General features: G+C 39.9%; 2 protein-coding genes and 1 long non-coding RNA gene across 3 annotated transcripts; 2 read left to right on the forward strand and 1 right to left on the reverse strand.

Moving 5' to 3' along the window:
• Positions 1-860: 860 nt before the first annotated feature.
• Positions 861-17191, forward strand: LOC131236229 (protein PLANT CADMIUM RESISTANCE 3-like). Its single transcript, XM_058233365.1, has 4 exons — positions 861-1164; positions 6784-6855; positions 6954-7163; positions 16664-17191. The coding sequence occupies exons 1-4, from the start codon at positions 963-965 to the stop codon at positions 16738-16740; spliced, it is 561 nt and encodes a 186-aa protein (XP_058089348.1). The 5' UTR covers positions 861-962; the 3' UTR covers positions 16741-17191.
• A 7037-nt stretch (positions 17192-24228) lies between these two features.
• LOC131236219 (cell number regulator 1-like) lies at positions 24229-36048 on the forward strand. Its single transcript, XM_058233355.1, has 4 exons — positions 24229-24675; positions 25861-25932; positions 26031-26240; positions 35666-36048. The coding sequence occupies exons 1-4, from the start codon at positions 24468-24470 to the stop codon at positions 35740-35742; spliced, it is 567 nt and encodes a 188-aa protein (XP_058089338.1). The 5' UTR covers positions 24229-24467; the 3' UTR covers positions 35743-36048.
• Positions 36049-59596: 23548 nt separating this feature from the next.
• LOC131226731 (uncharacterized) lies at positions 59597-62999 on the reverse strand. Its single transcript, XR_009161994.1, has 3 exons — positions 62805-62999; positions 59871-59958; positions 59597-59769 (listed from the first exon to the last, which is right to left on the reverse strand). It is a non-coding gene; the product is annotated as an uncharacterized LOC131226731 (long non-coding RNA).
• Between the last annotated feature and the right edge of the window lie 9090 nt (positions 63000-72089).

Here is a 72089-nt window from a genome sequence, read left to right on the forward strand (position 1 = left end):
GCATGAATGCCACGTTTACAAGTCTCGAGTGCATGCGTATAGAGCATCATGCTCTGCCAGAGTATCAAATAACTCCACCAGAGCCAAGAAACAGCTCGGATGATGCCCATTCCTATATAAAATAAAATTTTTTTAATAACTAATTTGACCACCTAGGAACAATTTATGAACACCCTTGCGTGTTTGACCATGATAAACGTTGTAATTTTACCTAGTCTGCGAAGGACTATACTCCTCACCTTTTATAGCCTTCTATTGATAGAAACATGGAGGGTCCATCAGTTTTCAGGTGGGGCCCTTTGCATTGCCCAATGGCAAAGCAATGCCTATAGTTTTCTCGCGGACTACCTGCCATTGAAACGTTCTCCGTGTGCTAATGAACCTTCCATCGTAATAAAATATGACCATCTATACGCGTTCATCCACACAATGTGCTTGGATTTTTGGTTTGTATAAGTGAGCATGTGATCCAGACCATCAGTCTTACGGGCCCCAGCATGGATGGACCACAGTCAAAAAATTTCTTCAATAGGACGGTTGTAACCCTTTGATCCATTGCATGCAAATAGAGAGTCAAGAAGGGGGAAACAGCAACGGTCCACATTCAACTACTTATAGGCCCAATATCGCTGGCTACAATATTTCAACCTATGTGATTTTGATGGCATGGTCCATCCATGACAGGGCCCAACGGACAGAAGGTGTGGATGGTTGAAGAGTGGGCCATTTGCACGAATGGACACAATGGTATATTTGCATAGTTGGAAGATGCTAGATGATTCCACAGGAAAACTAGCGTTTGGAAATGTCAGCTTGGAGTCTTGGTCAATGGTACCAACTGACCATTGTAATCTCTCTTTCAAGAAAAGCCTTGAAAGAGGCTCCTTGGGAGGAGGGAGGGCTATTCCATTTCTTTTTTCTTTCCTTCCTTCTAGCTCTCTTTAATCTCTTCACTTTAGAAAATGTATCCTTCAAATCCTCAAGCTTATGAGAAATACGGGCCAGAGACACATCCAATTCCAGTGCCAATGCCACCATCTACAGGTCATCCAACCGCTCCTATGCAAAATTACTCTGCTCCGCCGTATATGAACGTTCAAGCTCGTCATGGTTCGGGCCAGTGGTCATCAGGTCTTTGCCATTGCTGTGATGATCCCGCCAATTGTAAGATCATGCTAACCTTTATTTATATCATGAGCAATCAAACTTTTGTTACTAAGTTTTAGGCTGTGTTTGGATGATCAATTGATTTCAATTATGATAAATAATCAATTCAATGATGAAGCAATGACCAAAGTGTAGGCAATTAGCAAGGGCCTGGTCGAGGAAAGGAACTCTTCCACCATCTTATCAGGTGGTCAGGATGACCTACTGGATAAGATGAATGGTTCGGATTGTCAGATTTGAGCCAATGAACTGATATCATTTCTAAGGAGAGGAAATCTCTCTTGATGAGTAGATTAGAAGCATTAAGGAAGTTTTCTTATGAGGGGGATATGCAAAAGGCTCTCTCTTATCCCCTTAAGAACTCTCTCTTCTCAACTTAAGAGTTGAAGAGAGAGAAAGGGAAAAGGAATATAGGAGAAATGTGTAGGGCCCACCTTCCAGAGATTTCTCATAATCGAGCTACATGGGACCTAGAGTAACACAGCTGGCAACGGGCAACCTAGTCCACTTAGCTAGGCCTTGACACTAGCTATAATCCGAGTAAAAAGGCCTTGATCCTGGCCCTAGCCCTATAACTAAAAGAGAGACATGATTTAAGGCTTGAAATGGTCAGAATCTAAGTTCTTTGCCATGTCTCCTGCATGTCTATGGATCTGGATCCCATCGTATGTAAATGGTTTTGATTAGAGACCATGACTTAGAATTAGGGGTGTACACGAGTCGATCCGAGTCGAACTGGGCTCAACCCAGCCAGGCCCGGTCACCAACCACACCAGCCTGAACCCGGCCCGGCCCGGTCACCGGGCCAACATGTCTAGCCCGAACTCGGCTCGGTCAGTAATCGGGCGAGTTCGGGCCAGTTTCGAACTTTACAGCAAATTCATGGGAAAGACTTTGGCAGGTAATCCGCGTCCCATTATAAAGCCCTTGATCAACTGTTTACATAGTTGAACTATAGACTTCACAAAAAATCTAACTAATTAGGACATTATAATTCTTTTTTGTATTTGGATGAATCTAGATCGTTCAAGTTATATACCTATAAGGTGGATGAGTCACTGTCACTTCAAAGATGGGTGGTGAACTATCTCAGAAGGGTGAAGGGAAAAGGGACGGGTAGAATTTTAAATACACACACACACACATACACACACACACACATACACACACACACACACACACCACTTGATTGAGTCGGGCCAGGTCGAGTCGGGTTTCAGGCCTGGTCGGGCCGAACTGGGACTTATCCGAACTCGGCCTGAACTCAGTTTCAGACTGAAGAAAATGGCCCGTTCCGACCCGAACTCAGTTCCGGGTCGGGCCGAGTCGAGCGAGTTAACCGAGCTAGCCCGGTTCGTGTATAGCCCTACTTAGAATTCATAAGTGCGGTCAAATTATACATTTTGTTGAATGGGACCACTCACAATTATCTTTGAATCTTCCATTTTGGTGACCCATTTGATGATTGGACCACACCATTTAACATTGGTTCTGACGTGGAGTGACGCAGGGACGGGTGTGATGAGGTCGAGCACTGTCTTCCTCAGGGATAAATATTCCGGATCTATGGAGTTTCTTTGGATTCCTCACAGAGATTCCTCAAATCCTCGAGGAGAGATGGAAAATAGAAATAAATTCTAAATAAATTGGAAATAAATTGATTAATCATTGTGTAATGTGTGTCCCTATTACACCATTAATAAAGGAAAAAAAAAATCAAAATTCCTAATCGCCAAAAATAGCAAAATTCTAACAATAATAAAAATCCTAATTTTAGTAAAATTCTTCTAAAACCTAATTTCTAAAAATAAAAATTTCAAATAAACTTCTCCCAGAAGAGTCTTAACATGATTAGGTGTTATTTCTATAAAAGAAGAAAAAAAAATAAAAATCTAAAACTCTAAAAATAAGAAAATATTAAAACAATTTGAAATTACTAAAAATAGTAATTTTTCTTAAAATTTCATTTTTGAGCTGAAAGAGCGTGTTTTCTGATGAAACAAATCGATGTGACCCAATTTGTGGGTCGGGTCACCTCAGATGGCCTATTATAGTAAAATTGATAGGTTGTGCGCCCTGTAACTCAAAGAAATCTGTAGGTAAAAGATCCCCGCACGTGGCTACAATCCACGTCGTAAAGTAGACAATACTAGGTGTATGTCGGGTCTACAATATACAGATCATTCTACGTGAAGTACGACTTATCTCATAACCTCATAACTTGGCTATAAATTCAAGCTATAACCTAAATTGCATGAAAAATGAATGGTGCGATTATGTTATTCGACTTTATCAGTCTCATCTTCAATCTTTTAAGATTGTAGGCGGATACGACTCACTCATATCCTCATCCTTTATTATTCATAATAAAGAGAAGTCCATACCTCAGTGTATGAATATGGCCTCAAATGTACCTCTCTTGTACATTCAAGGTTGGTCAACCCGTCCGAGTGAGTAACTGGCCTGCCGACAAAAATAGAAATCCTACATGATCTTATGGTAAATGTTGATAATCTAGTTACCTAGTTTATAGTAGTGTTCAATACTGAATAAATGGAATGTGTTATTCATTAATGAAAGATGAAATGTACTAAAAATAAGTACATCACTCAAGCTTTCCTCAATCCCATCTGCCTGATATGAACCTGAAATAGATCTCTAGCTATAAGTTTCATCATGGGATTAACCATCATCTCCTTAGTAGGAATGTAATTGAGGGCGACCTTCTTATCTCTCACTTGATCGTGGACATAATGATACTTGATCTCAATCTGCTTAGACTTCTGGTAGTGTTTAGGGTCCTTTGCCAAAAATATTGCCCATCTTCAATAATATAGGTTGACGAATGCTCGGTACAACACCCAGACCTAGTAGAAATCTGTGAACCCATATACACTCCTGAACTGCAACACAACATGCAATGTACTTGGCCTCCATAGATGAAAGAGCTGTGGATGTTTGTTTCTTACTTGACCATGAGATAGCTCCCCCTCTAAGGAAGAAGATATATCCTTAAGTAGACTTTCCCTCATCGACATCATTACCCCAAGTAGTATCAGAATATCCTTTGAAATCGAGGCTTGTGCCTTCATAACACAACATTACGTCTTTTGTTCCTCTGAGATAGAGGAATATACGTTTGACGGCTTACCAATGAGACTGTCCCGGGTTACTCTGATAACGGCTAACTATGCCAACTGCATAGCTAATATCCAGTCTGCTGCAAAGCATAATATACATTAAGCTTCCTACTGCGCTTGCATAATGTACTGAGGACATAGCCAATTTCTTGACTTCAGTCTGGGGACGTGATTTCCTATCTAACTTGGTAGCTTTATCCATAGGGGTTTCAACAACTTTTGAAAATTTCATCTTGAACTGCTTAAAGATCTTTTGTATATAGGTAGCTTGAGACAAGCCCAAAAATTTCTTATGGCGATCCCTTATGATTTTTACCCCAAGAATAAAGTTGACTTCATCAAGATCTTTCATCTCAAAATTCGATAATAGCTAATCTTTAGTCAATATCAACAATTGCATGTCATTACCAGCCAATAGAATATCGTCTACATATAGAGATAGTATCAGAGAAGATCTTCCAAACCGTTTCATGTATACACAATGATCTTCTTCACTCATTGTGAATTTAAAAGTAGTGATGGCTAAGTGGAACCTCATGTACCACTGTCTTAAAGATTGCTTCAGCTTATAGATAGATTTCAACAACTTGCAGACTTTCTTTGGATGTTTTTTGTCCACATAACCCATGGGCTGTTGCATGTATATCTCTTCATCCAAGTCACCATTTAAGAATGTGGTCTTCACAACTATTTGATATAACTCTAAGTTTAAACTTGCGACAATGGACAAGATCATGTGGATTGAGGGGAACTTTTCAACAGGTAAAAAGGTCTCATCATAATCAATGCATTCTTTTTATATAAAACTATTAGTAACTAATTGTGCTTTATACTTGTCTGTTGTATTGTCTGCCTTTCTTTTAATCTTTAGTACCCATTTATTACCTATCGCTTTGGGATTGGAAGACAAATTAACAAGTTTACAGACTTTATTCTTTTCCATGGAAGCGATCTCTTTGTCCATAGATTTACCGAATCGACTGAGTTAGAAGATAATAATGCATCCTGATACGAATTAGGTTCATCATCATCAACCGCAACGCAAGAGAATGTTTGCTCCTCCATATCGAAGTATCTTCGGTGAATCAATCCTTTTTCGCTTCGACGTAACTCATGAGCCTGTTGAGATGTCCTCTCACTGTCTTGACGAACTATATGAGAATCATCATTTTGAGAAACAGAACTCACACTCTCCTGAGATACATCGGGTATTTTAAAAAGTTCTATTGGAACTTTTTGCTTCATTCGGCTGGGGTATCTATCTTCGACAAAGGTCACGTCACAAGATTCTATCTCAATCCATCGTCCATGATCCTCATAAATTAGAACGTATCCCCTTGAATGCATAAAGTACCTTATGAACACGCATTCAATGGTTTTACTATTAAGTTTACCTTTATGCGGAGTAGGTAATAAAATATATCCCAAAGATCCCCAATGGCGTAGGTTAGCTAGAGAAGGAATCCTCTCAGACTGATAGGAAGTGCAGAAGTGTGAGCCCTTAAGATCTGACGGTCTATACGATATAGAACCTTCACAAAGCTGAAGATGAATGCTCTAAATCCAGCGGCCCGCTTATTTACTACAAGAGCAGATGAGTTTATTCACCATTCTGATTGAATGGTATAGATGGCCCCAGATTACGATCTATGGCTTAGATCGTTCCAAGGACAAGCTAAATGGATAAAATTCAATATATCACTTTTCCTATTCTTTTACTCTCGTTATTCCTTAATGATTTTCTTACGAGAGAGCCTCATCCTATTTATAGGAAGGGACGAGAGTTTGGCTGAGACCAGAAGTTATCCGGTCTTATCCCTATCTCCTCATCTTATTTAAACTTGAATTTGAAACCTTTCTCATAATGGAATATGCCTAAACTCATGGGACCTACCCACTAGTGATTGCTCACCAGTGGGCTCCACTGGCCTATGTCCAATAGTAACAACACCTGAATCAAAAGTTATGCCAATTTATAGTTCACCTTCTTTTGGTCCAACCATGCTAGGAATGTATCTGTGCCACGTCCTACATCATGGACCAGCCTAGATTTCAAGTTAGGGCCGGAGCTTAGTCAATATGGCTAGGCCAAGCAACTTGACCCAATTGCCAATGCCAGGGGCCAACCCCATTATGGACCATTCTCTGGTACTGAAGTGAGCTACCCTAATTCACTTCAATTGAGTATCCAAACACATAATCTTAGGCTCTAGACCGCAACTTTCTAACTTTCAAATTGGACTTTAAAGGAAGCTAATAGCAATTTGAGGGCAACTATCCCATATCCAATATTGGGGATCATGTGATTCAGTTTGGTCATTTTCCCTCTGTTGAATTAATTATTGCAATTCAAATCAATAGTGCATCCAAACAAACCTTTAACTGGTACTTTTAACGGACCCATTAAAGGAAAATGGTCCATAAAATGCCTTAATTCAGATATTAGCCACTCTAACGTTCGTTCTGTTTTTGAAAGGTTTGATCACGAGCTGTTGCCCATGCATCACGTTTGGACAGATTGCGGAGCTAGTAGACCAAGGCTCTTTCTGTAAGCCCCATTCTCCATTGTTTCAAATTGCGTTCTTTGGCGATCTTGAATCAATGAATCTTTGTTACTTACATGAAGTTACTGTTTGCTATGTTTAGCCTGTCCGGCAAGCGGTGTGGTGTATGTTCTGCTGGGAGTTACGGGTTTGGCATGCCTGTACTCATGCTTCTACCGATCTAAATTAAGGGCCCAGCATGATTTGGAGGAGACCCCATGTGCGGACTGCCTGGTGCACTTTTGTTGCGAGCCGTGTGCTTTGTGCCAAGAATACAGAGAGCTCAAGGGTCGTGGGTTCGACATGGGAATTGGTATGGTTCACTCTCTATTTCATGCCACTGTTAGCTTTCAAATACTGGCAATCTTTTTTCATTTTTTTAAAAAAGCAAGAACATAATTTCTCAAACAGCGAACAACCATAAACAAAGGCGAAACAGGGGAAAAATAAAAAAGTACAATTATTTCTTTCTATCCATAGGGTCCAAAACATGGTAAAAAGAATAATACACTACTTTCTTTTACAAACCGCTCCCCCAGCTTCCCCATGCCAATTACTGAGGAGAGCTTCTACGGAACTTGGCATAGCCTAAGAGACTCCAGCTAGACACAAAACAGTTCACCAAATATTTGTTGCAAATGGGTAGTGAATGAGCATATGGTCGATTGATTCCTTCTCATGTATGCATAGAAGACGTACATTTGGGAGTTGCATCCCTCTTTTACGTAGATTGTCAATTGTAAGGACTCTATTCCTACCCACCAACCACCCAAAAGCTGCTACTTGAGGAGGAACCCCATAAGACCATAAAGCAACTATGATAGCGCTGAATTCTGAAACCTCCAGAATAGGAGCTGTAGAATGATTTAACCAAGAAGAGACCCGTCCCAATCCGTGACCATTGAATAGCATCCTCATTTGATGGAATAGGGGTGAAATGCCTGCAAATGAATGAGAAGGAGAGTTAGATCCACGATTTAACTACCATTAAGATTCCTTCTCAAAGGTGGGCACCAAGCTCCTCCTTCGTTATCCCCAAAAAAACATTGGCTCAACAGAGGTCCAGAATCTCAGGATTCAGTGTGATAGAAAACAAACCCGGAAAAGAGTTTGCAGAAGTTGAAGGACCATACCAGACATCGAGCCAAAACCTAATTCTTCATCCATTACCTAGGAAGAAGTGAATCTTATCTCAAAGGAGCAAAGCCAAAAAAAGACTTTTCGGTCCACCAACCTTCATTAGATGCTCCATATTTAGCTACAACAATATTGTGCCACTAACCATCATTCTCCACTCCAAATCTCCAAACCTACTTTCCCAAAAGAGCTTTATTAACCAAATCTAGATTTTCAATATTCACACCTCCTTCGGAATAGGGGGTGCGAACCTTATTCCAACGAAGGAGAGGGAATTTCCACCAAATGCCCCACCTTTCCATAGGAAATCTGTTTGTAACTTATCTATTCCCAAAATGACTGATTTTGGACATTGAAATAGAGACAGAAAGTAAACATACAAAAGGGACAAAATCATTTTACTGAAAATGAAAATACTTGAAATCTCTTCCCATAAAATCATTTTACTGACAACAAAAATGCGTAAAATAGAAAATAGGAAATTTAGTTGGGTAGAAATTGAAATTATATGGTGTAGCACAACGGTGGTTGTTAGGGGATATGATAGATACCATAGTATACAATTGTACCGAGACTTTTTCGCTAAGACCTGGTGACGTAGGACAGCCCTAATTATGATGCATGCTTATGGAAATAATTAAACAGCGGAAATAAAAGGAATAAATGATCTAAAATTCTAACAATAATCATCATAACTGAGAAAATCATAAAGGAAACATGCAATGGAGCGGACCATCACTACAACCATGGAGTATGGAATTCAATTACTACTTAGGTTGGATCCGGCGAGGGATGAGACCTCCCGATCTTGCATGGTCACACCCAATCGATCAATGAAGATCACTAGTCCGAAGAACCAAGAAGTTTCTCGGATTATGGATTTGAGAATTTGGGGATTTAGGGTTTAGATCGGTTCTCAAGATTTTGATCGAAGAGGACTTAGCCAAAACAAAAAAAATAGAAGAAAGAAAGTTATTACCTTGAGGAAGTTGGAGGGGCACAAGAAGAAATTAGAAGAAGAAGATCAAGGGGAGAGAAGAAGCACCATTAGAGAGAAGAGAGGAAGGAGGCAACCAAAGGGTTTGCTTTTCATTCATCAATAGTTGAAATTCGTGTTTAGGGCTTTACCCCACTTAAATAAGCAAATAAAGACATAAAATTACTAAAATACCCCTAGAATAAGCAAATAAAGATATAAGATTACTAAAAGACCCCTAACTAAGTCAAAAAATACACAAATAACATAAGTATGGGAAATTTTGTGCGTTCGGTCTTCTTTCTCCAATCTTCCTTCACATGTGTCTTCCCTAAGTGGGGTCTTCTATATGTCCAATCACATGTGAAAGGTCTTCAGCTCCTCAATATTCGCCTATCCACAAGGCCTGCACTTGTGGTTGGCGCTTTCTTCGTTGGTACACCTTGAATGCACCTGTGTCCGCATCAATTCCCCTCGGGTGAGAAAAACTCGACTCCGACGAGTTGAAACTTTTGTAGCGCTCGAGTAGATCTGGATCAATACCTTGCAATGCGTCGCCCGACAGCCACGTAGATTCAGACGATGGTTTGTTTTTCCACCTGACAAGATACCTTTGGAAACCCCCATCTCTCGTGGATACTATCTCGTCATCCAAGATTTCCTCAATTGCTTCTTTATAGGTAATGGGTGGAGGAGGTGGTGGAAGGGGTTGGGTAGCAAACTCAGAAAAAGGCCATGAAAGGGACGATGTATCAATAATGGGAGTATGGGCACGGACTAGATCTTCCACATTAAAAGTTGGATTAATGCTCATTTCAGGTGGAAGGTCAACCCGATACGCGTTGGACCCAACCTTTTGTAATATCTTGAATGGTCCAGCACTACGCGCTTGTAATTTCTTTGCAGATCCTTGAGAGAATCGCTCTGGCCTTATTCGCACCATTACATAGTCTCCTTCTTGAAATTCTTGCACTTTACGATAAGAATCAACTGAAACTTTATAATCATTATTGCTCTTATTTAACCGCTGTCTAATATGTGTATGCAAATCATGAATATGGCGTGCGAATGCATCGGCTGACTCAGAAGACCTTTGGGTAACAGACATAGGTAAGAGATCTATGGGCATTCTAGGTTTATAACCACTTACAATTTCAAAAGGACTCAACCTTGTAGATCTATTAACTGACCCATTATAAGCAAGTTCAGCAGTTGGTAAAATTAGGTCCCAAGTCTTAACATGTTCACCCACTAGACAACGTAGAAGATTTCCAAGGCTACGGTTTACCACTTCAGTTTGACCATCTGTTTGTGGGTGGTAAGCAGTAGAAAATTGCAAACGAGTTCCCATAATGTGCCACAGTGTCTTCCAAAAATAGCTAGTAAATCGAACATCACGATCAGACACTATGGTTTTAGGTAACCCATGGAGACGCACCACACCATCAAAAAAGATACGAGCAACATGAGACGCATCTGACGTCTTCGAACATGGGAGGAAATGCGCCATTTTAGAAAAACGGTCCACAACGACAAAAACGGAATCGTGCTTTTTTATAGTCTTGGGAAGCCCGAGCACGAAGTCCATACTAATGTCCTGCCACGGAGCATGTGGCACTGGCAATGGCGTGTACAGCCCGGTATTTTGCTTTCTTTGCTTTGCCAGCTGACATGTTCGACACTGCCCTAAAACTTTGGCTACGTCTCGCTTGAGGCTTGGCCAATAGAAACGATCTTCCACGAGGGCAATGGTCTTATCACGACCAAAATGGCCAGCTATCCCTCCTGAATGAAGCTCCCAGATGAGGAATTCACGAAGGGACATACGGGAATACAAAGTCTGTCTCCCTTGAAAAGAAAGCCATCTTTAAGAACATATTCACCCATAATATGCTGGTCACTAGAGAATGACGCGTAAGTACCCCCAAAATCAGGACATATGGGGTATTCATCTTTCAGTTGCTCAAATCCGACTACCTCTACACTCAAGGAGTTGAGCAACGCCACTCTCCTACTAAGGGCATCCGCTGGTTTGTTTTTAACCCCGGCCTTGTGTTTCAAAATAAACGAATATTCCTGAAGAAACGCTACCCACTTGGCATGCCTTGGGTTGAGTTTCTTCTGAGAATACAAATATCTCAAAGCCTCATGGTCAGAAAACAAAACGAATTCTTGCGGTAGGAGGTAGTGTCGCCAATGTCTCAGGGATTGCACTACCGCATAAAATTCTTTATCGTAAGTGGAGTATTTTTATTTTGCCTCATTCAGTTTCTCACTGAAATAGGCCACTGGGTGTCCTTCTTGACTCAACACTCCACCTATACCGACACCAGACGCATCGCACGCTACTACAAAGACTGTAGAAAAGTCAGGTAGACGCATGACAGGAGCTTCCACCATCTTGCCCTTAATTTCTTTAAAAGCCTTGACGGCGGCTTTAGACCACACGAACTCTCCCTTTTTCATGCACTCGGTGATGGGAGCCATGATCGTGCTAAAACTCCTAATGAACCGACGATAAAAAGTTGCTAGGCCGTGAAAACTTCGCACCTCATGAATGTTCCTTGGTTCTGGCCACTCAACTATGGCCCTGACTTTTTCAGGGTCTGCGCGCATCCCTTCAGATGACACTATAAATCCTAAGAACATAACTTGGTTAGACATGAATGCACATTTCTTAAGATTAGCGTACAACTTTTCCTTCCTAAGGACACTACAGACCTTCTTTAAATGTTCAAGGTGTGATTCCTTAGTGGTACTATAAATAAGAATATCGTCAAAGTACACCACTAGGAATTTTTTCATGAACGGCCTCAAAGCTTGGGTCATCACCCGCATGAAAGTACTAGGTGCGTTAGTCAAGCCGAAGGGCATGACCAACCACTCATACAACCCATCTTTCGTCTTAAACGCCGTCTTCCACTCATCTCACGGCGTATACGAATTTGGTGATATCCACTCTTGAGGTCTATCTTAGAGAATATAGTGGACCTGACCATCATGTCAAGCATATCATCAAGTCTAGGTATAAGGAACCTATACTTGACAGTAATTTTGTTTATGGCACGACTATCCACACACATGCGCCACGTGCCGTCTTTCTTTGGCGTCAACAATGCAGGCACGGCACACGGGCTCATACTCTCTTGGATGAAACCCTTTTGCAGAAGCTCATCAACTTGCTTCTTCAACTCTGCATGCGCTGCAAGGTTCATCCTGTAGTGAGGAAGGTTCGGTAGAGTAGACCCTGGGACAAGATCAATGGCATGCTGTATGTCCCTCATAGGTGGCAACTCATTCGGTAAGTCTTCAGGAAATACATCACTGTATTCCTTCAGGACCGAGGTCACCTCACAGGGCAACTCTAATGGAACCTCAGGTGTAATTTCTCTAGCCACAAGGGCATACACCATAGAATCCTCCTTAGCCTCTTTTTCAAACTCTCTTGCGCTGATTATATGTAAAGACTTAGGTTTGGATTTCCCCATTTCTCTAGGCTCACTTGCCTTCTCATCCTTCTTCTTCCCTAGTGTATTCTCAGGTGGCATGGGATTAAGTTTGATCTTTTTACCATTATACATAAAAGTACACGCATTCGAACGGCCAAAGATCGTGACATCATTATCGAATAGCCACGGTCTACCTAGGATAACATGTCCCACATCCATAGGTAAAACATCACACCACAGGGACTCTTTGTATGACCCAAACTCGATGGGGACTAGACATTGTTGGGTGACAGGTAGGGATGTCTTGTCAACCCAAGAAACTTTATATGGGTCTGGATGAGGTGTGGATTTCAGTTTTAAGCGATCTAAGGTGCTAGTGGAAATCACATTCTGACAACTTCCACTGTCCACTATCACCTTACAATTCTTTTCACCACACTTGGCAATAGTGTAGAAGATAGTGCTTCGACGCTAGTCAGCACTACTTCTAGACTGAGCTAACACACGCCTGACTACTGCAAGCGTTGCTTCTCCATCCACTTCTTCTTCATCAGTGAGTCCTCCTTCAGGGTGATACTCTTCAACTTCATAATCACCCTGGTCATCTCCACCCTCGTGGGACTCGCCTATAACTAAGGCTCTCCCACGGTTCTTCGTAGGACACTGATTAGACATGTGGCCAAGGTTGCCACACTCATAGCACCTCACTTGGCTCATGTTACTAGGACCGGCACCAAGAACCCCTTTGCCCTTGTCCTCCCTAGGCTTAGGCGGAATGGTCGCCTGTGCCCTAGGTTGATTACCAATATTAGGTCTAGTTCCTTGGGAACTAGATCTAGTATTGGAGTCTCGGGACTCAAAACGACGAACGACAGGAGCCTTCAGATATTGCTCTAACTCCTGCACGACTTGATATGCTTCATCTAAGTCCGTTAAGGGCCGAGTAATAAGCTCGCGCTGAAGATCCGCACAAAGGCCCGTCTTAAAACGCGAGAGCGTTACTAGAGGGTCTTCTCGGATATCACATCGCATCACATACTCTTCAAATTTAGCGATGTAGTCAGCGGTAGGCATTGACCCTTGGCGTAAGGATTGCCATTGGTCAAGGAGCTTCTGACGGTATGAGAGAGGAAGGTACTTCTCCTTCAACTTCTCTTTCATCTCATACCAATGTGTGATAGGGGCTCTACCAACTCTCTCTACCCTACGCTCGGTGTTGGTCCAGAAGAGCTTGGCTTGACCCACAAGCTTCATCTTAGCAAACCGCATTTGACGGTTTTCTGACATGCCATACCACTCAAAGTAGTGGTCCATGTCAGCAACCCAGTCAAGGAATGCCTTGGGATCCAAGCGTCCATCAAAACTTAGAGCCTCAACTCTCACACTCTTCATCGCACGCTCATCTGGATCATAACGGTCTTGATGACCACATGTGGCTCGTGCCTCTCGCACCACACCACGACCGTTACCACGATCTCTATCCTCACTACCACCACGTGTGGCAGCACGTTCTTCAATGATTCCTTCCACTTAAGAGTGCGCATCTTCCCCTACAACGGGGTTTTCCTTTTGGGACGCCTCTAGTTGCTCCACCTTAGTCATGGTGGTGGTAATTTGGTTCTCAAGGCGGGCAAACTCACGCCTTTGACCCGCTTCTAGGGCGGTTATCTTTTGTATCAATTGAGCAAGTTGCTCAGATAACTGCTCGTTATTCATGGTAGGTTGAAGTCCGAAACCTCTACCTCTTCTCGTGGGCATACAATGAAGACTTGAACCAAACTCTACCTAACTAGACTACTAGGTGTTATGACTTTCAAGATGAATGCGATGAATGCAAAACTACTATGAACTGACACAATTAAGTTGAAACAGGAAACAACTCAAATCTGAAAATTTTCCAGATTAGGAACTTTCTAAAATTGAAAAGTTTCTAAAATTGAAAACTTTCTAAACCTAGAACTTTCCTAAGTTAAACCTAAAAATCAAAACCCTAATTTGATAACTCGATCTAGACAAAAACCATGCAAGCCCTGGCTTTGATACCAAATTTGACGTAGGACAGCCCTAATTATGATGCATGCTCATGGAAATAATTAAACAGCGGAAATAAAAGGAATAAATGATCTAAAATTCTAACAATAATCATCATAACTGAGAAAATCATAAAGGAAACATGCAATGGAGCGGGCCATCACTACAACCATGGAGTATGGAATTCAATTACTACTTAGGTTGGATCCGGCGAGGGATGAGACCTCCCGATCTTGCATGGTCACACCCAATCGATCAATGAAGATCACTAGTCCGAAGAACCAAGAAGTTTCTCGGATTAGGGATTTGAGAATTTGGGGATTTAGGGTTTAGATCGGTTCTCAAGATTTTGATCGAAGAGGACTTAGCCAAAACAAAAAAATAGAAGAAAGAAAGTTATTACCTTGAGGAAGTTGGAGGGGCACAAGAAGAAATTAGAAGAAGAAGATCAAGGGGAGAGAAGAAGCACCATTAGAGAGAAGAGAGGAAGGAGGCAACCAAAGGGTTTGCTTTTCATTCATCAATAGTTGAAATTCGTGTTTAGGGCTTTACCCCACTTAAATAAGCAAATAAAGACATAAAATTACTAAAATACCCCTAGAATAAGCAAATAAAGATATAAGATTACTAAAAGACCCCTAACTAAGTCAAAAAATGCACAAATAACATAAGTATGGGAAATTTTGTGCGCTCGGTCTTCTTTCTCCAATCTTCCTTCACATGTGTCTTCCCTAAGTGGGGTCTTCTATATGTCCAATCACATGTGAAAGGTCTTCAGCTCCTCAATATTCGCCTATCCACAAGGACGGCACTTGTGGTTGGCGCTTTCTTCGTTGGTACACCTTGAATGCACCTGTGTCCGCATCACCTGGCCCTGCTTGCACTAGAAATGTCCCTATGGCAATTTGGTGAGCCCAGCCATGTAATTAGAAGAGTTAAAGATCAAAGGTTTGAAATAATTCAATAAGAACTTTTTTAAATACCCATACACGGTGATCAATCGATGCATTCAAACATGAGCCAACATCCAATGAGGGTCAAGATACCAGCTAAAAGGTGTCTTTAAACCATACATTCTTTTCATCATGGTCCAATAGGTAATTGCATTGCACTAGTGGGCCACCTGATCATTGAAACAAGAGTCCCATTGTGGAAATGGTTTGGATCATTGAAACATGGCCTTAGGTTTGACAAATATGTTAAACTATGCATGTATCCTAAACCGAACGCGCTAGTAAGCGTTTCTAAACTGTCCATTCTTCTCACGGTGGTCTATTCTTTTAGCTATGCATGTATCCAAAAGGGAACAGATAATAAGTGTTTCTAAACCATCCATTCTTTTCATGATAGCCCACTTGATGTTTGGGCTGGGCCAATATTTGGCCAAATGTAAGGGCTACTGATCCAGGTTGCGTGTGCTTGAGATTGGGATGAGGAAAGAGGCCTTTGGGTTAGTTAGCTGGCATCATGGTGTAGGGAGGGATGTGATGAGGTCAATCACCATCTTTCTCAGTGAATAACTACTCCAAATCCATTGAGCTCTCTGGACTCCTCACTCACCATCTTTCTCAGTGAATAAGTACTCCAAATCCATTGAGCTCTCTGGACTCCTCACGATGCTTATTCGATTCTACGAGGAATAAAAGTACAATTAATTCTGAATAAATTCAAAATAATTTAATTGATGATAAAAAAATATATATGAAATTACTACCCTTTAAATAATGAGCTTAAACCTAGTAGACTCCAACTCAAACATCCTAAAAACATGACTTATTATAACTAGTAAACTTACTATTTATTGACACCCTCCATTCCTACTTCATGGTTTTCAGCCAAAATAGTCAGTGTCTAATTTGGCTAATTTAAAGTCATTTTTATGTTGTCCTGGGCTCCTACAATATTTATAGTAAAAATGAAATTAAATGGAACTTTTGACCATCAATCTATGGATTCTCGTAAATCCAGTATGAGCAACCCGGTGTCGCGGGGTTGATTGGATTAAGTAGCTTCTCAAAATTTATCATTGTTTGTAAGATATAACTAATTTAAGGTCCTCAAAGAGTTTTACACGTGTCCCACTTAAATACAAAGGCAGTCCGTACGTATGACATTGTGCATTGGACGAAACCTCCTGCTCTAATAACCATAAAGTAATTAACGGTTGATGATAAATGCATCTGATTTTCTCACTTGAATTTTTTTTTTTTTAACGTGAAGGGTGGCAGGCAAATATGGACAGACGCAACCGAGGAGTCACATCACCACCGTCCATCGTCGGAGGCATGAGAAGATAGGACTTGTGTCCTGTACTACATCTCACGTGTTATAGTCGTCCATCTCCCCTGTATTTGCTTGCAAAACCCACCTGCTGTGTGACTATTTTTTTTTTCTGGGGTGAATGATCGCATGCATTTAAAGGGTATGGTACTTTGCATATGATTGAACTGTGAGTGGCCCACTCATGATGTTTACGTAGAGTCCAAACAATGCAGTTGTTGATCCTCATTCTCACCATCCTCATCTAAAACTGAGGTGGGACACACTCCACTGTGTAATGTACAATAACGCCTAAAACCTATGTATTCTTGTATTCTTCATCCTAGTGGGGTGAACTTGATGAATGGATGGATGGATGGCATGTACGCAACACGGTGGACCCCACATCCCATCTCAAAGTTTCTATGCAGTGGGGACCACGGCTCAATCAAATGGTAACTACGGTAGGATCTGAATGCCCTTTGATCATTCTCCTATTTTATTTCATGTTGGTATGTTTATCACATTCATGATAAGATTGAAAAAAAAAAAGAAAGAAGAACATAGCATTTGGTGCAACTACAGGTTATGAAGATTAGGCCAATGAGAACAGAACAATATCATCAACATCCACTGTACGTCGCAACGTGGCACATTCGTGTAGGATCAAGAAATACATATGTACTTTGAATGGCAGACCATTGGTTTTCATTTTCCTAGCTGCCCATTTCTTCCTACATGTGTGGGCCTCCTGATAAACCGACCAGCTAGCTTTTCTGGGCTAAGGAACATTCACCATGGCAATCACCTTACGAACGGCCCAAATGCCATGTCCGTGCGCGTGCGGGGCGTCCGTGTTTTACACTTGGAGATGTTTGAACTGAATCATTCAGGGTATCAATGAGGCACACGTGTGTAGGATCCAGTATACTCGAAAACCATGAACATGCCCTGCCCCCCAGGAAAAGATGGTCCAGTCATCAGGTGGTCCGTACGTTCAGATCGAATTTTGGTAAAATCTTTTCTAACCGTCCATTTCCGACATACGTGCGGCTTACATGATGAGTGGAGTCGCTTGATTTTTGAGGCAGGGCATGTTGTGGGTGGAGCCCACCTGATGAATGGTTTGGATATTGCATAACCATCCGACGCCTATCATCTGTTTTATTCGGTCCTATCATGGTAACTGCAGTGGAATGCTGTATATCCTGTTGGCCTGTCCTCCAGATGTCCGTTCATCACCAACGGTGACCAGAATCCTTAATTCTACAATGTGAAGGGTTTTTATGGCTTGTGAATCCAGTCCGTTCATCACATGGCCATACGTGGATGGCCAATGCTACAGAAATTACGGGAGCGGACTAGGTGAGATCCCGGATCCACCGAGGTGGGTGGGACCCCTTACTGTGGGGCCCATTGTGATGTATTTGACTACATCCACGCTGTCCATCTGTATTGAAACCTCATTTTAGGGAATGATCCAAAAAATGAAGCAGATCCAAATCCCAGACGGACCATAGTACAGGAAACAGTGGTGATTGACCATTAGAAACTTCTTGTGGACCACAAAAGCTTTGGATTAAGATGATATTTATATGGTCTCTTCATCTAGGTGGGTTTTACCTTATCAACAGATTGGATGGGAATCCATGAAGTTTTTAATCGGGAGGATTCAATCACTGAATGTTTCCTGTGATGTGGCCCACCTAATATTTGAATCAGCTTCATTTTTGGGATAATGCCCTCAAACAGGCTCTCAAAATGTGGATTTAAGGCGCAAACATCACTGTAAGCCCCACAATCAGGGGTCCCACCCACCACGGTGGATTCGTGGTCTCACCTAATCGACGTCCAAAAATTACGGTCATGGGGGGATCCTGGCCATCTGGTTACGGTGGTTTACCCTTTGAATCTGGACAGCCGAACCTTTTTCAACGGACGCGGATTAGATACTGACAGGTTGAGTAATGAGACTCGCTCCTGAAGTGACGTCACCAAATTCTGTGGACCCGACTATGATGTATGTATTGTATCCACAACGTCCATTCATTTGGAGATATTATTTTAAGGCATGACCTAGAAAACGAGGGAGATCTAAAGCTTTAGCGGACCCCACCAAAGAAAACAGCGGGAGATTGTTGCCCACCATTGAAACCTTCCTAAGGCCTACCATGATGTTTTTTCGAAATCCAACTTGTTCAAAAGTTAACAAAGACGTTAAAGAAGGGAAAATACAAATATCAGCTTGATCGAAAACTTTTGTGGCCTTTAGAGGTTTTTAACGGTGGTGTCACTCTCCCCACTGTTTTCTGTGGTGGGGTCCACTGGAGCTTTGGATGTGACTCATTCTTTGGATCTTACCCTAAAATGATATCTCCAGATGGATGGACGGCGTGGATACAAAACATACATTATGGTGGGGCCCACAGAACTTGGTGACGTCACTTCAGTAGCAGTCTCGATACTCAACCTGTCAGTAGTCAATCCGCGCCCTTTTTTAACACCGTATCGGTGCTGTTCATATATGGCCCACCAACTCGAATACGATTCAGATCGTTCTAGTGCACAGGAACTTATATCAGAGGAATGGAACAAATCAAATCGGCACGGTAGGCCACGAGCTAGAGTTCCCAAAATTCTCGACCTCAGATTTTGTAATATACAATAGGATTTTAAGCTTGTACGAGCATGGCTCGTGGTTAGTGATCCAGTCCATTGATATAATGGGACACACCATGTACGGCCCACGCTTGAAAAATTCCCAAAATGGCACGATCTGAGCCATCCAAGATTTTGGCTCTTTTCTAGATGAAAGTTGGAACATCGCTGTATTTTCTAACTGTTTAGTTGCGGGACATATATACAAGTTAGTAGCATTTTTTAAGATCATGTTCATTTTTGGTACATGGGCCATGTAAAGTGGGTCCAGCATATCAAAATTTGGGATCACCGATCGCCCACTCCTACAAATTGAAACTCAAGCATAGGGGTGGCAATGGGCTAGGGCTTGGTCCCTGAACTTGCAAGGGGGGCCAGGATTTGGTTTGAAATGGAGCCTTAGTTTCTTGGCTGGGATGGCCCAAGCCAGTGATGAAGGATCGCGGAAGCACACATAGATGAATCTAGGACAACAATGCAATATACCAAGCAAATATAGGGATTTTAAAGTGGAAAAACCCTTTCGAAAAAAAAACTATGGCAGAAAGTGACAGATAATCACTATGAAAGCAAAAATTACGAAGAGCGAAAGATTACTCAATTTAAATAACTTGGAATCTCACCCTTACTACACCCCTTTGAAATCGCAGGACGATTTAGAAACCCTTACAATACCTCCCAATCACATTTACACCCATGTATATGGCCTTGGAAAGAATTCCAAACGAAATTGGAAACAAATCTCAGAATTTCGCAGTTTTGCGAAAAATCTGCGCAGAATCTGTCGATGCTATTGAAGCCCTATCGATGACATCGAACTAATCCCGTTGATGACATCGAAGCCCTATCGATGACATCGAAAAAGTGCCCGGTTAGTCCAGCAACCAACTGAAGAAAATTCAGAAAATATCGATGAGATCAAGAATTGTTTCGATGCCATCGAATGTGACATCGAATAGGTTGTCGATGGCATCAACAGACCCTGTATCTGACTCGATTTAAGACATCGAATACAACATGCGCAGCTCTGCTCGTTGGTCCCCTCCAATCATTAAACGGGCTACCTTTATAAAAAATGAGTGAATGGTTTCAAGGCGCTTTTAAGTGGTTTTCATTCACCATGCATGCCTAACACTTGAATTTAAGTGGTGTTTCAAAGGTCCAAACCATCTATATAACCGCACTCGTTATATATGGTGAAACTCCGCTCTAGGATCAGTAGGGAGTAGAGTGGTAAGATCCGTTGATCACAGACAAGAAGTGGTCAATATTTGCTATTTCTAACCATATATAAACAAAAAGACTACTAGTGTTACAATGATACAAAACAAGGAGGAAAACACCTAACAAAATGATCCTTTATAGCTTAGGTTGTCGGGATGATGATACCCTAGTGCTTTTGCGCATCCTCCACCAGATCCTTCATCTCTTTTTCATTGATGACGCCATTGTGGTCGGCGTCGGCATGTGCCATGGCCTGTCCTGCCTTCCATTTGGAGAATGATAGGCTAAGGCCATGGAGGGCCTCTTTCAGCTCTTGGTTGCTTATAAAACCATCCTTGCTAGTGTCATTTTGCTTGAGCCACTCCTTGAAATCCCCAACTAATATCTTGGCATGATGAGTGTTGTTTGCTCGCATTAGTACTGTTGATGCAAGAATTTGAACCGCCTTTTTCCGACTTCTAAGCACTTGCACAGGAGAAGAGCAAAGGAGACCCTGACTAAAGCAGGGGACCCTCCGATGCCAAAGTCAGGTTAGGAATCTGGGTCTGGTCATGTAGAAGGGTTTAGGGCGAGAGATTCTGCGTACCTTTTCATGTAAATGGTCCTCTTATTTATAGTGTTTGTAGGACAAGCAGGTCCACAATTTTAGGCACAATCTTAGCAATTGGGCGAGATGTGCGTTAGTGGCAAATGTGGACACTTACCCTGGAATTACATAGTGGACAGTTATGTAAGTAATGGGTATTAACGGTTACCCTGGTGCCTTGACAGCCTAAATAAAGTTGACTTGAATTGAGTCGAGCTGAACTTGTTAATCAATCGAGATTGGGCTGAGCGTTGCGCTGAGCCAAGCTGAACTCAACGGTTAGTCGGCTAGGGATTGTTCTGAGGAGCTTGGGAGTTTTGTGTTGGTTGAGCCAAGCTGAAAATTGGACTTACCTTCTCGCTGGTCCTATCTACCCTCAACGAGCTGTTCCTCAACATCACCAAGCCAATCACCTACTCGGCCTGTCCTTGGGGAAGTGAGCTCTAGTATTTTTGGGTGAGAGGGCATAGGGGTGTACGCTTGTTAGCCTGATCTGACCCTGAGGACGGTTGAACCATATTTCTCATAACAGAAGCTCCCTACTTCTTGAGTTTTCGATGTGAACACGGGAAGTAAGTTGGTGGGATAAGGTCGGGCAGACGCGTCACGAGACATTTCTCTCCGAGAATTTACTAGTGTACAGTCCTCGACAACTGCTTAAGGGATGGCCTCCCGGTTAGGGAGGGGGAGTTGCCTCTTTAGCATTTACCTCATTTGGCCGAGCTCACAGGCTAGCATTTCGACCTAATTATGCAAGGAAAGATAGCAACCTCCTCGGTTTCGAGATCGTTGCACCGGACTCGTAGGAGCGGATTCAGCCTGGAGTTAGGAAGACGAGTCTTAATGATTCGGTTGCCCTGCAAGCTCGGGGTTGGCTGCAGCAGCAGCGGGAGGAACTTTTTTTCTTCCTTTGCCATTGAACTTATGTGGTAACGCATGAACGACTTTGATGTCGATCCCACAGACGACGCCAAAATGTTGATGCAAGAATCTGAACAGCCCTCTTTCGACTTCCGAGCACCTGCACAGGAGAAGAGAAAAGGAGACCCTGGCTAGAGGATGGGACCCTCCGATGTCAAAGTCAAACTAGGAATCTGGGTTTGGTCATGTAGAAGGGTTTAGGGTGAGAGATTCTGCATAGCTTTTCATGTAGATGGTCCTCTTATTTATAGTGTTTGTAGGACAAGGTGGTCCACAATTTTAGGCACGATCTTAGCCATTGGGCAAGATGTGCGCGAGTGGTAAATGTGGGCAGTTACCCTGGAATTACGCAGTGGACGGTTACGTAAGTAATGGATATCAACGGTTACCCTGGAGCCCTAACAGCCTGAATAAAGCTGACTTGAACTGAGTCGAGCCAAACTTGTTGATCAACTGAGATTGGGCCAAGCGGTGCGCTGAGCAAAGCTGAACTCAACGGTTAGTCGGCTAGGGATCGTTCTGAGGAGCTTGGGAGTTCTGTGTTGGTCAAGTCGAGCTGAAGATTGGACTTCTTGTCGGTCCTACCCGCCCTCAACGAGCTCTTCCTCATCTTCATCGAGCCGATCACCTCCTCGGCCTATCCATGGGGAAGTGAGCTAGCTCTAGTATTTTTGGGTGAGAGGGCGCAAGGGTGTACACTTGTCAGCCCGAGCTAACCCTTAGGATGGTTAGACCATATTTCCCATAACAAGTACCATAACCAAGATGTGAAAGATGGGCCCTACTCGGCTGAGAGAGAGAGAAATCAGATGTCTCCCAGTCGACCAGGTGAAGATGGGCCATTTATAGACCTAAATTATTATTATTATTATTATTATACCTTTATTCGAGCTTATTGTTCATGGATAAAGCTCTTGCCTCAGTTGATACATGAAGTCACTAGTGCGATGTTGCAGTTGGGGTTGGCTGGCCCGAGCCTAGTCAAGCAGCCCAAGGACCCTATACAAGTGGCAAATATAGTGCGGCCATAGTAATGGCTATCACGATATGTGGGAGCGGATTAGGTGCAACTCTTATCGTAGGTCCACCTTGATGTATTTATTTTGTATCCACACCGTCCATCCGTTTTTCAGATCATTTTCGTACATGAGCCCAAAAATGAAGAAAATCCAAGTCTCAGGTGGACCATACTATAAGAAACAGTGGCGATTGAACGCTCTACTATTAAAAAAATTCTAAATCCAATGGACGAATTGAATTCAACACATAAATCACAACACGGCCCATATAACATAATAACCTCAACCCTTACCACGTTACAACCACATAACATGGTAAGGCTCGTGGAGGGTTATGGTTGTTAGGTTGAAGTTGTTTGTGGTTGTCAAGTTGAAGTAATTAATAATTGGATTATTTTTAAACAATAGGAGTCGAGACCCACAATGGGGTGATCCGTTCGGTCCACCTTGTCGGCCAACTCACTTGGGAAGTGTCCACTTCTAATAAACATCATAGTGAGCCCAGGAAGTTTTAATAGTGAATGCCATTGTCACCATTATTTTCTATTATGTGGCCCACACGAGCGCTGGCTGATATTTGGGCCCTAGCCCTAAAATGACATAGCAAAAAGGATTAACCACATGAATTATACACATACATGAATGTGGGCCCGGCCTTGCCCAGGCGCTCCCATCCACATCAATTTCTCATGTGCGCGTGACTTCTTATTCGTGGAAAAACTGTACAACTGAACCAAGAATAAGAGCATTTTGGTCTAAAAAACTTCTCAACCTAGTCTGCGCAGCACTATGCTCCTTATGGCTTTCGTACAAAAATATGACCATTTCAGTTTGTACACGTGAGCATGGGATCCAGACCATCAGTCTTACGGGCCCCAGCATGGATGGACCACATCCAAAAAATTTCTTCAATAGGACGGTTATAACTCTTTGATCCTTTGCATGCAAATAGAGAGTCAAGAAGGGGGAGACAGCAACGGTCCACGTCCAACTACTTATTGGGCCAATATCGCTGGCTAGTATAATTCAATCTGTGTGATTTTGATGGTATGGTCCATCCATGACAGGGCCAAACAGATCACAGAAGGTGTGGATGGTTGAAGCGTGGGCCATTTGCACGAACGGACACTTGTATATTTGCATAGGTAGAAGATGGTAGATGATTCCACAGGAAAACTAGTGTTTGGAAGTAACGAAAATGGGGAGTCTTGGTCAATGGTACCCACTGACCATTGTAATCTCTCTCCTTCGAGAAAAGCCTTGTAAGAGGCTCCTCGGGACTTGGGAAGAGGGAGGGCTATTCCATTTCTTTATCTTTCCTTCCTTTTAGCTCTCTTTAATCTCTTCGCTTTAGAAAATGTATCCTTCAAATCCTCAAGCTTATGAGAAATACGAGCTAGAGACACATCCAATTCCAGTGCCAATGCCACCATCTACAGGTCATCCAACCGCTCCGATGCAACATTACTCTCAACATGCTCCGCCGCACATGAACGTTCAATCTCGTCATGGTTCGGGCCAGTGGTCGTCAGGTCTTTTCCATTGCTGTGATGATCCCGCCAATTGTAAGATCATGCTAACTTTTACTTATATCAAGAGCAATCAAACTTATGTTACTAAGTTTTATGGTCAGGATGGCCTACTGGATAAGATGAATGGTTAGGATTGTTGGATTTGAGCCTATGAACTGATATCGTTTCTAATGAGAGAAAATCTCTCTTGATGAGTAGATTAGAAGCAGTAAGGGAAGTTTTCTTATGAGGGGGATATGCAAAAGGCTTTCTCTTATCCCATTAAGAACTTTCTCTTCTCGAGTTGAAGAGAGAAAGAAAGGGAGAAGGAAAATAGGAAAAAATGTGTAGGACCCACCTACTAGAGATTTCCCATTACCGGGCTATATGGGACCTAAAGTAACACAGCTGGAAGGCTAGTCCATCGTCAACGAGGTACTCGGCTAATAGGGTTGGCAACGGGCAACCTAGTCTACATAGGCCTTGACCCTAGCTCTAATCCGACTAAAAAGTCTTTGACTGGCCCTAGCCCTGTAACTAAATGAGTGACATGATTTAAGGTTTGAAATAGTCAGGATCTAAGTTCTTTGCTATGGCTGCTGCATCTCTGATGGATCTGGATCCCATCCTATATAAATGATTTTGATTAGAGAACTATGACTTAGAATCCAAAAGTGCTTCTAAACTATACATTTTGTTAAATGGGACCGCTTACAATTATCTTCAAATCTTCCATTCTTTTGTACAACGGTGACACATTTGATGATTGGACCACACCATTCAACATTGGTTCTGACCTGGACTAGCCTAGATTTCAAGTCAGGGCCCAGAGCTTAGTCAATAGGCCCAGAGCTTAGTCAATAGGGCCAGGCCAAGCAGCTTGACCCCATTATGGACCAACCATTCTCTGGTATTGAATTGAGCTGCCTTAATTCACTTCAATTGAGCATCCAAACACATAATCTTAGGCTCTAAACTGCAACTTTCTTACTTTCAAATTGGACTTTGAAGGAAGCTAATTGCAATTTGAGGGCAACTACCCCATAGCCAATATTGGGGATTGTGTGATTCAGTTTGGTCATTTCCCCTCTGTTGAACTAATTATTGCAATTCAAATCAATAGTGCATCCAAACAAACCTTTAATTGGTACTTTTAACGGACCCATTAAAGGAAAAAGGGCTCCTAAAATGCCTTAATTCAGATATTAGCCACTCTAACGTTCATGCTGTTTTTGAAAGGTTTGGTCACGAGCTGTTGCCCATGCATCACGTTTGGACAGGTTGCCGAGCTAGTGGACCAAGGCTCTTTCTGTAAGCCCCATTCTCAATTATTTCAAATTGCGTTCTTTGGCGATCTTGAATCAATGAATCTTTGTTACTTACATGAAGTTACTGTTTGCTATGTTTAGCCTGTCCGGCGAGCGGTGTGGTGTATGTTCTGCTGGGAGTTACGGGTTTGGCATGCTTGTACTCATGCTTCTACCGATCTAAATTAAGGGCCCAGCATGATTTGGAGGAGATCCCATGGGCGGACTGCCTAGTGCACTTTTGTTGCGAGCCGTGTGCTCTGTGCCAAGAATACAGAGAGCTCAAGGGTCGTGGGTTCGACATGGGAATTGGTATGGTTCCCTCTCTATTCCATGCTACTGTTGGCTTTCAATTAGTTGAAATTTTTTCTCACTTAAAAAGAAGGCAAGAATATTATTTATCAAGCAGTGAACAACCAAAAAAAAAAAAAAAAGAAGAAGAAGGAAAGGGAAAAACCTCAAAAGAAAAACAAGAGAGGAAAAAGAAAGGAAAAGGAAAGAAAGCCCATACCCCCAATTCCCTAACAAAGCAATTAAGGAGCCCAACCTCCGAAGAATACTGAAACCCTCAAGAACACCCCGTTGCCAACATAACACTATATATTCCTAAAGCAACGAGTATTTCTTTTAATCCATAGGGTCCAAAACACCACAAGAAGAATAATATAATGGAAATAGACTATTTAAAATCAAGAACCAAAAAGAAAAAGAAAAAGAAAATTAAATTTGAGATAGAAAACTTCAATATTTGAGTTGAGGCGTGACATGAATCACACGGCTTGAAATCGAATTTGCTCCTACTGGACAGCATCCCAAGTACAACAGGTTTCCAAAGCAATCGACCTCCAGGATACAACGACTATGACTCAGTTCCAGCGGTGCACTCACTGTACGCGGGCTCGAATCACTTGCATTTTAACCTGAAAGTGCTGAGTTGACTCAGCGACGAGCTCAACAATCAAAACTTGTAAGCTAGAAGACAGAGAGAGTTTTAAGAAGATAAGAAAGATTTTGTCCTTTTGAAACTGGAACGGAAGTCCTTTTATAGACTCCGAAGTGGTGCATTAAGTATCCTTTTGAAAGGGTTAGATCCGTTGGGTTTAAACCCAACATGTGCGACTAATCAAACAGTCACATCTCTTTGGTTTAAAATGAAAATACGCAAGTGCGAGTACACTCTTGCAAATAGAGTCCTGCGAGTACCCATACACACACACGCGCGCGCGCGAGTACATCTGTACTCGCACCCGCACCCTACTCGTCATGTCACGTCGCGCACGCATGTGTTTGGTTAATGATATAGATTAAAGTTTTGGCATAGCCCCCACAGGACCAAATTCACATGCCTTCTGAATGGGGCTCAAGCCTCAAGGTAAAAAGCCTATCTTAGATACAAGATATTTTCCTTTTTTAAATCCAATGTGGGATAAACTTACAACTCAAAAGCACCGAAAATTTCAAATGTAGAGGGAAACTGAAATATTTGAAATTTTATTTTTAATATAAAATTTAAAACATAATACAACAATTCTCCACATGTTTCAAAATAAAAAGTCTTCTGGGTTAAAGCATAATAGTTGTGCAATGGTGCCACCATAGACTTGAACCGACATTAGAGTAAGCAAGACAGGTATACAAGAATTAGGTGACACTATAGTCTTGAACCTGAATCCTTTTAGTGTAAATCGCAAGTACATGCCACTTACACAACTTTTCCTTTTCAAGTGATTCTGCGGTTCAGTGCTTTTCGGCCATACAACATTACCTGAATTTCATGAGTGCTCTAGAGAAATCACCTACATTCTCATAGGAAGCGGCCTCCATTTTCACACCCATATAGGTGAATTCTATTAAGTGTATGCAGTATGCAGCAACTGTATACACCACCAAATATATGGCTATGCATTCATTAAGAGTTCTAAAAAACCCATCCTTCTACGTTGCTGCTCACACTGTACACTATAGAAGGGGCTCATATATCTAAGTGCAATTGTTTACCTCATGTCTTATTGTTTACCCATTGAACCTATCTCATAGGATCTCCACTTGTATAGGTTGGGTTGCCGACACTGGCAGCTCATATATTAGGCTTAGCCCCATTCTATTTGATGTATCATTGACTAATCTTTTAGATATTCCTTTAGTCAAAGGATCTGCTAAATTCTTTTCTGACCTCTCAGAGTCAATATATATGACTACATCACGCAACATGTGTTTCAATATATTGTGTCTAAGTCTAATATGCCTGCTCTTTCTATTATAAATTTTATTCTTTACTTTTTCTATAACTGCTTGACAATCACAATGAATAGACATGGTCGATACAGACTTTGGCCACAATGGTACACCAGCTAAGATATTTTTAAACTACTCGGCTTCTGATCCAGCCTTTTCTAAGGTAATAAACTTGAATTTCATAGTTGACCGAGCGGTACATGTCTGCTTGGTAGACTTCCAAGAGACCGCTCCTCCACCTAAAGTGAATATATATTCGCTAGTAGATTTTGTCTCATCTGAATCAATAATTCAGTTAGCATACATCCTTCTAATATACTAGGATAACCATTATAATATAAACCATAGGCCATACTGCCTTTTAGGTATCTCAAAATCTTAGACAAGGTATTCCAATGCTCTTTTACAGGGTTATGTGTATATCTTTTTAGCCTTCATACTACAAAATCTATGTCTAGTCTAGTGTAGTTTGTTAGATACATAAGGCTACCAATTATTCTAGAATACTCCAATTGAGACATACTACTACCTGTATTCTTCATGAGAGTCACATTGTAATCATAAGATGTACTGACAGGTAAACAGTCAAAATCGTTAGACTTTCTCAGTAACTTTTCAATGTAATGAGATTGTGATAATACAATAATACCATATTTCCTGTTTACTTCAATACCTAATATTACACTAGCCTCTCCTAAGTCTTTCATGTCAAATTTAATCGCAATAATTAATTCAATATAGTTCAAAAAATAAGCATGTCATCAATATAAATGCATATAATAATACAATCATTTAATTTTTTTACTATATACACATCTATCTATATCATTTATATGATAACCATTTGATTTCAAAACACTACCAAAATTTTCATGCCATTGTTTAGGAGCCTATTTTAGATCATATAGTGATTTAATTAGTCTAAATACTTTATTTTCTTTATTTGATATCTTATAACCTTTTGGTTGCACCATATATATTTCTTCTTTTAAATCTCCATTTAGGAAAGCCGTCTTAATGTCCATTTGGTGTACCACCAGTTTATATATGGAAGTTATCGTTATTAAGACTCTAATAGTTGTAATCTTAGTTATAAGGAAATATGTATCAAAATAATCTATTTCTTTTGTTTAAAACTTTTTGCCACCAACCTAACCTGAAACTTATCAATAGTTCCATCTACTTTTAGTTTCTTTCTAAACACCTATTTGCAGTTTATTGGTTTGTTTTCAGGTGGTAGGTTTACAAGTTCCTAAGTGTTATTAGATATAATAGATTCTAACTCATCATTTATTGTTTCCTTCTAGAAGGTTGCATCTAGAGAGTTAATTGCTTTTGTATAGGTTGTAGGATCATCTTCTACTAAGAATGTGAAAAAACCATCTCCTAGGTTAGTTTCTCTTCTAACTCTAGTACTTTTTCTTGATTGTATCTATTCTACTACTTTCTCGTTAAGTACTTTTACTTATAGACGCGATACCTGATTCATTAACTTCCTATATTTCTATAGACTTAGATTTCATAGGGAATACGTTCTCAAAGTACTTTACATCTCTATCTTCTGTAATTGTATTGAGATCTAGAATATTATCCTTAGTCATTAAAACTAGAAACCTTTAAGCTACACTGTTTTGTGCGTACCCTATATATAAATAAACAGTCGGTCATTTTAGGGTGTAACTTTTTTTTCTTAGTTTCAGACAATCCTACTTTAGCAAGACACCCATATACTTTAATATATTTATAGCTAGGAACATGATTCTTCCAAAATTCATGAGGTGTTTGTTTAGAAGACTTCGAAGGAATCCTTTTAAGATACAACAAGCAGACAAAATTGCTCCTCCCCACATATTTGAGGGTAAACCTGAACTATTTAACTTAGTATTCATCATTTTTATTTTGGTGTATAATGAGCTGTAGTTTCGTGAATTATCCCAATCTTTTCATATAATTCTCTAAATTAAGAAGATTCATACTCATCTCCTTTATCTGTTCAAAGTCTTTTAATTTTTATATTTAATTGATTTTCAACTTCAATTTTGTACTTAGAAAAAACATCTAAAGCTTCATTTTTGTTCCTTAACAGATAGACTCTAGTGAACCTAGAGTGGTCATATACAAAAGTTATATAATATCTTTTTTCACCTCATGTGATTTCTAAAATCACCTAAGTCACTATATATTAACTCTAATAGAACAGGTGATCGTTCTATTCATTTAAAATGTTTTTTAATGAATTTTGATTCTACACCTGTTTCAAATGTATCGAATTCTTTATTAGATATATTAGGTGATAAACCTAATCTTTTCATTTTCTTCAAAGATAATACATTCACATGACCTAATCTACTATGCCATAGATAAAAGAGTTCAATGATATAAACAAAACTGGATGTCTTATTATTATTATTATCATTGGATATATTTACAATAAATAGATCATCATTACAATATCCCTTACTAACAAAAATTCCATTCTTAGTCATTACAAGTTTATTTGAATCAAATACTAACTTGACACCAGCCATATTGATGAGTGAACCAGAGACCAAGTTTCTTCTAATGTCAGACACATGTAGCAAAGTCTTTCCAGAAGTAAGTTTCAGAAGTATTTTCCATTTCTTTACAATTGGAGATGTTCTAGCATTACCCATTAATACTTGTTCATATCTCCTAATACTTAGTAGGAGGTAAACATGTTATGATCCTTGTTCACATGCCTAGTTGCACCAGTGTCTAGTACTCACTCCAAGTTGTTTATAAGGAAGACTTTTGACATTACAGCTACTACCATGTCAGACTCATTGCCTATTTCTATAAGATTAGCCTGCGGCTTATCTTTATTTTTCTTAAGCTTGCAGGTCTTAATGTGATGCACAAAATTTTCACAGTTGTAGCAATTTTCTTTTTTCTTGAATTGATTGTTTGCATTCTTCTTTTTGAGCTTGTGTTTATTGATATAATGCCTAGATTTGCCACAATTAAGACATTTACTTTTTTTATTCTTATTGTTTTCCCGACTTGATTACACGAGATTCGTCTTTGAATCTATCTCATTTCTATTTTCTTTTTGGTCTCTGTTTCTATTAGCCCATTCTATTCGTATGTGTACAATTATAGTTTCTAATGAAACACTGTTCTTTTTATGCTTCATTTTATTCTTATACTCTTTCCAGGAGGGCAGTAGCTTTTCTATCAGCGCTCCTGAAAGAAACGCTTCATCTAACTTAATTTCTTCTGACGATAATTCATGAGCTGGATTTTGAAAATCATGAATCTGATTTGTGACGTGTTTATCATATGTCATTTCATAGTGAATGAAATTAGTGATTGTATGTTTCTTAGCGCCCGCATCTTCCAAAATGTACTTCTTTTCTAAAGCAGTCCATATATCTTTAGTAGACTCGTAAGAAGTACACATATCATATAGTTCGTTAGACAAAGAGTTTAGAATATAATTTTTACAATTATTTTTAACTGTTACTTTAGTTTGATTTATTGGATTTATAGTAAATGATTTAGACAATATGTATAAAACTTTATTGGTGGTCAACGCGACTATTAATTTTTATTTCCACCATTTAAAGCATTGTCCAGCGAACGATTCAATTTTTGCTAACTTAGCAGAAGCATTTACTATTATGGTAGCCATAGTCTATTTAATTCAACAATTCAATTTCAAGATTGTTTGAGTATTTGGTTGAATCGAATAGACTATTTAAATCAAGAACCAAAAAAAAAAAAGAAAATTAAATTTGAGATAGAAAACTTATATATTTGAGTTGAGGCGTGACGTGAATTACTTGGCTAGAAATCAAATTTGTTCCCCTTAGACAGTGTCCCAAGTGCAATAGGTTTTTAAAGCAACTGACCTCCAGGATACAATGACTATGACCCGGTCCCAGTGGTGTACTCACTGTACGTAGGCTTGAACCACTTGCAGTTTAACCCAAGAGTACTGAGTTAACTCAGCGACGAACTCAACAATCAAAACTTGTAAACTAGAAGACAAAAAGAATTTTAAGAAGATAAGAAAGATTTTGTCCTATTGAAACTCGAACAAAAGTCCTTATATAGACTCCGAAGTAGTACATTAAGCACCCTTTTGAAAGGGTTAGGTCCGTTAGGTTTAAACCCATGCGACCAACCGAACAGTCACATCTCTTTGGTTTAAAACGAAAAGGCGCAAGTGCGAGTACACTCTCATAAATAAAGTTCCGCGAGTACCCATACACATATGTGATTACATTCGCACCCAGCCCAGCTCAGCCCAGCCTGTCCCGTCGCACGCGCACGTGGACATGAACTCGACATGGAACGTCTTGGCTCTGTTCGCGTGTGTGTGGTCAATGCCATAAATTAGAGCTATTGGCATCCCCCTAGTCCCAAGGTATAAAAGCCTATCTTATATACAAGATGTTTTTCTTTATTAAATCTGATATGGGACAAAACCCACAATTCAAAACTACCAGAAATTTCAAATGTGGAAGGAAACCGAAATATTTGAAATTTCATTTTTAATATAAAGTTTGAAACAAAATACAACATAATATGCCACTTTCTTTTACCAACTGCTCCCCAAAGCTTTCACGGAACTTGGCACAACCTAAGAGACTCCAGCTAGACACAAAACACTTCACCAAATATTTGCTGCAAATGGGCATGAATGAATAGATGGTTGATAGATTCCTCCTCATGTATGTATAGAAGATATACATTTGAGAGTTGCATCCCTCTTATATATAGATTAATGTCAATTGTAAGGACCCTATTCCTGCCCACCAACCACCCAAAAGATGCGACTTTAGGAGGAACCCCATAAGACCATAAATGAGCCGTGATAGCGCTGGATCCTGAAACCTCCATAATAGAGATGGAGCTGTAGAATGATCTAACCAAGAATAGACCTGTCCTAGTCTGCGACTATCGAATAGCATCCTCACTTGATAGACATGTGAAATTCTAGCAAATGAATGATAAGGAGAGATAGATCCATGATTTGAACATCATTAAGATTCCCCTCTTCTATATAGGTTAATGTCAATTGTAAGGACCCTATTCCGGCCCACTAACCACCCAAAAGCTGTGACTTTAGGAGGAACCCCATAAGACCATAAACGAGCCGTGATAGTGCTGGATCTTGAAACCTCCATAATAGAGATGGAGCTGTAGAATGATCTAACCAAGAAGAGACCCGTCCTAGTCTGCGACTATTGAATAACATCCTCACTTGATAGACAGGTGAAATTCTAGCAAATGAATGAGAAGGAGAGATAGATCCATGATTTGAACATCATTAAGATTCCTTCTCAAAGGAGGGCACCAAGGTCCTCCTTCGTTATCCCTAACAAAACACTGGCTCACGGGAATCTCAGGACGTGGTGTAATAGAAAACAAACCTGGAAAATAATTTGCCAAAGTTGAAGGACTAGACCAAACATCGTGAGTCTTATCCCAAAGGAGCAGAGCCACCTTTGTGATTCCTCTTTAAAGGAAAGAAGCATGATAAAGGGAAGACTTTTTGGGCAACCAAACGTCATTAGATACTCCAAATTTAGCTACAACAAAATTGCGCCACAAACTATCATTCTCCACTCTAAATCTCCAAACCCACTTTTTCAAAAGAGTTTTATTAACCAAATCTAGAATTTTTAATATTCGCCCCTCCTTTGGAATAGGGGGTGCAAACCTTATTCCATCGAAGGAGAGGAAATTTTCCACCAGACGCCTCACCTTTCCAATAGGAAGTCTCTCTGTAATTTATCTATTTTCAAAATGACCGATTTTGGACATTGAAATAGAGACGGAAAGTAAACAGGCAAATTGGACAAAATCATTTTACTGAAAATGAAAATATTTGAAATCTCTTCCCATAAAATCATTCTACTGAAAATGAAAATCCGTAAAAAAAGAAAATAGGAAATTTGGTTGGGTAGAAATTGAAATTATTTGGTGTAGCCCAGTGGTGGTTGTTAGGGGATATGATAGATACCATAGTATACAATCGTACCCAGCCTTTTTCCACTAAGACCTGGCCCTACTTGCACTGGAAAGGTCCCTATGGCAATTGGGCCAGCCCAGCCATGTAATTAAAATACTTAAAAATCAAAGGTTTGAAATAATTCAATAAGAACTTTTTAAAATACTCATACATGGTGATCAATTGATGCATTCAAATATGACCCAACATCCAATGAGTGTCAACATAACAGCTAAAAGGTGCCTTCAAACCATCCATTCTTTTCATCGCGGCCCAATTGGTAATTGCACCCCGCTAGTGGACCACTTAATCACTGAACAAGAGTCCCATTGTCGAAATGGTTTGGATCATTGAAACATGGCCCTAGTTTTGACAAATGTCTTTAAACTATGTATGTATCACAGGCCAGAACTGCTAATAAGTGTTTCTGAACTGTCCATTCTTTTCATGGTGGCCTGTTCTTTAAACGATGCATATATCCTAAAGGGAACGGGTAATAAGTGTTTCTAAACCATCCATTCTTTTTCATGGTAGCCCACTTGATGTTTGGGCTAGGCTAATATTTGGCTAAATGCAGGGGCTAGTAATCCAGGTTGCATCTGCTTGAGATTAGGATGAGGATAGAGGCCTGTGGGTTAGTTAGCTGGCATCATGGTGTAGTGTAGGGAGTGACGTGATGAGGTCAATCACCGTCTTTCCTAGGGAATAACTACTCAGAATTCATGGAGCTCTATGGACTCCTCATGGAGCTTTCTCGAATTCACGGGGGATAAAACTAAGAATAATTCCTAATAAATTCAAAATAATTTGTTTGATAAAAAAAATGAAATTACAACCTTTCAAATAATGAGATCAAACTTAGGATAAAGTTTTATACTTAAAGTTCAACTCAAGAACCCTAAAATCGTGACTTATTATAAATAGTAAACTTGTATTTACAGACATCCGCCATTCCTACTAGACTTCATGGTTTTCGGCCACAGTAAACTTACTATTTATAGACAACCTCCATTCCAACTAGATTTCATGGTTTTTGGCCAAAATAGTAAGTTTCCAATTTGGCCAATCACATTATTCTCCTAACTTTTTAAGGTGTTTTTTTATTTATATATATTTTTTATTTTATTTTTAATGTTGGGCACGTCGATCAAAAGTTATACTCAAGCTAAAACTTACCATTCACAATAAAAACGAAATTAAATGGTACTTTTGATCGCTAATTTAATGGAATGTCACAAATTCAGTGTGGGCAACCCAGTACAATGGGGGCTTGAGTAGCTTCTCCTCCTCAAAATCAAAATCATATATAATACGTTGAAAAACTCATCCCAATTTGTGAGATACTACTGATTTAAAGCAATGACAGAATTATACACGTGTGTCTCATTCAAATTCAAAGGCCAAAGTTCGTAGGTATGACATTGTGTATTGGACCAAACCTCCTGCTCAATTAACCATGACGTAATTAACGGTTGATGATAAATGCATCTGATTCTCTCACTTGCATTTTTTTAATGTGAAGGGTGGCAGGCAAATATGGACAGACAGAACCGAGGAGTCACTTCACCACCGTCCATCGTCGGAGGCATGAGAAGATAGGACTCGTGTCCTGTGCAACCATTCACGTGTTATAGTCGTCCATCTCCCCTGTATTTGCTTGCAAAACCCACCTGCTGTGTGATTTTTTTTTTTTTTTTGGGTGAATGATCCCATACATTCGAAGGGTATGGTACTTTAAATACGATTGAATTGTGAGTGAGCCAGTTGTGATGTTTCCGTAGAGTCCAAACAATGCAGCTGTTGATCCTCCTCATGCTCACCATCCTCATCCAAAACTGAGGTGGGACACACTACAGGGAGTAATGTACATTAATGCCTAAAACCTATGTATTCTTGTATTCTTCATCCTGGTGGGGAAGGATTGGATGGCATGTACGCAACACTACGGTGGACCCCACATTCCATCTGAAAGTTTCCATGCGGGGAACCACGGCTCAATCAAATGGTAACTACTGTAGGATCTGAATGCCGTTTGATCACTCTCCTATTTTATTTCATGTTGGTATGTTTATCACATTCATGATAAGATTGATTTAAAAAGAAAAAGAGCATAGCATTTGGTGAAACTATAGGTTATGAAAATTAGGCCAACGAGAACAGAACAATATCATCAACATCCACTGCACGTCGCAACCTGGCATATCCTTGTAGGATCTGGGATGTTTGGCCCACTGATCATGAGGTGGGCAACTTATGTATGTTGAATGGCAGATAATTGGTTTTCATTTTCCTAGCTGCCCATTTCTTCCTACGTGTGTGGGCCTCTTGATAAACGGACCAGCTAGCTTTTCTTGACTAAGGGACATGCACCATGGCAATCACCTTACGAACGGCTCCAATGCCATGTCCGTGCGCGTGCGGGGCGTCTGTGTTTTGCACTTGGAGATGTTTGAAGTGAAACATTTAGGGTATACGTGGCAATAAGGCACACGTGTGTAGGATCCAGTATACTCGAGAACCATGAACATGCCCTGCCCCTCAGGAAAAGCTGGTCCAGTCATCAGGTGGTCCGTACGTTCAGATCGAATGTTGGTCAAATCTTTTCTAACCGTCCATTTCCAACATACGTGCGGCTTACATGATGAGTGGAGTCGCTTGATTTTTGAGGCAGGGCATGTTGTGGGTAGAGCCCACCTGATGAATGGCTTGGATATTGCATAACCATCCGACGCCTATCATCTGTTTTATTCGGTCCTATCATGGTAACTGCAGTGGAATGCCGTTTATCCTGTTGGCCTGTCCTCCAGATGTCCGTTCATCACCAACGGAGACCAGAATCTTTAATTCTACAACGTGCAGCGTTTTTATGGCTGGTGAATCCAGTCCGTTCATCACATGGGCCTACGTGGATGACCAATGCTACAAAAATTACGGGAGCGGATTGGGCGAGACCCCGGATCCACCGAGGTGGGTGGGACCCCTGACTGTGGGGCCCACTGTGATGTATTTATCTACATCCACGCCGTCCATCAGTATTGAAAGCTTATGTTAGGATATGACCCAAAAAATGAAGTAGATTCAAATCCCAGATGGACTATAGTAGAGGAAACAGTGGCGATTGACCATTAGAAACTTCTTGTGGGCCACAAAATATTTGGATAAAAATGATATTTTTGTGTTCTCTTCATCTAGGTGTTTTGGACCTTATCAAAAGGTTGGATGGAAAATAAACATTCCAGTGTAATCCATGAGAAGATTCAATCATTGACTCTTTCCTGTGGTGTGGTCCAACTAAGATTTTAATCAGCTACATTTTTTGCATAACGACCTAGAATAAGCTGTCAAAATGGTTGGACGGTGTGGATTTAAGGAACATACATCACTGAGCCCCACAGTCAGGGGTCCCACCCATCACGGTGGATCCGGGGTCCCAAAAAATTACAGTCATGGGGAATCCTAGCCATCTGGTTATGGTGGTTTCCCCTTTGAATCTGGACAGCTGAACCTATTTTAACACCGTATGGGTGCTGTTCTTGTATGGCCCACCAAATCAAATATGATTCAGATCGTTCGAGTGTACAAGCACATATACCGGAGGAACGGAACAAATCAAAGCGGCACGTTAGGCCACGAGCTAGAGTTGCCACAATTCTCGTCTGGCTCGTGGTTAGTGATCCAGTCCATTGATATAATGGGACCCACCATGTACGGCCCACGCATAAAAAAATCCCCAAAATGGCAGGATCTGAGCCAACGAAGATTTTGGCACCTTTCTAGATGAAAGTTGGAACATTGCTGTATCTTCTAACTGTTTAGTTGCGGGACATAATACAAGTTAGTAGCATTTTTTAAGATCATGTTGATTTTTAGTACATGGGTCATCTAAAATGGGTCCAACATATCAAAATTTAGGATCACCGATCGCCCACTCTTACAAATTGAAACTCAAGCTTAGGTGTGGCAATGGGCCAGGGCTTGGCCCCTAAACTTGTACTGAGGGCCAGGCATTGGTCTGAAATCCAGGCCCAGTGTCCTGGCTGGGATGGGCCTAGGCCAGTGATGAACGGCCCAGTCTGCTCGTTGGCCCCCTCCAATCATTAAACGGGCTACCTATATAGAAAATGAGTGGACGGTTTCAAGGCACTTTTTGAGCGGTTTTCATTCACCATGCATGCCTAGTTCAACACACTTAAATTCAAGTCGTGTTTCAATGGTCCAAACCATCTATATAACCACACCCCGATCCATAGCTCAAGTGGTAGACTGAGTGAAAGATACCTCGTTTCAACACTGAGGTCTTGGTATCGATCCCTAGTGGGGGGTGGCTAACAGTGAAGTGTGATCTGACAGTGTTGTGTACAAACTTGCTAACAAAAAAAAAAACCCATTACATAACTGCACTTGTTATAGATGGAGAAACTCCACTAAAGGATCACTAGAGAGTAGAGTAGTAAGATCCGTTGATCACAGACAAGAAGTGGCCAATATTTGCATTTCTAACAATATATAAACAAAAAGACTACTAGTGTTACAACAATACAAAACAAGGAGAAAAACACCTAACAAAATGATCCTTTATAGCTTGGGCTGTCTAGATGATGATACCCCAGCTCTTCTGCGCATACTCCACCAGATCCTTCATCTCTTTTACATCAATTACACCATTGTGGTATGCGTCGGCATGTGTCATGGCCCGTGCTGCCTTCCATCCAGCAAATGACAGGCCAAGGCCACGGAGGGCCTCTTAATTTCAGCTCTTGCTTGCTTATAAAACCATCCTTGCTGGTTTTATTTTGCTTGAGCCACTCCTTGAAATCCCTAAATGATATCTTGGCATGATGAGTGTTGGCTACTGACATTAGTCCCATGATCAACATGTGAGAAAGATGGGCCACATGTCTCCCAGTCGACGATGTGAAGATGACCATTTATAGACCTAATACCGTTATTCAACCTTATCGTTCATGGATAAAGCTCTTGCCTTAGTTGATACATGAAGCCACTAGTGCGATGTTGCAGTTGGGCATGGCAGGCCCGAGCCCAGCCGAGCAGCCCAGGGACCCTATACAACATGGTCATCAAAGGGTCCAGTTTCAACATGAATGTATGGCCCACATGTAAAGATGGCCTTCGTGAATTTAGGGTTGAACATGGTCATCAAAGGGTCCACCAGATGAATTTTCCTGACATGCATATGTGTCTCCCATGGGCTTGTCCGAGGTACTAATGTATGGGGCATATACATGAACGGCTGTTGATGATCCAATACGTAACCATATCTAAAAGGGACTAATTCGAGCCCCAAACATGATTGATAGTAGAGTTGCGGAAGAGATATTTCATGACTTTTGTGATATTTTGCACCACAAAAAACGAGGGTGACTCTTTGCCCGTACGCTTGGCATACTTGTATGACAATCCGAAGCGTCCAAAACGCTGACCCAGGTGTGAATGGAGCATAATAAAAATTACACTGAGAACATATTATTGATCAGATATATTTTATTTTTTTTTGGAATTTGAATCGCTTATCATTTTACTTTTAACCATTAGTTGGACGGTTAATCTCTTGATCAGTGTGATTTTAAATATATGGTCTATCTATAATGGGACTCACGATTTGGATGGTCTGGATAACTGTAAATCAGTGTCAGATATGAGTAGATGTGTCATAACCATTTCTTAAATGGCACTAAACTAACATTGGAGTGGTTACCTGATTTTCAGAAGAGAAGACTTGCAAAGCACAAACGCGTGTACAGCCCTTCGCGTCCGTGCGCGATCACACATGCCAATATGACACATGTAGTAGAGCCCACATTTCCGTGAACTACACTGTTTAGATCTTCAGGCCTAAATTAGGCCATTTAACTCTCTAGGTGGGCCATATTATAAAAACAAACGGATGGCTACAAATGGATGGCTAAAAAAAGATGTGTTTTCGTCCGTTCGTTGTGTAGCACCTGATTTAAATAGTGCCTCCGCCTGATGGAAGGCCACGATCTTGCATAATTATGACTTGTTGTTACGATTTAAATCTAATATTCCATATATATTTCTTTTGGTTTTTAAATATGGGGCATACTCCATTGCTTTAAGAGTACTATAAGTCATTGATCTGGACTGTTCATTGGATCCAGCACACCGTTCATGGGAATCTAGTCAAACATGACACTGATCCGACAAATATTAACCGTTTGATCATTGGCCTTCAATACGAACGGTGAAAAGTACTTTACCCAAAAATAGGTCAAGCACTATCTGATCCATTTATTTATTAGTACTCATCATGAATTGCTTATGATTCTAAAGAATCACTTTTGTTCGGAAATTGTAACCATCACATCCATGGATTGGGAAAAGGATGGCTATGAAAAATAAGGTGAAATCAAAGCTAGACTGGATTATTCAATCAGTCATAATTCTGTTATTTTTCATTTTGTCCTATGAAATGTGTTCTGGATTTAATGAACGGTTCAGATCGAACGATTAGATTGTATGCAACTAGCAGCACTATAACTTACAGTGATATGAAAGGGCTGTGGATAGATATTTCATTTTACCCAAAAAAAAAGAAAGTGAACCTTTGTCACTAATATCTGAAAAGAGGAACGGTTACTCTACAACTATCGCACATGAGCTTCTCAAGTCTCAAGTGGGGGCTCACCGTGATTTATGTATGTAATCCAAACCGTTAATCATGACTATCCATCCGTTAAAATAGGGGACCTAAAAATCAGACTGATGAATCAATCAGGTGGGTTACACCAGAAGAAACAATTGATGACTACCTGAAAAATGTCCTGGCTACCCACACCATGATTGGATCAGACTGATTTTTGGTGCATACCATTTTCACGGTGGGAAAACTCTTTTGGACGGATTAGATGAGATACAAATAACACGGTGGACCCTGCTCATTACTCGCTTGACATGATTCTCATCACCAGCAGTTGTTGAGGAACCTGGTCCTAAAGAGAGGTGCCAGTAAAATTTAGACCAGAATCTGTTTTCAAACCCAAATTCATGGGATGTGATGGATGCTGATCTTCTCTTTTGAAAGGTTTGCCTGTCGCACCCGCAACAAGATATCACGGTGGCCCCGAGTAGCCCAAGCTCAGTGGGGCCCACAGTAAGTATTTGTTTTCTCCACGCCACCTGCCAGCTCATCTGGGGCATGAGCTCAAAAATGACCTAGATGCAAGTGTCAAGTGGACCACACCACATAAAACAGTGAGGATTAAACGCTCACCGATTAAAACTTGGTAGGGTGATGTTTTATTTGCCATCCAACCTGTTCACAAGGTCACACAGATAGATAGCGTACTGAGTAAACTTTATTGGATCCACTGTGATTTATGTATATTATCCAACCTGTTCATCTATTGTACTGGATAATTTTAGGTTTTAAGTCTAAAAATGAAACACATCCAAAGTTCAAGTAAACCACACCATAAGAAATAGTATGAATTGAACCTCTACCATTGAAAAATTCATAGGGCCACAGAAGTTTTGGATTAATCTGAGATTTATTTTTCCCCATCATCCATGTCTTTTTTTATCTTATGAACAGGTTGGATGACAAGTAAACATCACTGTGGGCCCTAAGGAAGGTTTCAACGGTAGAAATCATTATTCCCACTCTTTCCTGTGATATGGTCCACTTATAAGCTTTGGATATGCTTCAATATTTGGCTCAACTCATCAAATGAGCGGACAAAATGGATGGATGGCGTGGATAAGCTGCATACATTCATGACAGCCCAACAGAGTTTACTCGGAACTATAGGCGGTTAATGAGTAACTCAGTCCGTAATCCGATTTTCACACCTACCTGGATGAAGAGAAAACACAAATATAAGCTTGGGCTTTTATGGTCCTCAGGAGGTTTTCAATGGTGGGTGTTCAATCTCTACTTTTTTTTTTTTTTTCAGTGGTGTGGCCCACTTGAGCTTTCAATCTGTCTTTTTTATTTTTCAAGTTCATGTCCTAAAATGTGCTGGCAAAACGGATGGACGGTGTGGATAACGTGGTCTTGCCAAGGCAATCCGCTACTTATAAGAGTGGCATGTGGGCAGAGTCATTTAGTAAAATGGACCCTTTCATATAAACGGTTGATTTCTTCAATTCAGCGAAGGATCCGGACCGTCCAAGTAGTAGAACACCTCTGAGAACAGCCACAGGCTAGAAATCTTGGAACTTAGCTATCCAATCCATTGCCGGATTTGGACATGCATGTAAAATTGACAGTTTAATCATGGAATTTGTGTCAAAGACGAGAGAGAGAGAGAGAGAGAGAGAGAGAGAGAGAGAGAGAGAGAGAGAGAGAGAGAGAGAGAGAGGAATCTGAACCATACAAAAATACAAACTTTCATATATATTTATAAAAAAAAAAAAAAAAAACAAATCACACTCGGCCATCATGATTCTAGCTAGAAAACAAGAAACACAGACCCTTGGATCAAGTTGGGAGAGACCAAGCTTTCTAGAGAATGATACCCCAGTGCTTCTGCGCATAGCTGATGAACTCTTTCATCTCATTTTCATCAACGACACCGTTGTGGTCGGCGTCAGCATGTGCCATGGCCCGCTGAGCCCTCCATCCTGCAAACCACAGGCCGAGGCCACGGAGGGCCTCTTTCAGCTCTTGCTCGTTTATAAAACCATCCTTGCTGGTGTCATTTTGTTTGATCCACGCCATCAATTCCCTAACTGACATCTTGGTATGATGAGTGTTCGCTGCTGGTATTAGTGCCATGCCCAAGATGTGAAAGATGGGCTCTACCCTGCTGAGAGAGAGAGAGAGAGAGAGTGAGAAATGAACTGTGTTTGACAATAGACTGTGAGGATGGGCCATTTATAGACCTAACCTTCTCAACTTTATTCGATCTTATCATTCATGGATAAAGCTCTTGCAATCAGATCTTATACCCATATTGTTGCAATTGGGAAGGGCAGGCTAGCCAAGCCCACTTGCTTTGGGCTCTCAGTTCAAGTTGAGCCTTTGGGCCCCACTGACACACTGACGTGTGAGGGTAAACAGCACCTATATTGAATCGAAATTTTCTGGTGTATTTTGAGCGTGATGAAGAATATTGTCTAATAATGACCACCACACGCACGAGAGAAAAATGCTCTCCTATCCACCGGTTCTCACCAATAACTCGTGAGTACTTTTTGAGAACTCATCTCCGATGTGATCCCAAAACCTGAACCATCCATGTGATGTAACACCCTATGAAACTCTCATGGCCCAATTTTTACCTGATTCAAAGCTTTAGTGGGCCATGGAAAAATGAAAAAGTTTTCTCTCTTGATTTGCCTCTCTTTTTTTTCCATGGCCCACCAAAGTTTTGAATTAGGGTAAACATCAGGCCTTGAGGGTTTCATGAGGTGCTGCATCATGTGGACAGTTCAGATTTTGGGTTCATATCACATGAGATGAGTTTTCATGTGAACAAGTGCACAAGTGAGCATCTTTCTATACCAGGTTGGCCGCGGCTAGGAGCTTCTCATGAGGTCGGGCTATGTGGGCCCATTGTGAACTACCTGGGACATCAGCGTTTGGTTAGCCTCTTCATGTTACAGGATATCCCAAAAACCAGCCATATATGGAACTCAAGTGGGCCATATAGTCTGAAACCATATGAAATTATGCCCAAAACATCTAAAACCACTTAGTGGGGCTCACCTAAGTTTTTGATATGGCTGAAGCTTAATTATTATTATTATTATTATTATTATTATTATTATTATTATTATTATTATTTTAATACACACCCCCACACACTAACGCCGTAGTGGGATTTCACCACCTATGGATACTCGAACCCTTGACCGAGTGTTGAAACTCCTAAGAGTCTACCACCGGAGCAAGAGTAAGGATCCCTCGGCCAAGTCGGGCACACACAATGGATTGGATGGATGTGTGATGCATATCTCAGTGGGCCCTATAAATGATCATGAAGGTTTCAATTGGAGGGTGTTCACTTTCAACTGTTGTCACAAATGTGGCCCACCTAAGTTATTGATTTGCCTAATTTTTAGGCCCATGACTCACATGGAAAGGTGCATTTAATTGATTGGGTAGCAAGCAAATGAAATTCTACACGTGAATTTGCATGGGCCTCAAGATGATGCATTTCTTAGATCCACACTGTCCATCCATTTTTTTCAAATCATTTTAGGATATAAGCACAAAAACAAGCTAGGCAAGTCCAAAGATCAAGTGGACCACATCGTAGGAGCAATAGGAATTGACGCTTACCATTGAAAACTTCTTAAGGCACAAAAGGCTCTTATCAGGTTTATATTGGTGTTTTCCCTTCATTTAGGTATGTGTGACTGTATGAATAGGTTAGATGGCAAATAAACCTCATAGTTGTTCCTTGGAAGGTTTCATCCGGGGTTTGTTCAATCCCCACTACTTTCTGTGGTGTAGTCTGCTTGAGCTTTGGATGTGCCTCAGTTTTAGGCTAATGAGATTTGAAAATTTTGATGGACAGTGTGAATCTAACACATAAATCATGGTAGGGCCTAAAACACATTAAAAGTTGTGTTGTGTAGTACGCAATGGAGAGAAAATTGGCATGTTTTGAGTTGGCGATGTCTGCATGCAATCACATGGACAAATGAGAAGCGACTGCTTAGGAAATCCTGTGCATTCAACACGGACGATCTGCACTCATATGAAATGAAATATATAAAAATACCTACTTTTATAAATATCAAACGAACTATACAAAAATATTTACTTTTATGAATATCAAACGACAAGTGCGGCCAACACAAGTGTAGCTCAAAAACAAGCAACACAAGCCCTTGGATTAACATGGACACACTACATAGAGTTGAACATACGGACAAGAAAACACCAACTCATCTTGGTACATTACGCTTATAGCTAACACACAAGCAACAGAGTCCCAGACTACATGGACTTACAAATCTACAACAGGACACGGACGTGGAACTAAACACGCTAAGCCAATGGATTTTGATTGATGATTCCCCAGCGTTTCCGCGCATACTTGATGAGCTCCGCAATCTCCCTGCTTTCTATGAGGCCGTTGCGGTTGGCATCGGCATGCACCATGGCTCGCCAGGATTTCCATCGAACAGCTCTCATGCCAAGGCCACGGAGGGCCTCCTCCAGGTCCTTCTTCCTCAAAGAACCGCCGTTCTTGGTGGCCATCAGGTGGAGCCACCGGTTGAATTCATTTTCAGACATGTTGGGGTGAAGATGGTCATGATGGATCTCGATATTTGGCATTATCACCATGATGATGATGATGATCAGTTGTAAAAGATGGCCCACTTAAGTTGAGATGAGATGTAAGATCTCGTAGGCTGACTACTTGTTATTTATACATAGCCCTAGCCTTTCCTAAGTTTATTCCATCTTATCATCGATTCGATATTGATATGGTAGACAAAGATCATCGGTTGCAGTCGTATCTTGTTTGACGGTGCCAGGTATCAGGTCCATCTCAAACAGTTGTATGGTATTTACGAGAATATCTTGCCATGTATAAAACATAGGGCATGTGGGACTTTAGAACTGGGTTTATATATGGCTATACTGCTGGTGGATCTGGACCGTCTAACTGGTGGGGTTCTACCATTGATCTGTACTCCTCGGTGACTTATCAAATTCAAATCATGACTCCTTTTTATATCATTAGCAATTTAGCATTACCATGTAGCAAGTATGACTGAGATTTTGAAAATCTCAGGCTATATTGTGGAATCTTGATTAAATAATACTATTTTAATAATATCATATTTTTCCAAATAATGCTTCGATGATTAGAGATGACAGGTACTTTTTGAGATATAAAATTACAAAATTGCTCTCATTAAAATTTGTTTTTAAATAATGAAACTTATACTTGTGGGGACATATGGTATGTGTATAACATCCAACCCATCAAGCGTATGCATCGCACCATGGTGATAACATGAACGAAACATAGGTCAATCTGTTCAGATGGCCTCTACTTAAATTGGAATATTTTGAACTGTATACATTATTTTTTAAAAATTGGCCCACCTTATGATTGGATCCGACATATTTTGTGTTCGTCTACTAATAATGTTGGAATGCAATTGGTGGATAGGTTGGATGTGTGAGACATATCTCATGTGGGCCTCACAACTTTCAATTCTCTACTTTGTTGCAAAGAGAAAAAGGGAAAAAGAAAACGCAGAGGATAGTTTGCCGTCTTTAAAAGCACTGCAGGAAGATATCGATTCTTCGAGGCATTATGTGGTAAAATTCAAATCATTTAGTTCTTGGAGGTATGAAAATTACCAAAATGCCTTATTTATTTATTTTTACCATTGAAGTCAGATAATTGTTGGGCTCAATTGGCATGTATATGGCATCCAAGATGTCCAATAGATTCATCCCACTAAAATAATCAGATGAACAAAAAATACGGTGGATTCAATCATTGTGCGGGTCACACCATAAAAAGTTATTTTCACCACTCAAAAATATTCATCAAATCACTTGTAACCCAATGAATAATTTGATAGGTCCAATTTATTCATTGGGTGTCATTATGTTAGGGTGCTCAGTAAAATTTCCTTTTAATTTTTAGCATTTGTATGACTAAATTATTTGAATTTTAACAAAATTATTAAGAGTTAAAATAGTTCAGTTTACACTTTTATATTCAGTTTTTTTCAAAATTATTTAATATTTTAATAAATATTTTGAAATATTATTTCAGTGAGATTTTCCCATCAATAATGCCAGAAAAACATCAAAATCTTGATCAAATGCACATACTCGCATGCACGTGTACACTTTTTTTTTTTTTTTTTCTAACACAGATTTTCATATCATGGGGAAAAACTATACAAGATAAAAGACATAAGACATTCGGGCTATGAGAGCTGATTTTACTCCCCCATGGGAGATTCTCTAATATGTCCCGGCCTCATTTTATCTAACAAAAATAGCTCTTTAAGGCAGAGAGGGAGATCCAACACCTGCTTGAGGAGGACATCACCTTGGAGCTCGACCCCCAAACGTGCTAGCTCATCTGCCGTGGATTCATTTCTCTCAGGACGTGAAGGAAGCCAATCAGACTCCTCTTCTTTTGTCCTTTTGTCTCTCATGACATGCACGTGTTCGCTTGATGTGTGCGTTGAGGGCATGTAACCGCTGTTGGATGGAGCCCACGTAACCTAACTCTTCGTGGGACCTGCGTCCAAAACTTAAGTCACACCACAATAAGTAATGGGTGTATTGAAAACCCCATGTAACAACCCATTTCTTTTAATGGTATTCATCTCACTCCCCACTTTTTTTATGGTGTGGCCAACTGGAACTTCGGATCGACCTCATTTTTGGGCCCATGCCCTAGTATGATCAAGCAAAAAAATGGATGGAGTGGATTTATATTGCCATCTCTGTAGGGCCCACTGTCATTTAAAAAAAAAAAAACAATGCAGTGACGTGCACACCGCATGACCTAACCTCTCTCCCCGACCTTCTCTCCCATTTTCCTCCTTCGGTTGCATTTCGCTCCGGTAGCAGCACGCCCTGACCCATCAACCATGCTCCATCCATCAAGTTAGGACCCATCGACTTGATCTGTACCGCCCATCTGAACCGGACCATCATGAAGCCTTATTCGTTGATGCATTTTGTTATGAAAATCCATGTGTGACCCATTTTGAATCTTCGATCGAGCCATAAATTGAGCTCTTAAACTATTTTGACCCTACAAAACTGATAGACGGATTTGATTCCTCTTGACTAGATCGATGGACCCCACCTATTAATCATATTTTCAACTGCAATCCGCACGTTACAAGACTCCATTTGCACGACTCCGTCCTTCTCGCAGCGGTAAAGTTGTGTATGACATCCATATTTGACAATTCGTGTGAAATCTTCTTAGGCAATCTCAGTCATCCAAAGTCTTTTATCCAATGACTCGTAAAACACCAACCTTACTCCGCTGTCAACAACCAACCAATAAACTCACTTTATGTGCCTCTAGCAAGAACAACGTCGAAACTCTTCAATTCACCTAGATTGATCGTGAACTTCGATTTACATCATCCATAAGCTCCATCATGATGATATGGACCATCCAGGAGAAGCAGTAGATCGAGATTTGTAAGCTACAAGAAAACGTCATTGCCATCTTCCTCATTCGCATCAAGAACTCGTCAACCATAGGTTGCCGTTCAACCCTTCTCTCCATTTCACCAGTCAATAGTCCTTAAATCCTCCAGCAAGTCGCCTCATCAACCAATTAGAACGTCTTCTACTTGTTGTTTTCAACATGCAGAAGCTAGAACACTTTCTCCTCGTGACCAGCGGATGAAGAGTTATGAACTTTTATTTTTTTGCCTTATTTTACCCTCCTTGACATCAATCATCACCATCCATCGAGAAATCAGAAGAATAGATAAAGAAGGAAGAAAGAGAAACAGACAGTTTCATCGAGTTAACTTAGTGAGTCAACCAGATGACTCACTGGCCTGATCATCCTAACTGATTCCAGATTCCGTCTTCGAGCCATTTATCAGATAAGTTTCAATTTCCATCCTTTGATTTTATATGTTAGAGTAGCCTTGATTCGAATCGACTCACCGAGTCAACTCAGTGATTTTATGTGTTATATTTTAAATATTAGATAATTAGAAACCTTAGTGTATGTCTTAATAAATCAATATGTATGATTTGCGTAGGGACGCAATCGTTTTACGTTGAAAACATTTACCGAGTAATACTAGTTTAAATGCGTCAAATTAAGTTCAAGAGATATCGACTCAGACCATCTAAATGTAGAATCCATCATCACATCAAATCTATCACTCTAATAGCAGGTAGGTGATATTCCCTATTGAAAATTTTAGGTTAACATATAGATTGATTGATTATTTATTATGTATTCAATTTATTTGATTATTGTTATTAATTGCAGATTTTTTTTTTGATTCTTAATTGCATATTATAGAGGTAATTTATTTGAGTTATTGACTGACTTTAATTAATTATTGTTATGTGCTTAAATTATAATTATTTCCTTATTATTAGATTATGTATAATGTAATTGAATTTACAGGTGCTCTGCCCCAAAAGGATCACCATATTATTTTTATGGGGTGCTCTGCCCAGGGTTATTCCCGAAAGAATCGGCACGATACGGGTGCTCTACCCAGGGTCATACCTGAAAGGATCGGCACGGGTGCTCTGCCCTGGGTGATTCCCTAAAATGATCAACATACACGAGTGCTCTGTCCTGAGTATTTATTCTAAAAGTTTATTCACCAGGTGCTCTGCCAAGGGTCATTCCCTAAAAGGATCAACACCGGTTCCCTGCTGAGGGTCGTTCCCTAAAAGGATTAATACACACGGGTGCTCTGCCCTAGATTGAACTACATAGGATTTTAGATGACTGTATTATCTTATTTTATTATTACGAAAAATAAATTATTATTACTGTCATGTAAAATGCCGATTTAATACTCGTAATTGATTCTATTTATTTTATTGAGTTGTATTGGTGTTAACGTAGAATTTTTAATTTTGAGAAGGATATGCCCTACGAGTCGTCGTGCTTACACTCTTATAAATTGTTTTGAAGGTTTGTGTTTGGAGAGCCAATTGGGCGAGATCGAAGACTTTTCTGTTTATTTATTTGAATATTAATTAAAATTTAATGCATTTTATTATTAATTATTTTTTGAATATTAATGTGAGTAAAATTTCAAGGATTGATTAGTGAACGTTATTTAATGACAATGATTATTATCTTTTTAGTTGTTCTGATTGCCTTGAAAATACATGAAAATAATGTGGGTTGCGATGTATAATTTATTTAAGTACAACTCACAGTCCCGGAATTTGGGTTCAGGCCTGGCCAACTCGGGTACCGAATTTCGGAGCGTGACACACCAGCTCCAAAACTCGAGTAAGCCAACACCATAAGGAATAATGGGAATGTAACGCTAGCAGTAAAAACACAAATATAACTCTGGTCCAAATGGGAATGTAACGCTAGCAGTAAAAACACAAATATAACTCTGGTCCAAAACTTCATAGGACACAATAAGGTCTTAATGGTGGGCGTCCAATCCCCGTTGTTTCCTGATGTGGCCCACTTGACTTTTTGATCTGCCTTGTTTTTTGTCTCATTTCTTAAAATGATCTGCTGAAATTGATGGACGGAGTGGATGTCACATGCATATCTAAGTGTTTGCTTGAGATGAAGGTACATTGTAGAATGGCACATCTCGCTCTTTGTTTCCTGCCTACCATTAGTATTAGATCCAATCAAGTAAAGAGGATTCTCGTTAATCATTTGTAGATGTTGGATAGTTATTCGATACGCTGAAGTCATAAACTAACCGCGGTAGCCTCTCACAAGATGTTGGTTAGCCACTTTTGCTGGCCCAGTGCTCGGCAGTGGGAACTTTTATGAGATCCATCCCGTCCATCAGGTCCGCTGCTTCATGTTCATCCTGGAAGCCGAACATCATGAAGATTTTATGCTCAGGTGGGCCACACCATAGGAAACGGGTGGAACGGGACTCCACCATTACTTTTTGGTAGGGTTTACTGTAGTGTATATATTCCATCTAACCTATTCGTCTGTCTCATCGGGATGAAAGAATCACCCAAAAGTTATAAATAATTTTCTCGTCTTTTGTAATCATTTTTATTTTATTTCGGATTGTGGTTGTCCTGTTACGCAGATCCTTCATTTTAATGACAGTATTCCAAAGATCAGGTGGTCCATATCTCTTGATTTAGAGGTAGTATACATTTCTGGGGTGGTCACCTGAGCGTTGAATCAGACTAACTTTCTGGAATAAGGCCAAAGAAAGGATGGTTTACCTGATGGATGGGTGGATTTCATGTTACAGAAAGTGATCCCGGTGGTATGAAGGTGGGGTATGCAGGTATTTTGCCGGAGAAATTGTACACGTGGCATACATTAATTCTAATTAAAACATACTTAATTGTGGGACGATTGTACGTTAGTCAAGAGGCCAAAAATGGACTGAGAGAATGAGAGAAGATTGTGGGACCATGGCAATCAACGTTCCATTGTTATTTTTATTTTTGGGACCATAGCAATCAGCGTTCCAAAAATGGACTGTTAGTACACACCCTGATCCATATCTCAAGTGATAGACTGAGAGAAGATATCCCGTTTCAATAATGAGGTCATGGCATCGATTCCCTAGTGGGGGTGGCTAACAGTGGAGTGGGTACTGATAGTGGCTCGTGTACTAAGAAGCTAACCCAAGAATGAAAGAAAAAAAAAGAAGTAAAAAGTAAAAAGAAAACAAAGAGGCGAAAAATGGAAAGCGGATTGCATGTTCCCTATTGGCTCCCTGAAGTTCATGTTGCCGTACGCTATGTGGGGCCCACAGAGATTCTCCTGATAAATCCACTCCGTCCGTCCATTTTCTCAAGATCACAATAGGATGGTTGGCTTTAGGAAAGTTTCAACAGTTTTGATTCATACTGTTTCATGTTGCGTTAATTTTTGGACTAATGTCCAATTGCAATCATGAGAAACTGATGGTAGAGTAAACACTCCTATCATGGTATTGAGAAGCTAATGAACGGAGTTAATATGTTTCGGGCTTTATGCCCACATAGCTTCCCACCGGTGGGGCATTGGCAATTCGCGTCCCCAAAAATTAGATTGGTTGAACAATCCTAAGCTCTGAATCATGGACACTTGTTTTTTTAACCATTGGATAATTTTGATTTTTACCATCCAATAATGTCAACCAATCTGATAGTCATCAAATTGGTTTTTTCTTTTTTGACACCTTGATTCTTGCCACATCTAAACTGGGGTCTATAATTTGGACAGTCTACTTTGACTAACATGCCACATATGCGATTCTGATTGCCTGCTTATCATCCATGTTGCTATGCCAGAGCATCAAAGTCTTTCACATAACGAACATCTGAATATTTAATTATGGAGAAATTCCTCCATATATTTCGGCATGTGACTTGGTGGGTCCAGTCCACACCGTCGATTCTTCAAACCATGGACGGGATGGTAGAAAGTGTTCTTTGGCCCCATTGGTTAGATGGCCCAAATTGTTAGGTGATCCTATTTGTTAGTGAATGATCTCGGCCATCCATTTTATAGATTATTGGTTGGATAAGTTAATGAGGTGGGCCTAATTGTAGGTTATGTTAAGCAGTTTGCAAGACAGAGAAAGGGGAGGATGACCAGTTGGGACTACAGCTGTTGGATCTGTGTTCATGGTTGATTAATTGTATCTGTTTATATGATGGGTCCCACTAAGGATAGAGATACCCTTAAAAACTAATTTGAATATGAACCATCTTCCTAAGCATCACTTTGAGGGCCATTAACATGGACTATGTATCTCATTAGATGAACGGTTTGGATCATAGAACATGACCCAAGTCCAAGGGCTACGGTCCTGAGGGGCCCACTAACAAGTACATGCTGTATAAACATCTTCTTTTTGTGGGGTTTTTTTTGATAAAGATGGGGTAGTACTAAATCCGAGTTGACTCGGACGAGTAGCATCAGACTCACACGTTCGTCTTAAAACAATGTTCAAAATCCATCTCTCATCCATTTATATTCCATGCTTTAAACGTCTAATAAGTTAATGTGGCGAATTTTTGCCCCTAATAACTCTCCTTGTATACGGTACAGATCTAGTAATCTAAAATTTCATACTTATCTGATTAGCCTAATCATCAGGACTTGCATATAAAATTTGGCACGTTAATCACTTCACTAATCAAACGGCTAGGATTGTCCAGTCCAAGTGAGTTTTGGGCTATGCCCATCCAGTGGACCACGAGAGCCGATGGTCCAAAAGTCTAGATCTGCATAGATACCTGCAGCTTGTAAAGTTTGCTAGAATACGTAGTGATGTATTTCTATAGGATACAATATTGGGAATTTAGTGTATGGATCTGGAGTCATCTTTCAATGATCCAAACCTTTCTATAAGATGGGCCTCATTTTCGATGAGGGATGAAAAAGATAAAACTCTTAAATTGAAAATTTCAACCTTTGATCACTTAATTCATGTCCTCTGGATATGGGCGGTTTCCTTGAACTTACAATAATCTGATTTATCTTTTTCGGTAAGCGAATCCACTACCTTTTTCCGTTGCTGTCGGCTTGGCTTAGATAAGCTTTCCTTAGCTTTCGGGTCAGTTGGCTAGGTGTTGAAATATTTCAACCTAGAAGTTGTCTGCTTTTCTTTTTCTTTTTTAATATATATATATATATATAGGGAAAAGGTACTATACGCTCGACCTTACCATAGCACTCCGTAAGGTCGAGCGCTGTCAACTTGCTAGCCGTCGGATGAAGAAGTTTGAAATCAACGGTGGGCGTCAAGGCGGAATTTCCCTGTGACAGACCGGTCGTTCCGGTTACATTGAATCCCAAACCCTGCAACCTTCTCTCCGTCGCCCTCAGTACCAGCCCCATCTCTTCCTCAATCCCTGCCATGAGCGACGACCGCGTGCAGCCCTCTCTCTCCACCACCAGCAACGTTCGCCTCCACCTCTGATTCGTGGCCACTTGTTAGTTTAAACATCAATCTCTCTCTCTCTCTCTCTCTCTCTCTCTCTCTCCCCCTCAATCGGTACCACAAGCCGCGTCCGCCTCCACCTCTCTCTCCCTCCTCTCCCTCAATCGGTACCGCCAGCCGCGACCGCCTCCACCTCTCTCTCCCTCATTCCCTACCACCACACCGTGCAGCCTCAGATTACAGGTAAGACCGCTACCACCACGCTGTGCAGCCTCGGATTGAGCCTTACAGGTAAGGCCCCTGTATTTTGGTTTTTTTTTTTTTTCCAGATTGAGATGCTCTGGATCATGTGTTTGATATATTTCTCGTCCATTCAAACATTGAAAATTCCAAAATTTGATTTTATAAGATCTTATTCTCGTCTGGATGAAATCTGCGGTTAGACCTACAATCATGTTCCTTCAGTAGTGTAAATTCGATGAAGATGGTATCTCCTCTATCCCATCTCCAATAAAGGGGAGGCCACTGAGTCTTCTTCTAATCACACTCTTAACGGCTGTGATTGGAGTAAAGAGAGTTGCTCAATTAGGCAGACCACACAAATAGAAGGAGAGGAGATGAATTTCTCATATTTTTTTCTTTTCTGCTGTCTTTTCCTCTCTTGGCTTTAGATGTCCAAGTAGGGTTGGACGTGTGACCCTTATGACCCACCTCTGTTGGGGACAGGATCATAAATAGGAGGCTCCTAGGGTATCTCTTGGAGAACCACTTTCAGTTCTCATTCCTACAAATGTATTTGCAGCATATGCCATACATTAGCAAATGTCTGTTAACCTATCTCTTACATGCACCCAACATTCCCACTATGAGTAGTGTCTACTCTTGGCTCAAAATCCCATGTGAGAACAATAGGTGGACAGCTAAAAGCTTACCATTGAATTTCCATAAAGATAAAAATACTTAAATGGTGAAATAAAAATATCTAACAATTAAAAAAAAAATGATGGAGAAACCTTGTGAAAACAATTTGAGGTGCCAGAAACTTTAAAAGGCTCGATGGAGGTTTTAATTTATAAGATGTATCTAGAAAGTCCTGGGAAAACTAATGGATCTCATGTTAGTGTATATGAGGCTTTCATGGAATCCTAATGTAGGTGGTAGACATTCCCATCCATGTGTCAGCTGCTAAGTGACTTAAGAATTAGTTAAAACCAGTGTGTGATCAAGTTAATTCCATCCAAGGATAATGAACCTCATGGTTAGGAGACTTGATCCAATCCTCCAATAGGAATATTCAATTTAGCCTATCACTAGTACTCATGAACAAAGTGAACATCTACAGTCCTTTGTGATGAAGGGCTTATGCAATAAGATGCTTGATAGTGCATGTGTTGTGCAATCCGATCCATCCATCAGGTGGGCCCAACCGTGTAAATGCTCTTGTTTGTCTCAAATTCAACTCATAACCTAGATCCAAAGAAACTATGGGCACCTGAACCTTGTATTTTTAATTGGTGAAGCCAGTAACCTTGTTGACTTGGACAGTGGCAGAAGATTGCTAGTGGCCCTGTATTATTGTATCTAGTGCTAACACTTGTTCCCTAACCTGAGATTCTAGCAAATATCCTAATCATGTTAAGCATACTTCTTGAAATTGGATCTACTTGTTGATGTCAGAAATGTAACAGAAGCAAGTTACATAGGAACCATGAGAAAGAAAAAGTTATCTCTATGATGCAAAACCATAACAGAATTCACAATTGCAATAGACTAAATTTTCTATCTCTATTGATAACACCACTAGAATCTACTTCTGGCAACTTCTCTTACGTCAAAGCCTTGGTTTCAGGTAATTTAGTGTCTTTTTCTAAAACTCTATCATTCATCTCTTAGTGAACAATTGCAATAGACTGAATATTTCATACTTATGTGATATGGGACAAGAAAATCAATAATGATGCGAGGTGTCTTTAATAGAGGTTACCCAAACCTACTGTCTTGGCTCTATGATCAGATTGAGAAGCAAATATTTATCCAATTTGACATGTTGGTTTGGATGTTACTCTCAAATTTAAGAAAATTGTTTTGAGCGTTTAGGTATTGTTGGAATGGCATTACTTTCCAGTAGCTCGTAGGGATGGAGTTACATTTTCCGCACTTGCCTTTTTTTATTTCAAAATTCTCACAGCCCATAATGTTGAGCTTGCCAGATCCCACTGGTGGCAACTTGAAAAAAGAAAGAAAGAAAGAAAGAAAGAAAATATGATAAATTTCATAGAAGAGTTGGAACTGGCCCTATGTGCTGATGATTCTGGACCAGTTGCCAAATTTCATTTAAATGCTGGAGATGCTCTTGCACAGATTCTGAAAATATCATGAAGTCATCAATATAATTGGTGATGAAATGATTTGAAATTTTCATCCATTTGCCTTTGGAATTGGGACAGGAAACTCTTTTTCAGTCCAGATGGTATTACTAGTCATTCAAAAAGCCCAATGGGTGTAGTTCAAGCCCATTTTGTCAATAATGGGTAGTAATGCCATTTGGATTAAACATTCATTTTTTCAATCACATTCAATTGAGAATTTGATGCATTCTGTGCAATCTTAGACAATGAGATTTGTTGGAGTTATTAACTTGTCACTGTGTTTTTCTACAAACTTGATTAGAGCCTATGTATCTACACTCTTCTTTTATTGACAACAATCTTTGTCAGGCATTGACATCTTGTTATCATTCCTGGTCTCTTCCTCATATATGTTCTTTCCAAATTGCACTAACAACGTATCTCTTCTTTCGAACATCTCAAAATCCTCATTAGCAGTTCACCAGTTTTTGAGACTTTCAACATTAACTTTTTTGTATGCTAAATCTGCAAATGATTTACAGCCTGTTTTAATTAGACTAAAAAATTAAACATAACATTACTAAACTTAAAAATAAATCTCTTAGTTGTATCCAAGAGTGCTGGACAGAGAGACAGACATATGTCAACACTTGACATAGCTTAATTTCAAAAGAAGTGCCATCTCTTTGTTACATAGGTTTGGATGCATCCCTTGTTCTTTACATAAGTTTGGAACTTTGGATGCGTCCCTTATTCTTTACATAAGTTTGGAACTTTGGATGCATCCCTTGTTCTTTACATAAGTTTGGAACTTTGGATGCATCCCTTGTTCTTTCTCCACATATCTTTTTGAATTTATTAAAATCACAGGAAATACAAGCTTTTCCATAATTTCAATTTCTGTACCACAAACATTAGTCTTTTAAAAGAAATACAAGCTAAGTTTGCAAAAATATGGTAAAGCATAATGCATGAAGCTTTTATCAAATTATGGAAAAATGGTAATTAATAATCTAGGAGTAATTAACCATCATTCAAGCTATTTGACTTTGCCTTAGCTTCCACTGCTTTCACACCTCCAGAAACAACATAGTTACGCTACCATTATGGAATGAATTTAATGTCAAATATTGAGAAATAAAGAAAGGCTTGCTAAATTGGATAAAAGAAAATACTCAATGACAATCTCACTGGACAGAGGAAGTTTGCAATTTGATCTTTATTTTTCTCATCTACTTCTTCATTAGCTGCATCGCATAGCAGCTGGACCTTTTCTGAATCTAGTTCTATGACACCAACCATAGTACTGTTAGCAGCATCTGCAACTTCCTGAAGAAATTGAAGAAGTATCATTGACTAGCAAAATGTCTTGAATCTATCAATACCAGGTTTTGCAAAGTGAAACTATTGATCATCTACCTATGGAAAGAGAAACTACCCATTGAGCCAGTTTAGATGCCCACCTACATAGCTTCTCCTCTGACCTTGACCAGCCTGAGTCCATCCTCGAAAAGGATCGGTCTGATTTTTATATCATGTTTCAGTTTTGGTGGTGAGTGGGTGATGTTGCTAAGCTTGGCATCTTGGTAGTATCTCTACTATAATCTATATACTATCAAAACGTACTGTGATAGCATTTTCTGTAGTTCTAGATGAAGGCTAGTTCATTTATTTTCTTGTGCTTGAGACCCAAATCAATATCAGTTTTTGCATTTAAAAGAAAAAAAGGTTTGTTTTATCTGGTTTTTTTTTTTTTTTGTAAAATTTACTTTTGTATTTTTAATTGGTGAAGCCAGTAACCTTGTTGACTTGGACAGTGGCAGAAGATTGCTAGTGGCCTTGTATTATTGTATCTAGTGCTAACACTTGTTCCCTAACCTGAGATTCTAGCAAATATCCTAATCATGCTAAGCATACTTCTTGAAATTGGATCTACTTGTTGATGTCAGAAATGTAACAGAAGCAAGTTACATAGGAACCATGAGAAAGAAAAAGTTATCTCTATGATGCAAAACCATAACAGAATTCACAATTGCAATAGACTGAATTTTCAATCTCTATTGGTAACACCACCAGAATCTACTTCTGGCAGCTTCTCTTATGTCAAAGCCTTGGTTTTAGGTAACTTGTCTTTTTCTAAAACTATATCATTCATCTCTTAGTGAAATTGGTTATTGTTAGTATATGAGAGACATTATTATAATTTCTATCAGGGCATGTACTACAATGGTAAGAAATGCCATTATTGTAATTTCTTTTCTTTTCTTTCTAAAAAAAAAATTTAGACTATAGCTACAGCTATTAACCGTCACTTTTAATCTGGAAACCGTAGCTGTTATTAACCTCCGCCTATTCGTACGATTAAATACAAATATAATCCGTAGCTATATGTCTTTTGAGTTATGGAGAATCTAGCTACGGATCTAAGCCGTATCATTTATTCGTAGCCAATCTTTAAGACCTATGGGTAGATACGGATTGCTACAAATGTACTGCGGCCTTTATCCGTAGCTTTTTCCACTTTCTCTGTTAGTATAAATTAATACAATCTGTTGCATAAATTGTATTTTTGATTTCATACTTTTAGGGCACCTTTGGGCGTCCGTGGTGGACCCCATGTACATGATATGTTGGGGGTCACCACTTTAAATTTCTAAACTATACATATTTCTAGAAAAATGATATTTTACTTTGGCCAAAATGAGATCCATGTGATCGGGAATCAAATCCCAAAACGGGACAAGTTGAACATAGTGAGCCACTAACATTTTGTAAATAAGCAGTTTTCCAGAAGGTGTTTCTTAAGTCAAGGTTGCAAGTGGTGATTGGATATGCTTATTCATTTAGTGGTTTGTAGAGATGCCTGTCAAGTTCTCTCTCTCTCTCTCTCTCTCTCTCTCTCTCTCTCTCTCTCTCTCTTTTGCTTTTGTTTTTCCTTTCATTAAATTTTTTTTAAAAGCTTCCATGTTAAAAGATGTACCATTACTTGGTTGTTTCATCTGCAAAGAAAGATGCCTGGAATGAACATTGCCATCTTAATTTGCTATGCTTACTGCTGCAATACAAAGCTGCTATGCAAGAAATCCTTTGTTATGTTAGCATGACCATGAGTTGTAACATGCATGCTTTACTTTGGGCTACAGGCTGTGTTATTCTTTTCGCTTACTAGCATAGAGCCATCTCAGGCCTGTTGTAGAATTATTCTGCAAGAATCCTTTCGCTCACCCATATTGAACGTAACTTCACTGCAATGTAACCACAAATGTGTTGTTTTTATAAGAGATGTTTGTTTCTTGCAGGGGCCAAGGAGCAGCAATAGCTCTTCATCAAATCCGGAATCCAAAACTAAAGACAAGTGTGCTGTAATGTAAAGAAAGCATTTGTATATGATGTATTTCCCTCCCAGTTTTGGCCAATTTGTTGTAATACATGATAAGAACATCACCTAAGCAATCATCATTTGTGTGAATTTCCAATCAGCTTTTTTTTTTTTTGTTATGTAAATAAAATAAAAATTATCTAAAGCAATAGCCTTGTTAAAGGACTTTCATTTCGAGATAAGCCAAACATCACCATATGTTCATCATACAACCTCATCATCCAACTGGGTTGGGAAGGGTCTTCTCATCTGAATGGTTTTCGAGATATGCCCTTCAAAAGTGGGGGCCCATAGTATCAATGGTCTGGATCGCTGAAGCACAGTTCTGTTGACACAAACTGCAAACTGGAGGATACCATCCATGTACATGGTCTGCAGATATCAAAACACCAATATCAGAGGCTATCAAGAAATGTGTGTATTAGAAGTAGCAATTGCCTCATGTTGTCAGGCAAAATAGACATGTCCCAAACCTGTTGACAAAGGCGGTTGAACGATGACCTGTCAGCCTTGAATAGCAGTGCCTTTGTTATTGTAAACTTGCATTGAATGATCTCAGATCTGCACAAAAACAAAAAGTACTTGAAATTGGTAAAAAATAGAAGAGAACAAAAATGCAACCCATGAGCAAGTCAGCACATTGAACGACATGATAGGCACGTACTTATGCTGCAATTCATTTCTAGCCTCAATTAGGCAATTTGCAAACTGGCCAACCTGCACAATGAGAAGCTCTCCACAAGCCTTGCAGGGATGCCTGCCTCACCAGACCTTTTCAATGCTACCAGCTGCATCTTACAAACCCATGAGAGGTTTCCCATACATCACTACCACCACCACCATCATCCACACCATTCATATCAAATGAAAGATGGAGCTTACATGCTTGGAGGGAAGACTAGCTGTAGCTCTTTTGATAGGAGCTGCAGCCAGATCAGCTACAGCAAGGAGAATGGTCTACAATATGGTGGAGGTGAACAGATGGGGGTGAATAACAGCTATTTCTACAGCTGTGGTTGGCAAGAAAAATGGTGGAGGTGAACATAACAACATTTGATTGGATGACATGCCACTATTAAAAATAGAACTCATCTAAAGCATGTTCATAAGGAAAGTATATTAAATGGACTGGCTAGATGGTGTCGGGGCTATTGTGATGTATGTGTTTTCTGCGTACACGCATTCATTCATCCGGCTCATTTTAGGGGATGCTAAAAAAATAAAGCAGATGAAGAGGTTAAGTGAACTATGCCACAAGAAAATATGGTGGTTGAATACCCACTATTAAAAACTTCTTAAGAGCCCCAAAAGTTTTGGATCAAGGTAGTATCTGTGTTTTTCCTCCCACGGTGACCTTATCAACAGGTTTGATGGCAAATAAACATTACAATGGTCCTCCTACGATTTCAATGGTGAGTGTCATTATTCTGTTATTTTTTTAGTATGGTCCACTTTAGCTTTGGATTTACTTTATTTTTAGACACATGCTTTAAAATAAGTTAGCAAATAGACAAATGTCATGCATATAAAACAAACACATCATGGTGGGCCCACAACACCCATCACTATCTAGCTGGGTGATGTTGGGGTCACTCCCCCCAATCTCCTTCCGTTTCACCCTATCGACTAGGCCCATTTTTATTAAGGTCAGTGGTGTAATCAAATGCCGCCACGTTGTGGCTGGACAGACATGGATAAAAGCAGCGGCTGTAATTCTTATACCTCAACATAAAGGTTACCTTGTACGAGAATCAAGCTGATTTATTTGATAGGTGGGCCATACCAATAAAATCAATGCATGACCAGGGATCTATGCCAACGTACAGATCTTGCCACCCAGTGTCCAGTGAATCTGCCTGCCTTTCTCACCAAGTAATCTTCAGTGCGACAGCCACCTTTTGCACGGGTTCGGACGTCCTGCACATGCAATCTTTTGGGAAAAACTGTTGGATGGTCATGTTTCGGTGACATGCAATCACATACAACCACAGTATTCTAACCTTTCCACACTGCACCATTTTTCTTGCCATACCCCACTCTTTTAATTCTACTTTTCTAACTGAACCCAATGACAGAATAAAAAAATGCAAGAAAACAAGGAACCAGTGGAATAAATTTCCTATTGATACTGGATACACTACAAGCAAATTTTTGGTCATAATTTGAAGTATGAATACTTTTTTTCAGTAACTAGAAAAACAAGGCCATCAAAAAGAAATCTGAAAAAAAACAAAAAAACAAAAATTAAAGAAAACTTGGTGATAATCAGCATACTTAGAACCTGCTAAGCAGGTTGTTGTCATGGGTTTGAGCACCCATTATGGTGAAATTCCACTGTGTGGTGTGAGTGCGTGTGTAAAAAAATAAAAAATAAAAGTACAATTGACCATTTTCTCCGATTTAATAAAGTGAACTCATGAATTTGCTGCTGTAAAAAAGAAATCTCAACTTGTAAATGTAGTGCTCTACAAAAGTAGGCTGCATCTGGCAGTGCCAACTAATTCAATTGCATTAATTACTCAGGGAAGTGGAAACAACCAAACTAATTCAATTGGGTGAGCATTTGCAATTCCACTTGGTTTCATAAAGGAAGTTCCAAATGAATCCTTATGAAATCAGTGTGCTTAATCGAATTGATAGAAATCTGAACTAAGCCAAATACTTAGAAAAAGGTCGTTTATTGATTGGATGAGTGTTTATCAGTTGTGTATCTAAATGCAGTCTCAGTAGAATCAGTATTCTAAACTAAATTGATAGTGAACTAAACTCAGAAATTTAGTTACAATTCTATTGTTTATTGATTGTGTTTGTAATTCAGGTTGGTTGAATAACCTAACCTCTGATTCGTGGCCACTTGTTAGTTTAAACATCCAATAATTGTGTGATCATCAAATAACCAGAATAAGATTTTGAGCCTTCAATTTCGAGATTTGAGGGCAAGTGGCCTGATTTAGGAAAATTTTGGGAAATTTGAAATTTTCCAAAATTTCTACCTAATTACTTGCAATCTTACTCTCCAAACATGAATTGAAACATGGATGAGGCCTGATCTATTGATTTATGATGTTTTTGTGAAATTTCAGGAAAAAATTTATATATATACATTCTTCAGGATTGCAAATTCTTCATGATTGCAAATTTATGGTTATGAGAAAACATGCAGCCACTCCACATTCAGAAAAAAAAAAAAAAACCTGCATACAAATTATTCTTGTTGATGTTAATGGAACTTGGAACCCCGGCCCATGACTGTGGAGAGTTCCGTTTGTCACAAAAGCTTGACCGCATTATTGCGGAATCACCAAAACATGTGTATTTTCATTGTCCAAACACTAGAAATATATCAAACACATGATCCAGAGCATCTCAATCTGGAAAAAAAAAAAACCAAAATACAGGGGCCTTACCTGTAAGGCTCAATCCGAGGCTGCACAGCGTGGTGGTAGGGGTCTTACCTGTAATCTGAGGCTGCACGGTGTGGTGGTAGGGAATGAGGGAGAGAGAGGTGGAGGCGGTCGCGGCTGGCGGTACCGATTGAGGGAGAGGAGGGAGAGAGAGGTGGAGGCGGACGCGGCTTGTGGTACCGATTGAGGGGGAGAGAGAGAGAGAGAGAGAGAGAGAGAGAGAGAGAGAGAGAGAGAGAGAGAGAGAGAGAGAGAGAGAGAGAGAGATTGATGTTTAAACTAACAAGTGGCCACGAATCAGAGGTGGAGGCGAACGTTGCTGGTGGTGGAGAGAGAGGGCTGCACGCGGTCGTCGCTCATGGCAGGGATTGAGGGAGAGATGGGGCTGGTACTGAGGGCGACGGAGAGAAGGTTGCAGGGTTTGGGATTCAATGTAACCGGAACGACCGGTCTGTCACAGGGAAATTCCGCCTTGACGCCCACCGTTGATTTCAAACTTCTCCATCCGACGGCTAGCAAGTTGACAGCGCTCGACCTTACGGAGTGCTATGGTAAGGTCGAGCGTATAGTACCTTTTCCCATATATATATATATATATATATTTTTTTTTTTTTTATGGGCACCCACCATTCAAGGTTTTCGTAGGCCCATCATACAAAAGGTTTTGACCATTGAAAATGACCCTGATCTGATGGTAAAGTGCTGGACTATCCTATTGCAGTACATCTGGGTTCCATACTAGCAAACTCTAGTAAATCCTTGGAAAAAAAAAAATAAATAAATAAAAAACAACCAGGGAATACTGGCCGTTGCCTGCCTTTAGTTAGGTTCTATCAGGTAACCGGGCGGTTGATAAGATCCGGGTTCATATTTCAAATTACGTATCTGAATATAGTCTTCGGATCCTTTTCAGATTAACGGAATCTGAAATATGCCCACTTTGACTCAGTCAAAGTGTCAAAGTGGGCATAGGTGCGCCGACGTGGAGCACATTTAAGGGGTAGCGGATTGCCAACTATGGGAGCGGATTAGGCGTTACCTTGACCGTGTGGGGCCCACCTTTATTAATGTGTTGTATATCCACACCGTCCACTCGTTTTTTCAGCTCATTTTAGAAATTAGACCAAACTTTAAGCAAATCCAAATCTCTAGTGGACCGAAAAAGTGGTGAATGACAGTTACAAGTTTTTTGTAAGCTGCAAATTTTTTTAATCAAGTTGATATTTTTGTATTTTCTTCGTCCAAGTCTATTTAACTTTATCAACGGATTAGATGCTAAATAAACATTACAAATCTGCTTACAGTGAGTCTTAGGAAGTCTTTAATGGTGGGTGTTTAATCACCACTGTTTCCTGTGGTGTAGGCTACCTGAGAAATTGATCTCTTAAAATTTTCAGTCCACATTCTAAAATGGGCTGGAGAAGAGGATGGACGGCGTGGATATACAACATATCATCAAGGTGGACCCTTAGGAAGTTTGTAACGGTGGGTGATCAATCACCACTGTTTCCTGTGGTGTGGCCCACCTGAGAAATTGATCTCTTAAAAATTTCAGACCACATTCTTAAACGGGCTGGAGAAATGGATGGATGGCATGTATATACAACATACCATCAATGTACAAAATAACGTTAGAATGTTTTCCGGTACTTTAATTTAATAATATTAGAATCATGGAGTTATATTAAAATTCTCAGAGTCTTAGTGAACAAAAATGGACAACAGTAGCCACTCAACTTGTAAAATTCATAATTATAAAGTTATAATTCTGATTGAGGTGATTCAAAATTTGGATTGAAGATAAACAAATCTAAGTTTAAATAAAAATAATAGAAAATCTACTTTGAGATTATGCACGTAATGCAGATGGGTGCATTTTTACACTCCATCTGCTTTTTGGAGAGGGGGGACTGTATGGTGCTTATCAGCGGCATCCAATCTTCAGGTGGGCCACATTACAAGGAACAACAGGATGGGACGACAATTGTAGGTTTCAATGTCTTGGGCACCGTGGTGTATGCTTTTTTATTTTTTTATTTATTTTTATTTTTATTATTATAAATCAAATACGTTTGAATCACGTACAAAGATGGGAGGGTGGGAGAAACCAAAGGGATCAATGGGTGACACTGGGGGAGGATAACACCTACCATAGAAACTTCTAGATAAAACGTGGGGTGATGTTTTATTCCATCCATAACCCATTTATTAGATGAAACCCACTGGGATGAATGGACACAGAAGCTTAGAACATTCCAAAACTTAGGTGGCCATAAACCACCAAAATATGAAGGTTTTAGGTGTCACAGTACATTAATTGCACCCTCCATGAGTAGGCCCCATACAGCTTTGACGTACGGTACTTACGGTGCATTTCAAATGCATGTGTTATCACATTTCATATCTATGTGAAACGAAAGGGGAGAAAATATTCCCGTTTTTCACTCAGTTACAACAATTGAAGTGGTCAAAAGGTCGGACGAGCGCGTAGTACATAAAAAGGTTCGGATGCAATTGTAGCCGTTCATTTTAGGTTAGTATCCGTCTTATGGGCCCACTGGGAACCGATCACGAGACTCAAGAATAAAGGAACGAAAGGGTTTGGTGAAGAGAAATTGTACATCCTCCGTTGAGGCCATGTACTATGTACACTCAGGTTCTGTAGGGAGCCGTTGTTAAGTGATCCATACCGTTGGTCTGTCGGGCCCACCATGGAGGGACCACACCCCAACATTTGGATCCACCGTTCATAAATGGAATTGTTAAGATCTTCAATCAGAAAGACTTTTATGGCAATGTCCCCCATGGTGTGGCCCACGTGATCAGATGGAACCATGGGTCCCACTTGTACAATTGAGCGACTTTAGGTCAAGGATCTCATATAATGTGATTTTCGGTTTCTGACAAGTACGTCCCATGATTCATTGATCCTGACCGTTGGTCTATAGGCCCTAACCGTTGATGGACCATGCTCCTGAAACCTCCATGAAGGGTAACGTGGTTACATTACATCTTTATAATCCAAATCTGTGCATAGGTGGAACTTGAAAGATCATATACTTGGGGTTCCCGTCCTTGCCTCAGTGGCAAACTCTGAGGAGTTTTAACACAAGGTCTTGGGTTCGAAACCCATAGGTGGTGAAATCCCACTGACGGTGTGCGTGTGTAAAAAGATAAAAAAATAAGAAGAGAAAGATCATTGTTCAACTCGGGTTGAACCATGACACTTTGATATTGAATCCCTACTTAGAGTAAAAAACAATCAAAACCATCCAATAGCTGACAAAATCAATATAATTTTCTTACTCGAAGCAAGCTTTGTATTAATTTTTTTTTTTTTTTTTTTTTTTTATTATTATTATTATTTTTAAAGACTGGACAGGGTCATTTGACTGAATGCATTAACTGTTGCAAAAATATTGATTTTAATGAAAATATTTTAATAATAAAATATAATATAATATAAAAAATTGTTTTGAAAAAACATTTTTCTACGGGTCTTTTGGAATAGTCCCACATGGAAAAGAGAAGAGAAAAACCTGTGGTTTATATGAAGGAAGTGGAGTATTATAATATTTACTTATCTAGTCCGTGGACTATGGACCTTGCGTGTTCCAGTGCTACGCACTGGAACACCCGGGTGCGCGCTCGGGCTCGGGCTCGGGCTTGGTGCGAGGGCGTGGGCATGTGAGGCAGTGTGGCTGTAGAGGCGCTAGTGGCGCACTTCGCACGTCCGCATCGTGTCGCAGAGGGTCGCTCCTTCGCGACCTTGAGCGAACCGGAGCGAGACGCGTGCGAATTGCGGTGCGACTAAGTGGCTATGGCGGGTGGCTGGTTAATAGAGAGACTAAAAGACTGAGAGAGAAATCTCTCAGTATAAATAGAGGGACTGAAAAGAGTTGTTGCAGCAAAAACTGTAACAGCTGAGCCATTAGTACAGGGTCCAGCTGTAACTGCTGCATGGCTAGCCCAACAGCTAGAAAACGGCTAGCTGTTGTCTCACAACAGTCAGTATGCAGCAGCTTGATGGTCCATGCACAACAGTCAAAAAATGGTCAAAAAACAGCTAGTTTTCCAACAGCTAGAAATGACTTAATGGAATTTAAGTCTCTGGACCATAACCCCCTAGCCATCCTAGTCTATAAAAGGAGGACCTGGATGGGTTTCCAATCCATCTCAACTCACTCTAGCAAACCCATATGAACTGAGATAGCCAGCCCCTCTCCACTCAAATATTCTAGTGTTTTCCAGCAACATAGCAAGGCTTAAACCTTAGCTTGAAGAACAGACCCCAGTAGCTGAAGATTTGAACTGACCAGTGCAAAAGTTTTTCTCTTCTTTTCTTATTCTTTTAGGATTTTTTCCTTTATATTGTAATATTGCCAGAAAGCGTGTAATTGAGTTCCATTTGGTGGGCCTTCGTGTTTGCTGAATGCAAACTCACACCAGGCTCGTCGTATCCTAGAAGCTATTTGCCTGTAACCTAATAGCATACTCAATTCACTTGAGTAGGGGCAAATAACGCTTTAAGGACAGCGTTTCAGACGTGCTTCAGCCTGTCCTGATTTCTGATTATTTTGCACTTTTCGGTTTCCATATTATACAGAAATACATTAATCTGTATAATTTCCAACAATCTTAAAGCGTTATTATACTGATGGAAGCCGACAGTGTTTCATCCATCAAGTTGATGAATCAGGACTTGATACGTCTTGATCGGTTCGATGGAACCAATTTTACAAGATGGCAAGACAAGCTGAAATTTCTCCTGACGGCACTGAAGATCTATTACATATTAGATCCAAATTTGCAAGCACTACCTGAAGCATCTGACAACGACACACCTGAACAAGTAGCTGCCCGCATCAAAAGAGCCGAAGATGAACTCTTGTGTCGAGGACACATTCTGAACGCTCTCTCCGACCGCCTGTACGATCTGTACCAACAGACGTCATCAGCTAAGGAGATCTGGGCCGCTCTGGAATTCAAATACAAGGCTGAAGAAGAAGGTACCAACAAGTTTCTCATTGCCAGGTATTTTGACTTCAGCATGGTAGATAATAAACCGCTGCTGCCCCAAATCCAAGAATTGCAGCTAATAGTAAACAAAATCAAAGCGATAAAAATCGATCTTCCTGAATCATTCTAAGTTGGGGCTATAATCGCCATATTGCCACCGATGTGGAAAGACTATAAAAAGAAGTTGCTGCATAAAACCGAGGACTATACACTAGAACAAATCCAGAAACACCTCAGGATTGAGGAAGAATCTCGTAACCGCGATAGAAAAAATGATAACGGGAATACCTCGTCCAAGGTACATGCTGTAGAAAACACTAATAACAAACATCCCGAAAAGGACGATTCCCTGAAACCTAATAAAGGAAAATTCAAGAAGAACACTCAAAAGAAGAACGGAAAGTTCAAGGGCCCATGCCATGTCTGTAGAAAAATCGGGCACTATGCTCGAGTATACCGCTATCGCAAATCTAAAAAAGAGGCAAGTGCAGTAGAAGAAAGCGATATTGTGGCTATGATCACTGAGGTGAATACCATTTAAGGCAAAGTTCGGTGGTATGATACTGCCGCTACTGTACATGTGTGCTATGACAAATCAGTCTTCAAAACTTATGAGGAATTGACCGATGGTCAAGAAGTCCAAATGTGTAATGAAGTCCGATCGAAGGTTGTCGGTAAAGGAACTGTCGAACTGATATTCACCTCTGAAAAGAAAGTGATTCTAACTAATGTACTGCACGTCCCAGACATGAGGTGAAACTTAGTTTCTGGGGATCTTCTGAGAAAATCAGGCATACGGGTGGTGTATGAGTCAGGTAAACTGATTCTGTCCAAAAATGAGAATTTTGTCGGAAATGGATATGCTTGTAACGGAATGGTTAAGTTTTCTCTGAATGAAAGTAGCACTTCTGCGTATATGGTTGAATCCGCTGGACTGTGGCATGATAGACTAGCCCATATAGGGTATAGTACGTTGAAGTTCATGGCTAAAAATGGTTTAATCTCATATACAAACAATGAAATCGAAAAATGTGAAGTGTGCATAAGATCCAAAATGACAAAGAAACCTTTTCCAAGTGTTGAAAGATCGTCTCAAGTATTGGATCTTGTGCACAGTGACATCTGTGAGTTAAACGACATTCTTACTCGTGGAGGTAAACAGTACTTCATAACCTTTATAGATGATTGCTCTAGGTATGTGTATGTGTACTTATTAAAAAGTAAAGATGAAGCATTAAGCATGTTTAAAATATATAAAGCAGAAGTGGAGAATCAACTGAATAAGAAAATAAAAATTCTTCGTAGCGATAGAGGAGGAGAATACTTCTCCAATGAATTCGATAACTTCTGTGAAGAACATGAACTGATATATCAATGTATAGCGCCATATACACCTCAACAAAATGGAATAGCTGAAAGGAAGAATAGAACATTAGTAGAAATGGTCAACTCAATGCTGAAAAAAACAAAGTTGCCACTAAGTCTATGGGAAGAGGCACTGCTTGCAGCATGCCATATAATAAATAGAATTCCATCTAAAAAATATAAAATATCTCCATATGAAACATGAAGAGATAGAAAACCTAACCTAGGATATCTAAGAGTATGGGGGTGTCTTGCATATTGCAGAACCCCTGATCCAAAAAAAACTAAGTTAGGACTAAGAGCTATTAAGTGCGCCTTCGTAGGGTATGCACAAAATAGTAAAGCTTATAGACTTCTAGACATAGAGTCTAATACAATAATAGAATCAAGAGATGTTGAGTTCTTTGAGAACTCACTATCCTTGGAGTCAAAGGATAATGATATCCAAACTCATAATAGAGAACCAGATAGCACAGCTCCACAGATAGTGAAAGCTCCTATTGAGCCTCGTAGGAGTCAAAGAATAAGAATAGAGAAGAGTCTTGGAGATGACTATATATACTCACAACGTGTCATTTTCCATCTTGTAGAAGGAGATAGAAAATGTTATAAGAAAAATACCTATAATAATGACTATAGAAGATGATCCTAAAACATATAAAGAGGCCATATCCTCTAGAAACTTAGCTTTCTGGAAAGAAGCTATAAATGATGAAATGGAATCCATACTATCAAATTAAAATTGAGAACTAGTTAACTTACCTCCAGGTTCTAGACCCATAGATTGTAAATGGGTATTTAGAAAGAAATATCACACAGATGGGACTATCCAAACCTTTAAAGCTCGACTAGTAACTAAGGGTTTTAGATAAAAAGAAGGGATAGATTACTTTAACACCTACTCTCCTGTAGCTAGGATAACATCCATTAGGATATTATTTGCGCTAGCTTCAATACATCTTCTTCACATCCACCAAATGGATGTAAAGACTGCATTCCTGTATGATGACCTTAACGAGGAGGTATACATGGAACAACCTGAAGGATTCGTTCTACTAGGAAATGAAAACAAAGTATGTAGATTAGTCAAATCATTGTATGGATTAAAACAAGCACCAAAATAGTGGCATGAGAAGTTTGATTCCAAAATACTTTCTCATGGTTTCATGCATAATGTAGCTGACAAATGCATATATTCTAAAGTAGATGGTAGTTACATCGTTATTATTTGTCTGTATGTTGATGACATGTTAATAATAAGTAATAAAATGGAAGGTGTAACTGAAACAAAAAGATTTCTATCTTCCGTATTTAAAATGAAGGATCTTGGACAAGTTGATACCATTCTTGGTATTAAAGTTAAAAAACATTATGGGGGTTATGCTTTGTGTCAATCTCATTATATTGAGAAGATACTAAACAAGTTTAACCATCTAAATATAAAAGAAGCAAATACCCCATTTGATCCAAGTATCAAGTTAAAAGAAAATACTGGAAGAATAGTTGCACAATTAGAATATGCGAGTGCTATAGGGAGTCTTATGTATGCTATGCAATGCACTAGACCTGATATCGCATATGCTGTGAGTAAACTTAGTAGGTTTACTAGTAACCCCAGTACTGAACACTGGAATGCAATAAGTAGAGTCCTTGGTTACTTAAAAGCAACCAAAGACTTAGGACTATTCTATTCAGAGTTTCCAGCCGTATTGGAAGGATATACCGATGCGAGCTGGATATCGAGTGCAAGGGACAACAAATTTACTACAGGATGGGTATTCACCCTACGAGGTGCAGCTGTATCTTGGGGATCTAAGAAGCAGACTTACATAATGCACTCGACTATGAAGTCTGAATTCATAGCCCTGACTGTAACAAGAAAAGAGACTGAGTGGCTATGGGATCTCTTATTAGAAATTCCTTTCTATGTAAAGCCTATATCGGCTGTGTCACTACATTGTGATAGTGAAGCCACATTAGCTAGAGCCTATAGCGGGACTTATAATGGTAAGTCTAGACATATTAGTCTTTGACATGATTATGTCAGACAATTGATTCGAGATGGAATCATTGCTAATTCGAGATGGAATTATTGCTATTTCTTATGTGATCCTTTCACTAAACCTCTACCGAGAGAGGTAGTAAATGCTACATCTAGAGGGATGGGGTTGAAACTCTTCAACCAAAGTTCCACCAGTGATGGTAACCCAACCTAAAGTCAGAAAATCTCTGATTTTATGTTTAATGGGTAAGAACAAGTTACTGATATGTGGAAAGTTTTTCAGCACTAAAATTATAAAACTTCATCCATAATAGATAAGTGCTGAGCGTTACGATAAATAGTTGAGTCTTAGAACTCTTAATGAAATCCAGTCTATAAGGATAAGTATCTTATAGTAACGGAGATACTAGAAGGATTTCACCTATATGAACGTAGAGATGGTGCCGTCTCTCATGAGAGTTAGGAGTTTTTCTCTCGAGATCGTTCATGAATTAGGATAAGCACATGGTCATTAATTGTGCTCAGCAAGATTGTGGAAATCTAACAAACACATAGCGAATATGTGTGTGGTATTTCCAATTCTGTTATCTAGGAATAACTGGTTCAAAGCTGCGGCTACCAGTCATTTCGACAGAGTTTTGAAATACTTACACTAAGGAAAGATTAAAATCGAAAGATATCTTTCTTTATGCATATAAGCAAATTATTCTGGCAGTATTGTTTAACCGAGAAAATATTTGAATAAAAAATCAAGTGGGGGATTGTTACAAAAATATTGATTTTAATGAAAATATTTTAATAATAAAATATAATATAATATAAAAAGTTGTTTTGAAAAAACACTTTTCTACGGATTTTTTAGAATAGTCCCACATGAAAAAGAGAAGAGAAAAACCTGTGGT

The sequence above is a fragment of the Magnolia sinica genome, chromosome 2 (assembly GCF_029962835.1).
Source record: "Magnolia sinica isolate HGM2019 chromosome 2, MsV1, whole genome shotgun sequence".
NCBI classification, from domain to species: Eukaryota; Viridiplantae; Streptophyta; class Magnoliopsida; order Magnoliales; family Magnoliaceae; genus Magnolia; species Magnolia sinica.

Coding starts and splice junctions, on each gene's coding strand:
- LOC131236229 (XM_058233365.1), top strand. CDS start 963: ATGTATCCTTCAAATCCTCAAGCTTATGAGAAATACGGGCCAGAGACA. Junction 6,856..6,953: donor AGTAGACCAAGGCTCTTTCT/GTAAGCCCCATT, acceptor TGCTATGTTTAG/CCTGTCCGGCAAGCGGTGTG. Junction 7,164..16,663: donor TGGGTTCGACATGGGAATTG/GTATGGTTCACT, acceptor TTTAACGTGAAG/GGTGGCAGGCAAATATGGAC.
- LOC131236219 (XM_058233355.1), top strand. CDS start 24,468: ATGTATCCTTCAAATCCTCAAGCTTATGAGAAATACGAGCTAGAGACA. Junction 24,676..25,860: donor CTGTGATGATCCCGCCAATT/GTAAGATCATGC, acceptor TGTTTTTGAAAG/GTTTGGTCACGAGCTGTTGC. Junction 26,241..35,665: donor TGGGTTCGACATGGGAATTG/GTATGGTTCCCT, acceptor TTTAATGTGAAG/GGTGGCAGGCAAATATGGAC.